Here is a 71842-nt window from a genome sequence, read left to right on the forward strand (position 1 = left end):
TTTGCACAGGATGCAAATCAAATCAATTTGTCCCTGCGACCACCACCACCACCCCCCACACCCCAGTGCGTCATCAATAAGTCCAATTAGGCTTTTATGACTATGACTGAGCTGGGAAATGATCATCTTTGCTGCTGCTGGTGGTACTAGTGGTGGTGGTGGTGGTGGTTTCGTGTGACTCGATGGCGTGGTGGAAGGAAGTGTGTGTGTGTGTGTGTGTGTGTGTGTGGGGGGGGGGGGGGTCAGGCTTCCGCTGACCAAGTTCAAGGCCTCCGGGGAGTCCGGAGCTGTCCAGTGCTGAAACCAAACGTCTCAGATTGCGGTTTTTCTGTATTTACAGTGACTGGGGGTGAATGGTCGTGCAGGGACAGCTCCTCGGCCTCTCCCTTCAGACTGGTGAAATAAACGAGGCACGTACAGGAGCTGGTGACGCAGGATCCCGGTTCAGAGAGCTCTGAGCCTCCGTGGCTTTATGCACGCTTCTCCTATTTCCCCAACACTGCTCTGAAATTGTCTTCATCATCACAATCATTACAATGATGAAGACTGATATGTTAAAACGAAAAAACCCGAGAAAAGCCTTGTAGCTATAGAGTTATATATGTGGCACTTAAACAAGAAGCAGTCGGGCCTAATTCTTTCTAACTGGACACATGAAGCCCGATTTGGCACATTTCTGATTATAAGTCGAACTGTAAGTCGATCTTTATGCTTTGGGAACTCTCTGTAATATGCTTCTTATTATGTGCCAATAATACAGTGCGGTAAAAAAAAAGCAGTTAGGCATAAACCTTGGCATTAATATTCATGGCATATAAAATTGATGGCGTCGTAGGATGAAAGTTATGAGACTTTTAATTTGGAGGGTGGACGCCTTTTGTGTTTCCTCGTTCTAATCACCAGCTGGAGGTCACCGTACCTTTTGATGTGGAGCCGCGGAGCAGTGAATCAGACCTATAGCTTGAGGAGTTTGCCAAACAGGAGAGAGATCCACGTCAGCGTTTTGTTTACTCTGACGCGATGTGACGAACAGAGCCAGTCACTGCTGAGGGGGCCTATCCACAACTTCTGCATGGCGGGGCGTGATGCATGCCGAGAGCACAACTTAAACCCCATATGCGCGTTAACCGGAGCAGACTGCTAATGTCAGGCCACTCAGGGCAGGTATGGATGCAGCTGAGTAGCCTGAGCGAAGGGCGCCATCATGAGGAGAGAAGAGGAACACGCGGCTCATTCACACAGAGGAAGAGATGAGTAAACACACTCTCACATTTGGTGTGTCATGGTTGTGTTTTCACAGCTGAACATTAATACTGTCTCCTTATCCTCGTCAGTCAGATAAGATATTCTGATTCAATCTCTTTACAAACATTACTTCTTCTTTTTTTTTTTTTTTTTTATCCCACAGAGACCAAGATGAGTTTTGCAAGAGAAATCTCCTCTGTTTCTATATAGTATGTGATTATATCATTCAAATTATTCCAGCATAAGTTTGGTGTGTGCAAAAAATTTGACTTGCAAAGGGAAATTCGTTGGGTTTTATTGTTGGACAGGTTTATTTGGTTGCATCATGTGGATTTAGCATTAAGGCCAGTTGTGAACCATTACAGTGAAGCAACAGCAGAAGTTTTCCAACAGTGATTTCCTCCCTCTAAACATCTCAGATTGTTTAAGTGACACACTCGTTTAAGAGAGCAGATGAAGTAACACTAGCAGTGTATCACAGAAAAAAAGAAATTATCAGAGGAAAGTCTGAAAAAATATATAAAATTGTCTTTCCTGCTAATTTATCATCCAGTATGGAAGATTAAAAATGCCCAAATTTGATCAAATAAAGAAATAAAGAGAAATTCAGCACACTTTATAATGTGTATTTCCTTTTTAAGGTATGCCTAAATGTTTTAGACGTAGGTTTTTTTTAATTAATTTATAATGCAGTCAAACATACATAGAACGAAAATACATACAACCCTGTGTATTGTACTTAACTTAATTTCTATTTCCATCAGGTATTTTAACCACCATCTTGTGACCCTACAACTCTCCTCGCTCACACCACACTAAGATCAAAGGATCTTGAATAATCTAATTATACCATCAAAACTTTCCACCAGCAGTCACCTGTGCACGTTTTATTAGCCAGTGAACTACGGGCGCTCGTTGCATTTTATTTTAGCATAATTGTTTAATGGTCATCCTATAAAAAAAAAACATGTCTGAGCTAGTTATCACTGAATAGGTCAGTGAAGTACAGTCAGAAGCTCTGGAGACAATAATAAATGAAGCTTGAGTTTGGAGCGTTTAAAGGCAGGGTCTGTAACGTATTTTAGAAACACTTTTGTTACATTTTTTGAAAGAGCACAGACAAAAAAAGAACAGAAAAGAAAGAATGAAAAAATCTGGTGTCTGTTGCAGCCTGGATTAAACTCGTCCTAGCTGTCTGCCTACGTACCTGCATGAGCACCCATTGCGCACGACCAGACTCTTCCACAAGCCTAAAGCTAGTGAGCTGGTCGCACTAGAAGGGCAGAGGAGGTGCTGCCAAAATCAGTCACGGCTGAGCAGCAGACTGTTGTGAGTTACCAGCATGAAGCCACACGTCCACTGAGCCGAAGAACATGAGAGACTGTCGTTTAGTGAGTTAACAGCACAGAGAGCAGCCTCTGAGCCGAGTGAGCTGTAGGTAACCTCACATTTGTATGTATGATTGTGTTTATGTGATTGTGGTGTTTAACAGACTTGTTTATTTGTTCGACTGAAGAGCTAAGAGAGGCTGCCAGTCAGTTGTGTACAGAACGAATGAGAGACCCGGTGGCGACAGGACGGGCTTCTCACCACTGCTGTGGACTCGTCCTTCAGCAGTAACGCTGGTCAGACAGCCTGTTCATGTGTTAGAGGGGAGTGGCTTTGGAGGGAGGCCCGAAGGGAGGGATGTGGAAGATTTAGAAAATCTAGCTACTGTCTTCAACGTTACAGAGCCTGCTTTTAATCACAGATGTATAACGTCTCGGGCTTATGTTTTAAAAAGATATGGGAGGATATAGAATTTAAATGGAAAATGGAAGCGATAGTGATTCCGTTACAGAAAATATTAACAACATTAGTGAAAAAGACTCACTGTGGGATGGTTTCCCTTCCTCTGTGTGTTCAGCACATCTTGCTTCCCCCAAGGGCCTCTTTTCAGGAGTCTCCCCCCCCAGCGGAAACTTGCAGAGCTGCCTGCGCACAGTGCAGTCAAAGTCAGTAGGGGTCAGCAAATCACTTCAGAATCACTTCAAAAGCCACCCAGCATCAAAAAGTTGGGTTTATACTGGACCCTCAAGTATTGCTGTCATGGTTTTTAGTGATACAAGATGTTAACAATGCAATCTCTATATGACCACCCCCTCCTATCTCAAAAAATAGCCTTATTCTAGGTTTTATTATCATATAAATGTCCATAGAAACAGACATATAGACTCACTCTATTTCCATTTGCAAAGGTCATGGAGCTAATACCACAGGAACAGACTATTATACACTATTTGTGAAAAGCAGACCTATAATCTATGTTAATGGAAGTACTGTGTAAATAAATAAAGACCCAACCTAGGGGGCGCCAGATGGCTGCACATTGTGGATAAGGTTCAAAGGTTAAACTGTTGGATAAAACGTGTCTATTTGTGTCTAAATTATATAATTTCTCGGTGTTTCAACATTATTTGATTGAGTGATAAAAATGAGAACAGCTTTGTCCATTGGGTATTGAGCCAGATGGTGTTTTTCCTCCTCAATCTGAGCCAGAGATGTCGGCCATATTGGACTCCAGGGACAACCATTCAATAGGAGAGGGGGCGGCTTTCAAGTGTTATCGGAAATAATATACATGCCGGTGTGAACTTAGATAAGCGAAACAAAAGCCAAAAAAAAAAGATTGAATTTCCCGAGACACCCAAGTTTCCATGTAGTTATTTGTGAAGCTACTGCTCTTGGAACTATTTATACACCTGCTTTTATTTTCTTTTGATGCATCTTCTCTTAAGCCTAAACTATATATTTTGTTGTGCTTTTATTATCTTTTAAAATGCAATTTAATGTTTATGTGTCCTGTTTTTATCATGTTGTATGTCCCTGTAAAGCACTTTGAACTGCCTTGTGTCTGAACGGTGCTGTATAAATAAATTTGCCTTGCCTTTTTTTCATTTTAGGGAAATAACTGATGACAGACCTACATGTTGTTTAGTGATTCTGGACACCCACATGGGGATGGAAGATAACTTGAGCTGTGATGAGATTATCAACAAGATGAGAAAGCCTCAGTAAGCAACATTTTCTGCCACACAAAGTTGTGTTAATTATTTTTTTTTTTTTTCAAAATCAGTCTGGTTGGAATACTCTACTAGTAAACATACTCAACTGATGACTGGGTTCAAAAGTAGAGTAGTGCTTTTGTTTTAAGGGGTCACAAAGCAAAAAAAAAAAACGTGGAGCCACTTTGTTAATTAGTGTTTTAAGATCAATTGAAGCTGGGGAAACGGGGATGTACGAGTCTAAAGTGAGTACGTGAACGCAGCAGTATTCCTTCTTTGGCCTCGTCGGCTGCTCGGTGCTCGTCTGGCTATTGTTGTGTGTCTTTCAGGGCAACTCTGACCCATCAGCAGGCGGTGATTTCTGGATATTTTCACTGTTTTGCTCAGCTCCTACCGCGCCACACTAAGCAGCCTTTGTCAGCTGGCGGTGTCTCCTGGTTTTGAGGGAATATAAAGGATCCCAGCGGAGGACTTTGGGCTGGAGAAGTAGTTAATCGGTATGGGACAGACGGAGGACTGAGACTCCACGTTAGAGGCTGCCTGTGTCGTTGTGTCCACTTCTTTGGATTCTCGACGTGAATTAAAAACGTGGGGAAATAATAATTATAATTTTTTTTTAAAAAAAAGACCACAGGGCGCATGTAGCCGAAGTACAACACTGCAAAGGTCGCTTTTAAGGTGAGATTTTCCCTCCTTAAAAAGTCACATTTTGTCTTGGAAGGGAGTGAGCAGGGCCTGGTGGTGCTGTGACACTTGGAGAAAGTTGGGGGGATAAAAAGACCAAGAGAGTTTCCTCGGTGTTTTACATTGTAGTAAAAGTCTGTTTTTATTGATAACGCTGAACAAAAATCCGAGATTTAGGCTTTATTTGCTTGTATCAGTCGATGGGACAAGAAAACAATGAGGAAAGATTCTCAAAACAAGACCAGATGGCTGCATTTGCTCTGATCTTTAAAAAAAAATATGGAATCACTTTTCTATAATCTTCATAACAAGTTAAATTTGTGTGTGAGTTCCTTTCACATTAGTTTCACCACCTATCTACCTACACCTTTCTCTCTCTCTGCCTCACCCAGTCTCTATCCCTCTACACACACACACACACACACACACACACACACACACACACACACACACACACACACACACGCAATCAGCTGCTGTAGGCCTCAGCTGTTATATAGGCCTTTATTGCAAGACCTATTGTCCTGCAACAAATCTTCCAGAATGACAAAATCTCTGTAATTTAAGCCTTATGTGATAGTTTCCATGTCTGTGTTGTCCTTGCATGCTTTTATTGTGGTGGTGCAACTGCACTTCCCAGATTTGCACACCCCACAAAACTCATGTGTGTAAGACTATATGAAATACACGGGTGCTGCTGTAGTGTTTTGTTGGGTGCGTCTGTGTCTGTCCCTGATTGTGCATGTGTCTGGTGTGCTTATATACTCCGGTGCCACAGTAATCCTCCTCCACGGTAATCCCTCTGTTAGTACAGCCCCAGTTGGCTGGACAGTCGTGTCTCCCTCCCTCACACACATACACACATAGACACACACACACACACACACAGCTGGAATGGCGAAGGCTGTCGGTAGAGGGGTGAGGAGCTCTAACAGGTGGTGCTGGCCGGGGTTCAGGGACTTGAGTTTAACTGGAGATCCTCGCATACTCACTGAATGTCCTCATGGCACGACTGAGACTCTGCGGCAGCAGCAAGGTTAAAGTCATAATGCAGCACACTCACATGTGGGCAGACTGAAAAAATATTAGGATATCTGACCACAAAAAGAGAATCGCCAGATATCATCAGTCAGCGATGTGGGCACAGAGGACAAGAAGAGCTCTTCAGTTTTATGGATTGAAGACGGCTCGTTCTCTCTCCCAGCCTCACTCCAGCCTTTGACAGCCACAGCAGGTGGCCTCAGTGGCATGAATGGATTCGGAAGGAAGTTCCCCTCTCTCTCTCTCTCTATCTCCCCCCGGCCAGCTCCATCCACTCACTGTGATTGGCAGAGATGGCAGGTTGCCCTGAAGATAAGACCGAGCTGCGCCTCAGAGAGTGTGCCAGGGAAATTACTGAGTTATGCTTCAGTAATGGTTCTCAGCCCCGGGTACCTTCTCATCTCGCTGTGATTGTGGCCAGCGTTTACGGAGCGAGTCTGTCAACGAAGCTTTCAGACTTATGCACTGGTTTATCTTCCATGGCGTGAGCAAGTTTAGCTTGTAGCCCCCATGTGCTGCTCTTTGCCTAAACTATGTAAAGACTCTTGGCACATTATAATGCTGATCCTCCATAGTAACCTGATGGCCTTTTGTTGTAGCGCTGAAGTGATCAGTGGAAAACAAACTGACAACATTATAGTAGATCAATAAATCTTTTTAGTAATTCATCAAGCAAAAACACCTCAGTCACAAGTTTTGGTTTCTTAATGAGAGGATTTTGTGCCTTTCCCTGGTTCATAATATTGTTGATGAAGGACTTTGGATTTTGGTTTGACAAAACAAGAAATTTGAAGATGCTACCTTCGGCTCTGAGTAATCATGATGTTCATTTTTACTATTTTCTTCCATTTTGAATGGTTAACAATATGTTTTGTACCATCCACGGTACATCACAGCTGGATGAGCCCCCTTGCATGGTCACTCCAGCTGTGGAGGGTCATCCATCAGAAAGTTGAACCTGGCAATTCAACGTAGCATCATCTTGCAAGGATGGATACATGCAAATATAACAAATACATGTGGATTTTTTTGCATTATGAACTGGCTTTATCTACTTTTACCTCATGATCACCATGACGAAAGATAAAATGGCTGCTGCTGTGGTAACCTTCCACAGTTGTAGAAATCCTGTGTGAGGGTATTACTAAGTCTGACAAGCCTTTGAATGCATTGATCGATTACTCTAGGTAGACTGTGGATCACATTTCATTTCACATCCTTATACCGTTCAGGCCTAAAAGTCCTGTGCAGCCATAGAAGAACTTGGCTCAAATATGATTGGCTGTCAAAAACTGCCCAAAGTTTGATTTAAAACAGGAATTATCTAATCAAAGCTAAAGCTAAAGAAGACATTTGTGTACAGAAATTTAGACCAGTTTGATACCATCTCTATGGGCTGCATCTAACTTGACCAAAACCTCAATTCCTGTACTGCAGTTACTGAGTTGCAGCCAGAGTTACACCCTGGACGAGTGCGTCAGCGCTGCTCCAAGTGACTATAAAGGTTACACAAGGCAGTAGCTCAAAGGTCGAAGGGCCTGTCTCAGTACACTCCAGAGCTGCATCTTATCTGATTAGTCAGAACGGTAATGAGGTCAGAGCTGTGTCATGCTTGATCTCAAATGCATTACACAGACTGCATGGTATGCAAAGATATCCCACTTGTACACACATTTGTCATCAGAGCTATGCAACCATTTTTGACAGCAGATACTCTGGAATTTGTGCAATAAGAATGATCTCAAATAACAAAGTTCGACCAGCATTAAAGTGCATTAGATACTGAGGGACTCTGGAGTACATGATGACTGGCTCATCAGATACTGTAAAGCTTCTCTTGGATGGTGTCTGCATTGGGATCCCTCTGTGAAAATCTAACGTGAAGTGGGTGGTTGAAACTTAGCTTCAGGCTCGAGTGGGTGGTCAAAAAATAAACTGCGTTTCATGGGATGAAAATTGTGGATATAAGTTTATGTGAGTCACTAACCACAATAACCTCTGGTTTATTGAGAATAAACATCACATGGACAGATTGCACATTAAGCAAGTTCTCTTACATGTTAATGACACTCAGCCCAAGCATGTTCATCGCCGTTACAATGGATACAAGTACAAGATACGGTGGCTCATAAAGATCAAACACAATCATTTTGCCAAATGGCCGATGTGTCATGTGGCAACGGTCAGAAATCCAGCGGGATTAAGAAAACAGCCCCATACAGAGCTCTAGATTAAGTCATTTCTTTCTGATTTGCACCGATTGTTCCTCTAGGAATGCCAGGACTTTATCAATTTTTCATGCCGTTTTTCCCCAAGAGGGGCGTCAATTCTTCATACAATTCATGCCTGTAAAGGGCAAGGCCAGTTTGTTAGTATGGCACATTTCACCAACAAGGTCATTTAAAGTTCTTTACATAAAAACATTAAAAGCATTGTGATAAAGTGCAATTTGGTTACAATAATGTAATCGGATAACACAAATAAACTTGCCTCTAGTACAGATGTGAGTTGGTCCCAACGTACTTTGGTATATAGGTGCCTTGTTATAAGGGCCATGTTATACTAGAAAAGAAGTGGTTTGTATTTCACGCTGACCAAAAAAAACCCATAATGTGTTATAATTGTTCCGAACATCCACACCGGGAGATGATGAGAGATGTGCTGTCGTTTTAAATATGATGCTTTCATAGCACAATTTCCTACAGCCTCTCCATTCATAGTGCTGCACTTAGTCGATCACATTAAGGCTGTCAGTAGTTGCCAGCTGACCATGAACCCATGAAGTGGGTGTGAATGTCGAATTGTTGGTTTTAGAAAGTCATACAAATGGTCCCCCCAACCCCCACCCTGAATCCAATCTTGGAAAGGTATTGTGGGATGAGTTTTCCAAAGATATACGACCAGCCGACATGCAGTTCTGACAGAGTATACTGGCCCCTTTAAGGCTAACAGTTTGGCCTGGGTATGTGTAGGGCTGGGGTTTGTCTTTTTTTTTTCTCCCAAATGTTGCCTGCATGCCAGCTACAGCGAATTCCCCCCTCCTGCAGCTCCCCAGTATTGTTGTATTCAGCCCTGTGGGAAGCAGCAGCCTGTGTCTCTTTAATCTGACACGGCATGACTGGCAGTCTGGAAAACAGCCTCACATGTCACATGTCCTTGTTAGAGGTCCGGCTCCAGCATTAGTTTGAACACATCCCGCTGCCTTTTGTGTGCTCTTGTACAGTATGCATGTGAGCAAAGTTATGCACAAATGTGTGTGGGAGCATGTGCATGAATTTACTTTTTTGTTTCGCATTCAATGCAGCTTGTCTAAAATTTCCAAATACAGTCTCAGTCTCTTGTGTGGTGAGCTAAATGTCAGCACTTGAACATCTGAAGGGAGTTCAAATGGAATTTTGATTTGCAAAACTTGTGAAGAACCCTAAATTGTTTTGTTTTTTTATATCCTCAAGATCTTTAAGATCTACGCTAGTAAGCAATTTACATTTGTTCATTTAAGTGGGATCCATGACCCACATCTCGGTATGAGCTGGAGGCGGTATTTACTCTGTTCCCTTGGAGCCACCAAAAGAATGGCACATTTCTTCCGGCTAATCTCATTGTGTATGTAACAGCCTCATTTAGGAAACCATCTGAGAGAGGATACAATAATCTGCCTGTTATTTAATTAGCTGTGAAGATGATTTAAGCCATCTTTAGTTTTGGTGTATTTGTCACACAAGGAAAAAAAAGAACACTGATCATTCTTTTCGCCACAAATAGTCTCACTCTTATTTGTCATTTTGATGTTTTTTGTTCTTTCTGGGGCATCTGGTTTTAGGACAGTTAAATCTGAATGCAATATGGTGGTGGAGGATACCCACTGAGGAATCCCATGATAAAAATGTGTGTTGTCTGTCATTCTGTACAATGGTTTGGATAAAAGTATCCTCAAAACAGCAAATAGTGTGTACTATAATGGTTTCATTTAGTTTATTGCAACAATACAACTTAGAGCTGTGGTTGTAAATCTTTTCCTGTCCATACAGGCAGCGGGTTGTTACTTGGTTTGATTGATTGTTGTGCTTTTGGGCTCCACCACTGTAAAGACGGTGTGTCTGTGCCCTGATTAGCATTTGTGTTGCTCAGTGTTAGCATGTGTATGGGATTGTATAGTTCAGGGGTTTGTGAGTGCGATGTGCACCGTGGGAGAGCACCACAAGGTACTTTCTCTTTGTCCATAACAAAAGGTAGATGGGACTGACAAAAGAATAAATCGAAAGCCTTTCTCTGTGGTACTAAACGGGGAGAGGTGGGATTCTTGTTCTTCACAGAGCACAGTTCTCCATGGGTGGTTCAGAAGCTGGTAATACATTAGATGTATGAAAACTTTGATTTGCACATTTTAAAGACTACTTCTGAAAGAACTTTATCTAAAACCCAGAAGATTGAGATCATTTGTTTTGGGATCAGGTCACTATTCCTAATCAATCTCCTTCTTTATGCTCCATAGTGCTCCCCAGTTGTAAGTTATTTGGTTTCTGTGGCAACAAAAGTGAATTATATCATTGAAAACATTAAGAGCTTACTGATTTTTATTAATGGCTTCCTTTTGAGCTATTAATAAATAATATTTATAATGTAATATCCCAAGATTCATTCCGGGCTTTGCTGTGGGCCATGTCTTGTATTATGACCTGAGGAGGAAGAGATCCAAAATGAAACTTGTGGGCGTTGAACCAGTTTGACACGCCAGATCATGCACCAAGCCGCAAACACCGTGCGCTCACTCGTGCTTGTGATCTATTCATGGCCATTTTAGTAGCGAATCCTCTGGGTGCATAATGGTGCAAACAGCACAGGTCGCCAATCATTAAGGCATGGGGAGGTTTTAAAATGTTATTCAGCCTATAATTACATGGCTTTGACGTGAGACTTGGGGAACATTAATCAAAAGAAACAGAAAGTGAAACTCCTGATAACCTACAAAAGGTTTTTGAATGCTCTTGTTCATGGACATAGGAGGTTGTCCAGATGCTGATCCATATAAAGAACTTTGATCCACATTATTCTTGTTGTTGATCCTAACAGCTGGCTTCATTTTAAGACACACATTCAATGTAGTATAAATGTTATGCTCTCACAGTTGCTAGCTGAGTACCTACAGCCATCATGATCATCAGTAGTCTGGTTTCATCAGGATTATCTGCAGCTTGGAGTATTTTCTTCCAGGACACAGCAGAGAATTTGAACCACTGACACCCTCTCTAAACTACACTGACTCTCTTCCACTATGTTTTCTTTCAGGACAGCCATTTGTTTGCTGTAGCATTAGCTTTAGGGTCAGGCACTAAGTGTTTGGGACATTTGGAAACATGTAGCGGTTGACATGTGCGACAGGATAGGGTCAAAGGTGGCGGCCATGTTTATGTTGGCTTCTGCTCTGATGTCAATGGCTTCTATTATGACGTTGTGAGCCCCAGAGGTTGCAGAAAACAATCTGTATGGTTTGGTTTATCCTTGTTGGAATTATTGCATAATACAGCAAGCAGAAAAATCATTTTCAAAATTGCTACAGATTAATTTTCTAGCGATTTACTAATCAATTAGTCAACTTATTTCAGCACTACTTGGTACAGTATTAGAAGATTTTTGTTTAAAGCTGCATCTGGATTGGCCCACAATCCCCTGACAAAAACTAGCATGTCCAAATTGTAGAAAACATTTGCAAACTAACTTGACATTTCTTTGTAGATTTAAACCGTCATCTGCGTCTTTCCTGGCGTGTTTTCTTGCCTTGAAGAATATTCTTTGTCTCTGGTGGTCAGGTGAACAATCCAAAGGCAAAAGCACACAGATTGCCTATTTTATTTTATTTCTAATTGTTGTTCTTGTTTTTAATATTAATTTAAGGGTTTTTTTTTTAATTAGTTTTATTCGATTCCTTTACATTCATTCATAGTATTTGCTCACTTTGTTACATGCATGTGTTCCCTGACACCAGTGAGGAAATCTGTACATTTTAAACATGCAAACATGTATTTTGGGCATCACTGACACATGAACACCAAGTGCTTCAGTAGACCTATTAACAATAATGTGTGCTCAAGATAAGGAGAGAACTTCGAAGACTAACTTATTGTCATTTTAGCCCAACTTCACTGCTGTTTCCAGCATTCAAAATGTTTCTCTATTTTACAGAAATACAGATGCGTGTCATGTTGCATTGCATTTTAATCAACATTAACAAACCACCAGGACAAGCAGTGCTGCCACGCATACACAGATCGCATGCTGTCGCCACCAGCTGTTCATGGTTATCCTGTGTGTAGTGACGACTCTGTGAGTGAAGCCTAGTTCCCAGAAAGAACACAATTGGTCTAAGTGAGAACCAGTAGTAGTTAACTGGCCAGTGTATTTTAGTTGGACTGACAATTTTGATATAACAGTTTGATTCTACTTACATTTGTTTGAATTATAATCTCATCTTCATTCACTTTTCTTCTTCGGCATTTAGACACAGCTTAGCTGAGACTAAAGCTCATCTGCCTTTTAAACTGACTGTTTTGTGTGCCTCTCAAATTGTCCTTCCCTGCTCTTTAAATTTCCCTTTCATAATAATTCATCTCCATCCATCCTTATTCGTCCAACTGACTCTTTCCACTTGCCAATGCCAACCCTACCCAACAGAACAATGGAAGTTGTGTTGTTGTTTTAAAGAAATCAGTAGTAACTTGGTAGGAAATTGAAAATCACTAAATTTGCATTTTTAATTATTACACTATCAATGGCTTAACGAGCTGTAAGAAATGTACAGTTGGTGAACTGGTGTCATTTTGCTGTTTAAAAAGATGAGCATGTGAGCATGTGTATCTGCATGAACAATCAAATTGATCGGCTCACAAAACTAAACTAAAATCACTGGAAGATAATGAACATTATCGAAAGTTAACATTAAAACCACATAGTGCTGTTGGTTTGAAGCAATCACCTTGAAAGCAGTTAAAATGAAAATTAAATGAAAATGCAGATGCCATCCAAGGTTTCCCAAATCATGCCCCTCCATGTGACAAAATCAAGCACCAAAGGACGAAATATGCAACTACAAACATTATCCAAAATCTTTACATGATGCAGGTGAAACTTAAAAGTAAGGCCAATAACCAGAACATCAGATTTATGAGACTGTGTCGAAAGTTTACAACTCACAGAAGTGTGGACACATTCATTCATTCAGTCACTTAAACGTACGAGTTGCCCCAGTAAGAACATGCATTCACCTGCATTAGGAGGTAAGCTAAAGCTTTTCCAGGCATAGCCACTGGAGAATGAAAGCTGTCCTGTCCTCTGACTGTATCACCTTTGATTTTTGTCTGGGCTTTGTTGGGCTGCCGTCTATGAAGGACAGCAGCATACACCTCCATTACGCCGTAGCACATGCCAATGTGTGGCCTGCCACTTACAAGCATTTGAAACTATCCTCTAAGATTTTACAAATGCCAGGATATGAATCATTGACCGTGGATCAGTCTTGGAGTTGAGTCATCGGGTTTGCTGTGGCAGCTTGTTTTATTGTGTACGGCTGGAGAGACACAAATGCGCAAACCTACTTGACAAAGAGGCCAAAGGTGGCCCAAAAATGAATAAACAGAGCAGGCTCTCTTGATGATTTTGTCAACTCATGATAAAACGAACATTTACACTCCCAAGCTGACGTGCATTTCCCTGTTACCGGATACTCTTCTTGTGAGGACATCCCAACGACTCTCTCCAATCCTCTCCAAACATGAAACATAATATCGGCATTAGATATTACTTACAGGCAGCCACCAACTGAGCCAAAAATTACTTCAGAGGATAATTTTTCTTGTCTTTCTGTTTATGTGAAGTAATTTGGTCTTAGTCCTTGAAGTTCAGCAAACACACGTATGCACACAAGGTTTCAAATATCAGTAAGCTTAGGGTGGGAGAGCCCCGCCTCTTAACACCGAAGGGCTTTTTACCCCTCTCAAATCTGTGTCAGTGATAGTGTGATCACTGGGGAGAGTTGAAATGGCCATAGGCTGTAAAAGGATCTAGTTTCTAACTCGGCTGGCTTGACAGGCTTTTGTTGGGACTTGAGAAGTCCTATGAGGTAAATCATTGGCTTGCAGTTTTCGTTTTCTGGGTGGCAGAGTTATGCCTAAAGAGCTCCAGGCTAGTATAGACAATATCATACTTATTTAACTCCATTAGCGACACAAGGTCAGTCCCATGACAAAGCTTTAGATCAAACTTTTTTGTTACATATAACACTGCTTTGATTTTTGGATACCTGTTCATTTCCAATGGTTGAACTCACAATTCAGAGTCATAGACAACCTTTTTAAGCCGGGGCCTGCAATATGATCTTTGGGAGAATTAGTGAAGTGCGACTGAATCTGTTGGTGGTCAACATCACACAGCAGGCAAAATAATATTTTAAACACAACTGGCCCTAAATGGTGAACAGTTAAATAGTGTGGTGGTCACTCTTGTGACGTTCATTCACCTCCGGCTCTCTATGTGGAAATTAAGGGCCCTTGTTGTCCATGGATATCGATCCACCACCTCATGTAAGTTTAGTTTACCTCCCATTTCTTTGCCCTTTAGGTGCAAATTGTGGTATGAATTAGCAAAGCAAACAGTTTTTATTGGATATTTGTGTTCTTGTGCAAGTACAGAAACAAAGAGACAAGACCTACTTTGTGACTTTAAAGGATGCAAAATTATTTTTCCTAGGATGGCGGAGGAAGGTCCTGCCCATCAAACTAGGGTTATGTGCATGGGAACTCTTCATTGTTTAGGGCTAAGCATTGGGGAGCCATGATTGGTTAGGTTTAGGCAAAAGGACTCACATGGGTTAGGGTAAGAATTCCAGCGTCAGGCCAATCGGAGGCAGACGAAGGGCGGGATTTGCCTTGTCATCCAAAGAAAAAAAAAGAAACTCAGTTACAGGATATTGTAGGTTACTTAGCAACACAACTCTAATCGCAGTCCTGTTGTAACCTGTTGTTCAGTTTAAGTCATTTTTCAAGACCTCTTAAAGAAATATGTGCATATTGTTAGACATAATGTGGGATCTCTAGTCTTTACAGGTCTCAGTACTCTCTGATCCTAACTCAAGCCACCGTTATACAAGAAGCACCTTTTGCATTTTATGTTCAGATCGTACCAACATCTGAAGTTGCTGATTTAATAACTACACATTGTTTTGAAATCTATCTCCAGTAGAAAATTGAACCCAGTTCTTTAGTACATTGACCAAGAGAGTGTCGAGTGTCTGTTGCTTTCACAATATTCATAGTGTGTAATTGATTAATTGAATACGTTTTTTCAAATTCATGGACACCTGAATATGGCAGATTTTACAGTGTGAATTGTTGTTGTCTGACATGGTTTGTATGCATTTCTTTGTTGGATTGATTCAGAAAAGCTTTTTCTGTTCTGTTTTTGTGTGCATTCACAGTTTGGTTTTATGCAGTTTTTTGGTGATCTAGCTGATCACAATCCACGACCCAGAACGTGTGTTCAAGTCACATTTAAGTCATCAACAGCAGACGCAATGCAGCAAGATTCCAACTTTTCCAATTTAAACTACAGTTAATCAGATCTTCCTTTTCCTTCTTCCCCCTGCAGGCTTGACGATGGGTTGTGTCAGGAGTAAAGAGGACAAGGGTCCTGCGCTCAAGTACCGACCTGACAACTCTAATGCAACGCCAATCAACGCCCACCTGGGCCACTACGGGCCTGACCCCACCCTGATGGGTCATTCACCAGCTATGAAGACACACAACAACAGCTACAACAGTCACGCCGCTAGCCTCACGCCCTTTGGTGGGGCATCGTCTGTCATGACGCCCTTTGGCGGGGCCTCCACCTCCTTCACCTCAGTGGCTGTGAGCAGTCCCTTCCCCAGTGTCATCACAGGTCAGTTTGAGGATTTAAGGCTACAGAGGGACACACATGGGACCAGGAACAAAGTAAACTACACTTTTAGCATACATGAGTACATTTATTCTTTAGTATTCAAATAAATTCATATAAGTTTGGTCCCAAAGCCCCATCAGAGAAAAAACTGATGTTAAAGCTACGCTGCCTTTAAATAGGACCCAGAACGAAGGGCTACTCAACTAATTTGCAAACCTAAATACAACCTAATACCCCTGAAACATTTTCCTCTGCCATTTTCAAACTTTTCATTTTGTTTTCATTACGTATAAATCAGTGTACAACTTTAGAATAAACTCTTCTGAACATTCGAAATGCACAGGGCATTATGAGCAGCAGATGTTATGCAAATTAGACATTTGAAATGAGACGGCCAAAAACATCAAGGGCAAAGAGAAACCCAAAAGAGGTCTGTAATATGGGAAGCAATGCAGCAGGCATGGCGCCTCCAGAGCCAAAGAAAACAATTCTATCCACCGAGTTCAATGGATAGTTTTTATTTTCAGCTAGAGTTTCACTGAGAATGACTTCTTGTTTAAGGATTTGTTGATAATGAAATGACTCCGGCAGTTAATACATTATGAATTGGATGAGTAAATTATGCAATAAATGCACACAACAAAGAATGATGTTTCTTCCCATAGCACACACACACTCGCACACATCTCTCAGTCCCTGACTTGCTCTCTCAAGGAGGATAATCTGGCCTGAGGGGCTGCTGTAGATCTAATCCTGCCCATTCAATTTCCTCCTCAAGATAAACACATCAGAGGCCTGTTGTCTTTCTGCACTCTGTCACTTCAACCCATGGACAAATCAAGTCTTTTCATTTTATAGAAGAGATTAAGGGACATCATTTTGATTCCCTAATTTGAAGTGATTTTGAGAATTGTGAAAGGAATACTCTGTTTCCCTCGTGTTTTCTCTAAATAAATCAAAATTGAAAGAGCTGGTTGTGGTTGCTGAGCTGCAGGAATTGGGATATTTCAAAAGGAAATGTATTTTAAACAAAAAAATAGTTGTATTCTGTGATACAGTCTTGATTTTTACCACCACTTTGATTGAAATCCATTGAAATAAAACTGAATGAGACCTTGACTCAAGTACAAAATATTGGAAATAAATCTGACAGCTACTGTGGCTGTGTGGGATTGACTATCCATTGTATATGCAGACCTGTGACGTTTCTCTGTCTCTGTTGCTCTCAGGTGGTGTAACATTTTTCGTAGCGCTGTATGACTATGAAGCAAGGACGTCAGATGATCTGTCATTCAAAAAAGGGGATCGCTTCCAGATCATCAACAACACGTGGGTGCATTTTCTCTTATACACTGACTCCTGCTGTGTGGATATGTGTGTACATGGGGGCGTGTGTGTGTGTATGTGTTTAATCCCTCATTGTATTCAGGTCTGATATTAAGGCTGAAATCTGTCTGGGTTAATGGCTTCCTCTAATGGGCCATCTGTTTAGTCGGCATCACTCCTCTAGTTCAGGGTTTTCACTTTGGGTTACAGTGTTAAACATACCACTCCTCCCTCATTTATTAAAATACAAAAATACAAGTGCATGTAATGAAACGTGATTGCAGTTCTGAAATATACAGAACGTGTATCTAAATAAGGATTTTTATTGCAGAATCATTTAGCTTTTTTACACCACTGCTTATTTTCTCCTTTAAGAGAATGAAATGAATAATCAGTAAGTTTTCAGTTACTGAAAAAATCAAATCCATAACTTTGCTTTGATAGTATGTGTTTTAATTTCAGAGATGTTCATCATATAGATATTAAAGGAAATAAAAGATTATAATGATAAGGGAAATTCCTCTCTGCTCATTCATCACTACCTCCTGCCGCAGCATCATCTTTTTCCCAGGTGTGATATTGTGATATCAGGCAGAGCTCCAAATGCTCCACAAGTTCTGCTCTCGGCGTTCATCATGCACGTCTGCAGCCACTCTACATGAACACATTGCATTTGCAGTGATGAAAATGCCATTGGCATATCAGAGAAGATGTGGAAGGAGGAGAGATTCAGAGAGTTTTTCAAAAATGCCAGTAGAAAGATTTTCCCTCCAGCTCTGTTCCTCCTTCTTTGAATTGAGGCTTGCACATCTGCTGTTAAACATACCAGGAACTGTACATGAACCACATGTATGATTCGGGTGTAGATTTCTTTCTATAGGCCCAGTGAGGAAATAAAGCACATATTTTATTTTTTGAGTATATTTTTAAGGTAATAATTTTCCTTTATTTTAAAATTGATTTACAATTACTCATTATCATTGGTTAGGGTTAGTAGTATACATTTGAAGCACTCATCCTTTTCTTGAGTATTGCCATTTCTACTACACTTCAAAAGCAAATATTCTATTTTTGATTTGCTACATTTAGTTGACAGTTTCTAGATACTTTCAGATTAAAATGTTGTCTTAAAACACATGTGATTCACTCATAAAACTGATAAAGAATATCCAATACTTCTCAAAAATAGATTGCAGAAGCACTTATTCATCAGTATTAACAGTCTATAAATGTGATATTTAACAACATGTCAATCAAGGACCATTTTTCTACAGAACCACTATTTATACTTTTGATACTTTTGTGCTTTTACTTTTTGAATACAGGACCTTTTACTTGTAATAGTGTTTCTACTCTGTGATAATGGTACTTATACTTGATTAAAGGATCGTAGTACTTTGTCCACCGCTGCTTCACATGGCTTATAAACCACTCCTCCACATGACGACTTAGGTAACTGTCGTGGTTGAATGACGCACAACATGACCTTGTCCTTTTTCTATCTTTATGTGCTCTTCTACCTGCAGTCTTCTTTTCAGAGTAGGTGTTTTTTTCCCATCAGTGCTTTTGTGTCTGTGTTATGTGTTTCTGATTTCTAATTTACTTCTCTCCTCAGGGAGGGCGACTGGTGGGAGGCTCGTTCCATCAACACCGGACAGAAAGGTTACATCCCCAGTAACTACGTGGCTCCAGCTGACTCCATACAGGCTGAAGAGTAAGCGCTCAATACCTTTTCTAACACTCTGTTCATCCAGATCTCTGTCATCCACCATCGTTTTTGTTCTGTCTTTCACTTTTATTTTCTCCCTCTCATTCCTTTCGTGTTTCTCACCCTGCTCACTTAGTCCTCTGATTAAGGCAACATGATGCGGCTGGGCGGTTGCACATTGTGACCAACCCATCATGTACCAACATAGCAGAAAGTCTAAACAATGGAGCGCTGTATTGTCACAGAGAGCCGGTGGCATTCCCATTGCTGTTCATCCGGTGTGACAAACGTTAAGGGACTATGCTGCTTTGAGATCGTTTTGGCCTGGTTTCTCATTGGCTGGCAGCCACATTTCCTAATACTGGATGTTTAAGCTACTCGTGAAAAAAAAAAAACACACCTTGGGTAAACCGGCCAGTTAACTTTGCCTTTAGTCTAAAAGACTGAGTACAAGTGAGCAACAGTGTTCAATATGTTTGGTTCCTTCTCAGTTTACTCTGAAAAAAATATTCCTGTGACTTTAGACAATTCAACATGACTCAACTTGTAAAGATGAAACAGAGTGTGCACTCTTTAAAAAAAGGGAATGCTAGATTTTAAGATTGTTAATAGCAGTGGGTCAATGTTTAATGCAGTGGGACTTATGTAATTAAACAAGCTAAAGATGTATTACCAGCAGCAAAGTTGATAATAAGTTAGAATTATCGTTGTACAATGCAATACTTAAGCTATTTTGTTGCCTCTGTCTGACTTTTAGGGTAAACATATAAAACCACATAAAAATGTTAATTGTTCAACATCGGTTCTATTTTATTTTCCTGTTCATTTGTTTATTTTGATGATATCCTGGAGAGGATTTATAAAATTCACATGAAGCCACAGAATTTCCAATTTAAATATCACATCACCAGCACCATATTCTCATGACATGAATAAGAAACTCCTGCTTGTCGTGCAGTATATCACATTGAGAGCTCCTTTTGTGACTAACTGTCTCTCGTTTGGCAGATGGTACTTTGGGAAAATGGGCCGCAAGGATGCTGAGCGTCTTTTATTGCTACCAGGGAACCAGCGGGGCACTTTCTTGGCACGAGAGAGTGAGACAACCAAAGGTAAGAGGATGTAAAAGCAAGACTAATGATAATTCTGCAATTTTGATATACAAGGCAAATGATCTTCCCTTATTTGTGTTCATGCAAGCTGCAGACTTGATGTTATTGCAGCCATATTTTCATTTCTGTGGGAAAAAAACATGTTATTAAGAGTGTTGGTGAAAAGTTTAATGTATTTTTGTATGTATCTCTTGGCAGACTTGAGAGAGTTTTTGTCTCTATGAATCTCAATCTAACTTGATTTCTGTGGCTTTTAAAGGAGCCTACTCTCTGTCTATCCGCGACTGGGATGATGTGAAGGGAGACAACGTCAAACACTACAAGATCCGTAAGCTGGACAACGGTGGTTATTACATCACCACTCGTGCTCAGTTTGAGACACTACAGAAGCTTGTGAAACATTACACAGGTATGCAACCCGTCCACATGACGCACTCACTCTCAACCAAATTGCTGTTTGCAGCTGGACAGCTGCTCTTCTTTGGTTATTTCTTTTTTGTCAGACTCACGCTTGGAGTGTTTTCATTTTTGCATTTCAAGTAGTCCCTGCTGTTGTTTCATTTTAGCCAACAAATTCTGTGTTTGCAGTAGGAAATGCATTATTCAGCTGCAGATCTGCTGGTGGGATATGTATTCAACATGTTTTACAGAGGGCCTTTTTTCTGTGTTGATTCTAAAGCTGTGCCGTCTCTGACATGGCTGCGGATCAGTAATCATGAAAAAGTCCCCAAAAAAAAGTGAAACCATGTAAGGCTTAAGCCTTAAAGAGCCATGAATATAAAAATGTCCCACAAAAAAGAGTCTTAAGCCTGCTGAAATCTGTACAATATTGAAAAGCAGGCAGCTGTTCCTATAAATCCCCAGCGGACGGTCATAAAGTGCCTGGATGATGTAAACGCACACAGGAAACTGTTTATTGAAAACCTCTCAAGAATGCAGGTACAGGATCCGTAAACAAACGGATGTTTGTAATGTGGCGCTTTAACATTGGATTTCTGCTCTTGTGTCGCTGACTCTGTCCTGCTCACTTCCATGTAATTCATGTTGATGACTGGTTCATTCAAAGCTCTGCACTCGTTTTCTATCCCTCTAAATGTAGCTTTTAAACTCCAGACAAACGTCAATGATAACAGATTCATGCAGAGAAAGGTTGTAACACCCTGCCATCCTTACCTAACAACCTCATCTTTTTGCTCTCCCGCTAAAATTGAAGTTCAACAAGTCATGTTAAAATTACTGGAAAAGGTGCATGAAAATATTCTGTGATGAATGACGATGGGTCAGCAGTTCTGTGCGTTTTCTTCGTTTAGGATATATTTCAGTTTGCTGCTGTTGTGGCAATGTGAATCTAATCACATGTTTACCGTCCACTCACTGTGTTATTGCTCTGCTTATTTCTACAATTGTGTGTGTATTTAACATTATTTGGTTATTGTGGTCTTGTTTAACAGGCTGGTGGTGTGACTTAACAAACAGAGCACCAACAAGCTTCAACAGCTCATTCCATTTCCTTTTTTTCACCCTCTTGTTTGTTCCTGACCAGAACATTCGGATGGTCTGTGCTACAGACTGACAACTGTGTGCCCCACGGTGAAGCCTCAGACTCAGGGACTAGCTAAGGATGCCTGGGAAATCCCGCGGGAGTCCCTCCGACTGGAGGTCAAACTGGGCCAGGGCTGCTTTGGGGAAGTCTGGATGGGTAAGTCACCATTAGTGCTGCACATGTTTCAGAAAAACACGTACCGGTACATGCATTTCTGCCATGTAAACTGCACTATAAAGTGCTTTATGAATTAACCTTGGAAGCAAAGAACCCTTTCCTGACAAATAATTCCACCATCAGTCTGTTGTGTTTTTTTTTTTTGCCTGGTTACACCAGAAAATTTTGTATTGATGTAATTATTTGTACAGCCTCTGGAAACAAGTGGTGCTTAAAGCTTGATGGCATAGTGACTACTGGTGCTCTCTGTAGCTAACTGGACAAGAATTCAATACAGTTAACTCAAGGGATAACGCAGTATATGCACTATTAACTCCTGACGATTAATGGCTGACTGCAAACCATGCTGCATCTTTGTTGGACTTCCATTAATACTCCAGCAGAGCAGGATTAAATCTAACTGGATGGTCACATACACAAATGTATTTTATGAATAAAATAGTAAATAAACAATATATTATTTTTTGTAATTTCAACCTATTTATCTGGCATGTTTTAATCCAAAACCCAAACTCACTTCATAGAAGACAAAAGAAAGCAGCAAATACTCAAAGTTAAGAAGTGCTGCCAATTGATTTTCATTCAATTGAACTGATCAACCAATTGACTCATCATTTCAACTGTAGAAATCAGCGATTGGGGCAGTTTCTGTAGCCTCTTAAAGGAGTTAGGGTTTCCGCCTGAGTTCTTCTGTTTACTCCACAGAAAATGTGAAAGCCTGCATGCAGAGGATACAGGCTGGATCATAGTTGCGTGAACTCTGTCTGCAAAACGTAGTATGTGAGAGCTGGATGTTGCTGATGTGGTCAGAAATGGGTGCTTTAGTCAGTAGTATTGGATGGCAGCTGTTGAAGGTTGACTAGTTTGAGGATCCGTGGATTAGTCCATGGCCTTCCTTTATCAGCGACTCACTAATACATGAATACACCCTGCAGCATTAATGTTTGACACTAACACTGATCATGAATTAGTTAAGAATGTAAACAACTTCATGGACATACACTCACACAGCCATTAGGGCTTACAAACCAAAACAAAGCATCCACTATGCATTGTTTATAACTAATGTAAATTTAATGTAAAACAACTGATAAACAGTAAATGCACATAAACTGAGCTGGTTTATAGAATGATTCATTTTCCCTTCAAGTTAAGTGGGAGTGACCTCAGTAAAGAGCTTGTCTTGCTGCCGCAGTGGCCCACATACTGATGTAGATGCTGATCACTGATTGCTGTTGGTTTACACGCACGCACGCACACACACACACACACACACACACACACACATACTTGCAGCTCAGTAATCACTGGTCACCTCCTACGCTTCAGTTCTCGGGCCTGCATGTGAGACAGGGGCCTTTCAGCGAACACGGCTCTCTTCTTTCATCACTCAGTCTTTCATTAAGCCTGGCCTGTAGCAAGCCTCGACCTGCAAGCCTCCACTGTGAAATCCCAGGAATCCCTCTCCGTTTCTCCCTGCACTGTTTGTTCTTGATGGTTTTTCTGCTCAGCTGCAGCGTCTTACTGAAAGTCTCCTCCCTACTCATCTGATTATTTTTTCAATGTATCAGATCATGCTAGGTAACCTCCATTGCTCTCCTCTGTGCTCAGCTCATACCTTATAATATTATTTTTAGATATTATCATTGCCCTACTTTGTCCTTCAGCTTGTGTGTGTGAGTAGTTTGTTTAGTATGATTCATTCATGAAGGTCAGCCTTATGACGGAAGCAGTAGAGCTCATTGTATGTAAGCAGGGCGTGAGTAAGTGGCTCTCAACCAGGAAGTGGCTGATTATTCAAGCTGTCGTGTTCTTTCTCTCCTGAGCTGCTCTTTACACATGGGAACGCCGCCAGTGATCACTGGCAGATCAGTTGGCATGATGGTTCATTTTAAGCTTGAGTTTCAATCACTTAAAAGGGGTCAAAAAGTCTTTAATCTACCCACAGTGTTTCAGTATCACGGTATGTGGCACTTAATAGATTGGAAACGTCTTTGATGAATTATATCCTCTATTATACTTTTCAAGCTGCACAAATGCAGCATTGATTCGTGGTTTATTTCAAGAGTGAGTGATCATTTTGTTTTGATTATGTGTTTTTATTCAGGCACATGGAATGGCACTACTAAGGTGGCTATTAAGACCCTGAAGCCGGGCACCATGTCTCCAGAGGCCTTCCTGCAGGAGGCTCAGATCATGAAGAAACTCCGACATGACAAACTGGTGCCTCTCTATGCTGTGGTGTCTGAGGAGCCCATCTACATTGTAACAGAATTCATGGGCAAAGGTAAGTGAGGAGTCGAGCTCACAACCTCAAACGTCAAGTCAGGAATACAAGATTAAGCGCGAGTCGTGTGTGAAATGTTCTGCAGCCTTTGAGAATTCAGCAGATTTAATTTTTTTAGTGTATTGAAGTGTAACCACTCAAACTGTCCATTTAAACCCTCTGTGGTAAAAAAGTCTTTAGTTAGTGATGCATTAATGCAGCAAAAATATGCTAATTATGTAGATTAGTATGCCTGTTAAACTGGATTGGATCTCTTATTTTGATGAAGACTAAAGTGGCCTGAATGACCCATGAAGACCAACATAAAACAGACCTGAACTTTGGATCGAGCCTCTTATGATCTTTGCAGTTACATTGTGTCCAAGTGGTTTCGCTTGTTTTATTGTTTTCTGATTCCGATTCTGCTCGACTTTTTGACAGGTAGTTTACTGGACTTCCTGAAGGAGGGAGATGGTAAATACCTGAAGCTGCCCCAGCTGGTGGACATGGCTGCACAGGTAGGATGAAAACGCAGCATCCGAACACCAGCACAGACTCAGAAACTCCCATTGCCTCTTATCTGCACAGCTGCTGTTTTAACTGTGAGGGAAGGATTTTCATGTTTCAGCAATAAAACAAAGAGAGATCCATGTGGGCAGGTTCCCAGCCGCATGTAGGTGTGCATGAGTCAACAGTTTAGTCCTTGTGAATAAGGGTTTCACTTTGTTCTCCATCTGGCTGTCATAATTATTTAATATCCTACCTGACATCTCTACCCTCCCCTCCTCTACTCCCCCTCCCCACTCTCTCTCCTCCCTGCCGTATGTGCCTCCCCTCACTCTCCACCACTTAACTGCCTGTAGCACTTAAACGCTTCTCATCAGAGGCCACTTGAGCTCGCTGGTTCAGTCACCTACTGTGATCTGCTCTTAATTCGCCTCTCCACAGTCCCAGGCTCCCTCTTCTCCTCACTCAGCAGAGTGGAAAAGTGTTTGAGACGTCTCCAAGGGGATGTTCGATAGATTTGTCTAATCGCTGTTTTTGTCACAGCTACAGATGATTTTTTTTTTATCTCCCCAGTTGTTGATTTCAGTCTGCATTAATATCTGGGTCACATATAAGATCAATGAAGTGAATGTACCCTAAAATGATAACTCACTATCACTTCTCTTTATTAGTTTTATTTGCAATGATTTCTTTGAGTGCTTGCTGTATCCTGATGCCTTTTTCCCTCCCCCATGTCTGTCTGTCTGTCTGTCTGTCTCTGTCTCCCATCCAATCCCATCCCAGATCGCAGACGGCATGGCCTTCATTGAGAGGATGAACTACATCCACAGGGACCTGAGAGCTGCCAACATCCTGGTGGCCGATAACTTGGTGTGCAAGATCGCCGACTTTGGCCTGGCTCGGCTCATCGAGGACAACGAGTACACCGCCAGACAAGGTGTGTGTGAAGAGCTGGACGCAGTTGGTGCACAGAGACCCAAGCGGGTGTCAGTGTCTGGTTGTAATACACAGCAAATTTAATGCCTGCCCTGAACCTTCAGTTTGTCATTTACCTTGACTAAAAACCCAGGGTTAGTAAATTACTGAACTGAAGTACAAGAGTACAAGCTGACAAATATTTGTTTTCATCAGACATTCTGTCTATTTAGGTCAGAAGGTTTTACGCATTTACTGGTTAATCACAACAGAAAATTTAATCAGCAATAATTTAGATTTTTTTTTTTCAGGCAAAAATGCCATATATTCTCTTTTTTCAGAAATCTGATTAAAGATAAAGATTTGCTGTCTTGTCACTTTTTTTTAAAAAACACTTAAGCAATGGTAGTGATAGTAATAGTAATCATTTCAAGGCCTGTTCCTCCAATTTGATTCTTCTTTTCTTTTATCCAGGTGCTAAGTTCCCCATCAAGTGGACGGCCCCTGAAGCTGCTCTGTACGGCCGCTTCACCATCAAATCAGACGTCTGGTCGTTTGGCATACTACTGACTGAGCTGGTGACCAAGGGCAGAGTACCATACCCAGGTAAGCATCAGGGTGACTGCCTTCTCTGAATGTATTGTTTTAAAGTTCTCCATCATCTTGAATATGTTGCTCCCAATGAACATGAATTTTAAAATTTCCTTTGTGTAAATGGGAATCGGGGTAATTCCAACATGCTATTCTGATTCTCGATCATTTGACTCAGATGGAATCGAGCCGCTTATAGCACATGAGTCAACGCAGACGTCTGTTAACTTATCAGTGCATGGGAAAGAGCCTCTCATTTTCTCACGCATGGTCTCCCTGTCATCTGCCACCTCATTTCTGACTCCTGCTGTTTGTGAGCAGTACTGCAGTGTGTCTGGTGTTGACAGTGTTCGACTGGCACTGATTACAGAGCGTGCCATATGGCAGACTTAACCACCATCCCTTGTAAAGAGCCATCTGGGTCCTGTGGCCTTCTTGGTCTCAGTGCAAACGTTCAGTCTAATTAATTCACCTCAGAGCTGCATATTCAAGGAGCTGAAACCCCTCTTTTCCCCTCTCTAAATTGTAGTATGACTCACCAGACATTTGTGGCTCTTGTCCTGCTGTGTTGCACACTTTTTAGGGAAGTCTATTTCTGTTTCCTTGCTTGGTAGCGTAGAAGCAGTATGAGGCAGGTATACCAAGGCCACGTACCAAGCATCTTTATAGGAACACATCATCTTTTTTTCTATTTTTGTCTGCGTGTATATATAGAAACATACACTCAGATATATGACGTGCGATATATGGCATGTTATTAGAGCTGAGGTTTTTAGATCCAAGACATAAATCATGCTAACACCCCAGCTTCCCCGTCACCATATCCTTGTCTCAGCAGTTGTTCCGGGCCTTTCCTCTCTCCCAGTGTGAGATAACCTGATCCCTACTCTCCCACAGAGACATGGAGGGGGAGGATGCGGTTGTGACCATGCCACTGACTCTGTGTCATAACCTCTTATAGCTGCAGTTGAGCTCCCCATGGGGTTGTTTCTGCGCCGTGTCACAGGGTTCAGGATCACTGTCTTCCTGTCTTGGGAAGGAATCTGAGTCCCCGGTGCTTTAGTAGAGAAGGACGAGGCCAGAAGAATGAAGCAGTGCTGTTTGGTTTTTGTTTGAAATCACTGCAGTTGATGATTGAGGAACTGGTAGTAAAATGTTGTGCAAGGTTATCTTTAGAAATGTGAAAAAAGAAGGAAAAAGATCTGGCTACTATTACGTTTTATATTTTTATAATAAAATACTAACATTGAATGTATCTTAATGTTGAAATTGACACTGGGTCTGTAGACAGGAAATAATGATCCATATTCCACCTAGGTTGTTGAGTTTTTGAGATTTTTTTTAGATTCACGTTTTTTTGTCTTTAACACAGTGGTTTGCGTGGGCATTTTTCTCCCACAGTGCTGTCAGCTGCATGGTGCCAACATTTTTTTACTGCTCCAGGCTGCAAACTGGGATGATTCCTAATCAAAACTTTGGAAAAATCCACATGTCAGAGGTTCTCTCAAATAACTTTTCCTGTCCCACAGAGAACATAGTCCCATTGACATTATTATTTAAAAAGTTAAAAGAAATCCACCATTCACATATTGGCTGTCCCCTAAATGTCCGTCCCTGCTCCTCATGTTGTCTCATTATTTTTTACATGCCCTATAGCATCCCAGTGAAATTAGCCTTGACTGTTGATGTAATGTGGTTTATTTGTTAAAGCAAAGGCCAAAAGATTTCCATAAGGTCGTACCTCTGTTATGTTACTTAGCTAAAAGCAGTACAAAGTTAGATAACTTCATTTACAAATAGTGAGTGTGTCTGGGTGAATGGATGAATGAGGCAAATTGTAAATCATTCTGGATAAAAAAGGCCACACAGTTTAGTCCATTTATGTCGTATTTCTTCCTGTTTTTTCCAGGTATGGTGAATCGAGAGGTACTTGAGCAGGTGGAACGAGGTTACCGCATGCCCTGTCCCCAGGGGTGCCCCGAGTCCCTCCATGAGATGATGAGGCACTGCTGGAAGAAGGAGCCAGATGAAAGGCCGACCTTCGAATACATCCAGTCCTTTTTGGAAGACTACTTCACAGCCACAGAGCCACAGTACCAGCCTGGGGACAACCTTTAGTCTGGGGTATGTAAGGGCGAACTCTGGCGCCATACAGAGGTACATCAGTGGAGATCAAAGCTTGGGGCAACAGAGAACTTAGAGTAATAGGAAAAGCCTTGATGAGGCTGCACAGAAACAGGTTTTTAATTCTACAAACTAGTCCACAACCACACCGGTATATCTGCAAGTGCAAGAAGAAAGCGTTTTTCTGCAGTAGAGGTTTGTCCCTCGTGCACCTGGGGACCAAATGTTTGGGGAAGATTCCAACTGTGCAGATTGGTGCTGGTACATTAAGCTCTGGGAACCCTGCTAATCAGAATAATCCATATGGACTGGCCACAACACTGTGATCCAACAGAGAGATTTTCTCCTAATTTCAAATCAATGGCTACTTGCAGATGCACAGTTTTTTTTGTTTTTTTTAAAAACTTTTTTTAAATAATACATTTCCTCTCCCGCCTCCAGTTTTCCCTAATTTTTGAATTTTATTTCAGAGCACGATTCTTTGATATTGGAGTTAGAATCTTTTACGTGTACATGAGTTTGGTTTGAATATGTAGGTTGATGAGTGTGTTTTCTAAGTGACCAACAACTGTGGTTGAATTGTCAAGTATGTGCTCTGACTGTAAAGATTTGATGGGGAGGGCTGACATGAAGTAAATGAAAAGTGTGTACTTTATGGATGAAAGAATGTACTGAGAGATCAAAGCAGACGTACACACAGTATGTGCAAAAAGATGTATTTTTAGCAGGTGTGATCAGGTGGATGAATGAGAACGTGAGAAGTGATTTGTATGATTTTTTTTAACACGGTCACTTGAATGGCAAATCGTGGATTTATTATGCTTTTTCATTTTTTTGTGTATTTAAACGGGGACTTGAAATTATACAGAGGTATTTTGATAATATACACGTGCAGAAACATTTTTCCTATTTTAACATTTTATAAATGTTTTGAAATGGATATTTCAGCTGTGAAATTTAAGTTAGATTGAATTCATTTCTGTCTGAAATTAGCATCTTGTCTTTTGTTCAGTGCACAACTGTGATTGCTGTAAGAGACATAACATTTTTCTCCTTACGTTGCACTCATCTGCTCACTTCAACATCATCATTTATGTATCATCAGACATGCAGCTGTAGTGTATCTTTGTCCTCTCTGTAAAATCCCACCAACCTGTGACTAAACACGCCTTTGCTGTTCTTAGGTCTGTCTGCTGCAGGGACAACAACAACAAAAAAAGAATCCCATGATTTGTAAATACAACTATGCAAAGTCGACCAGCGACGTGTTATGGAGCGAAAAGTCTCAGATGGTGTGTGTCAAGCTCCCCTCATGGTTTTCTTATTTTCCCAGTTGTAGAGATGATGGATCTATTTCTGGAGTGAGGTAACTAGAACAAACACCTTGCACACACAGTGGTCAGGAGGGGCTTTAGTGCTTTTATAGATACTGAGATTATAAAAGTTCATTAACAAGTTCTTACAGGTACTTCCACAGTCTGTCCAGCGGGTTGTGATGGGAAATTTGAGAGGATGTGAAAGCATCTTTTTATTGTCATTCAATAAGTAAGCTTAAGGATTGGACAAAGATGTGAACTTTTTTTTTGTATTTCTTTCTGTACGTCTCTCATGAGAACCTAACGTGATTGGTCCTAAAGATGGGACTTGAACTAGTGGGGAGATGATAATGAAATTACTGAGAATGGTAACTAATATGATTTTGTACAGAAAAAATAAAATTTTGACTCAAAGGTTTCCTTTTTAGCTCTCTTGTTCTTGACAAAAACGTCAACACTTCCTGATGCACCTTTGGACTCATGTCGTATCCCAGTGAAACATTTACACGTCATTCAAGACTCTTCTAGTGGAACACATCTGCATTAATTAAATCACGCTCGCTTGTATTTTACTTGTTTTTTGGGGGGTTTTTTACACCATTTTACAACGGGTACGACGCACATTTTCTTGGTTTTACATTCAATAAATATCAATGATTGACATGATTCAGTTAGTGTATTTACATTTAAAGGAGACTATGCTACTATATAGGAACAAAATCTATTTCTGTTCACAAAGAAAGTGCTGGTAGAGGTTTAGAAAGGGAGACTTAAGTTTTACTCGTCCTCATATCTGCGAAGAAAGAGAGATTGAATGAATGTCAGAATTTCAAGTTGTGTAACGTAAAAATTAAAATGAAGAATTGTGACTAAAATTCACAAAAAAATAAGCACACTTTTGCCTGAGGCTCAGTCCCTAATGGCAGCATTTGTTTTCTTATTTTTGAAAAATGAAAATTTATAGTAGGAGAAAAAAAGATTGGAAAGGGATGATGGATGCCACCTGTCCTTCCACCCTGTGATACCACAAGAGGACCGTACAATGAAGTTGTCACTGAAGTTCTCACCTGACCATCTCCTTGTACTTGTTAAGAGCCTCCTGGGCCACGTACTGGATGAAGGCTGGGTCCTGCACCTCCAGCTCCCCAGGAACAGACAGGATGAGTGGAGGAGAGTTCAGGATGTTCACCTCCACCGTAGTCTCAGGCACTGATATGTTCTCTTCGTCATGGCTCTTTGGCGCCACCTGGAGAGTGAAAAATCACCTTTCAATCAGTCCATTTTCATTTTGCATGTGGACTACAATTTTTCTCAGCCGGTCTAAATTATATTTTAAGGATTCACATCAGTTACTTAATTTCTGTGTTTTTAAGAAACATTTCCTTTTTTAACAGGATTAACATAAAAGAACATGTTTGCAGTTTTTCACTAGTCAGGTGCCCGTTTGTACCCTGAAACAGGTCTTGCTTGCTTTTGTCATTTGTGTTTTTTTTAATTTTTTACTCACCATGGTGATATGGAAGATGTTTTCAGGAATGCTGCTGTTGCTGACAGTCTGAGCCACCCAGCTGAATTCAGCCGCCATGTTGCTAAGCCAGCTGACTGTTTCTTCAGTGTGGCGCTGGACAATGGACAAGATCTCGTCATACTGCTCTTTGGACGCATCCAGCTGCTGGGAAACCTCTTCCAGCTCCACATGCAGCTCCCGAACACTGGGGCACTCTGGAGAAACGAGGAACAGCGGTCAGATGAGCTACTGAATGTGAAGTAAGCTGAAGTAAACACAGGCGTGAGGGTGGCGGTGCTTCACCTGTGAGCAGGGCTCCTTGGCAGGCCTCACACTGGTTCTGTAGCTGCCAGCACTCTGAGGTCTGTTTGCGAAGGTCTCGGCACAACTTCCTGTTCCTTATGAAATGAGGGAAAATTTCCCTGACTACACCAACAGAAAAACATCTAGATTAGTATTTTTTGCTGTTTGGAACTGCATTACTATGTCTATAGATGCACATTGTTACATCTAGAACTTCATGAAACCAACCGCTACCTTTCTTCTTTTCTTCCTCCACTGCCTGATGGAGATCATCAAACACCTGAGTCACCACAGCTCCAAACTCCTCCACCACACTCCTGCCAAAGTCATAGAAGGAGTCTAGCACCTCCTCCAAACCCACACCCTGCAGGAAGGCTGAGTCCCGGCTGGGGTCAAAGGGATCAGAGGTGGTGTCCTCTGTCAGGGTGTCGTTCAGGAAGGCCCTCTGGAGGACTTTGTCAAGCCTGCTGCTCATCCTGGAGACCAGGGTGACGCTGCGGCTCACTAGGGCGCCCACTTTGCTGATCAGGCGGTTGAAGGCATCCTGGATGCGGAGAACCTCGGCATCGGTGTTGTCAGGGCCCTGATTCACAAGGATGTCTCCTGCATCCATGCGAGGCTCTCGGGTGCCGAAGCGCTTGGACACTCTGCGGAAGAGGTTCTCCACCTACAGCATGAAGAGTAAGTGAGTTTATTGGTCAATACGAGACATATCTTCATATTAAAGCTTGAACACCCCAACAGTTTGTTGTGACACATTTTTGGGGTATACATGCAATCACATGTTCTAATTTTTGTACAACTGCCATTCATTACAAATTCATAGAGGAGATTTTAATTATTAATACGTGTTCCTTCATCTGATGCTTATTTGACTGAAATAAACATCTTGGTCCACAGGGAGAAGATGGCACCACCAACTAAGACGAAGGATTTGATTCCCAAAAAAAAGGTACGCTTTCAACTGAATACCATGAAAGTTATTTTCAGCAATGTTGCTACACAAAGTTGGAGGCCAGAGTAAGAATGTTTAGTAGTTTTCATACCTTGGCATGGAAAGTGGCGAATCCCCTGCGGCAGGTGGTGGTGTAGAAGGTTTTGCATGCATCCTCCAGACAGGGTCTGCACTCATCCCACTCAGACTGCAGGGAGTCTTTGCATTGCTCCTCTGCCTCCCCCAGCTTCTCAGTCACCTCCTTAGCCAGCTGGGCTGCCCTCTAGTGGCAGGAAGGGGAGACATTTTTTTCCTTTGCATGCTTTCTGTCCATCTTTCTTTTCATGGGAAAGGTTCATGTTGGTCTTACCTTCTTCTCGTCACTGCTGTGTTGGAGAGACTTCATGAGGTGTTCGTGCTTCTGCTCGTTCCTCCACATCACCTCCTTCATCTGCTTCACCCCATACAGAGCTCTCCTCACCTCCTCATCCACCAGTTTCTCGCCATTCATGGACAACTCTGAGACAGAGGAGGAGAAACCTGGGTGAGATGTTTTTATAAACACTTACACTAACACTTTTTTCACAGTCTGAAGAGGAAGCATTGCTTCTTCAACAATTTAGTAATTGCTGATTGTTGATAATGTGTATTATGTGGGACTGAACAAAATGGACAAAATGAAAAACATCTAAAACTAAATGAACAATTAAAACAGCTGAATAAAGTCTACAAATACAGTGAAATGTTTAATGTATCTATCAGACATTTGCTAAGGGGCTGCTGATAAAAATGAACTTTTAACTAACACTGTTACAAAACATCACATGCATAAAATAAAGACAAGTTGTCTGTGGTGACTCACGTTTTAAGGTGTCCTCTGAGATGCCGGTTTGTTGGTCCTCTGGGGCAGAATAAAGGACCCCCAGCCCCACCGTCAGAACAGCCAAACCGAGCAGCAGCTTCATTTTCAAGCCCAAGTCTGTGTCTTAGATGGCAAACCTCAGTCTGAAAGGACATGACAATGTGGTTATGAGCGTGGGCTGAACACATTTACTTCATGGTCACACACCAAGCACCAGAACAATACAATATAATACAATACATGTAGTCCACACATACATAAAATGTGTTTATGCATGGAAACTAAAATAGAAATAGTGTTATCTAGTCTGATCAGTACACTTTGAGCTTGAGCATGATTAAACATCAACAATACTGTACGTGGTCTTAAGTAGGACAGCCACTTGGTGGTGCTACACATCTGTCTGGATCTGAAAAACTACAGTCACGTGTTCCTAATCTTTGGGACAGATCAACAACCAAACCGTAGACAGTTAATTTTAGTTGGTTAGACTACAGTGAACTTTTAATGATGTGCAGTACTATGACTATGACTAAGCTAGATATAATGACATCATATTCTGAGGTCCATATTTAAACAGCTGATTACTTTTCTTGTGTGACAAAGTTTCAGTCCTATATTTTGTGTTATATTATTTTTTTATATTGCTTTAACTGTCTGTTTAAACTGCAGCATTTGAACCCCTCAAATACTATAAAAGATTTTTCTTTTTTCCTTCCTCAGTGGATATTTGGGAACTTTGCTATTCATTAGTTGGACTGATAACAGCCTTGCTCTTAGTTCCTTACTCTAAGCAATACCATTAAGAGGTCCGCAGTTGGGGGTGAGCCACCTAATAACATACATCATAGGGTTCACCTCCGCTTGAAAACCTGGCTAGCTGTGTTTACGTCTGCACCATCTGCTGGGTCAGCAGCTCAGACATAAACTCCACCAAGTCACACATGAGAAACCTTAAGAGGCCTCTGATATCATATTGTGTTCATGTACATGTTCATTTGGTAACCAGTAAACAAGATAAACTCACCTGTCCCAGTTCACCAATACAAAGTGTTACACAAGTTGGCATCCAGCAGGGATTTACAGTAAATGGGGATGTACTTACTTGACTTATTTCATTATAGGTTTAAGTTGCTGATAAAATCAGCGCTATTTTATCCAACTCACAACATGTCTAACTGCTGTTTCTCACAGGCACTTAGATGTATAATTATGAATACATTTAAAGAGGCACGGATTTATGAAACTGATGCTGCAGTAACCATCACAATCTTAATCCAACCTATCACTTTAAAGTAGTAAAGTGGGACGTAATGAGCAGTGCAAAATCACGAGAGCATTCTCATAGTATGAGTTTATCCAACTAATTCTCACTATTCTAACATCTTATCCTGAAACATATATCACGATACTAATGAAACGCTAAATTCATCTAAAGTGAAACACAAACTGTGAGGTTATAACTAATCAAAAAGACATGAAAGACCCATCACAACAAAGGAACATACCAGTAGATGACTGAAGGAGCTTCTCTGCTCGCAGGAATAAACAAAGTGCTCTGTGTGGACAGTAGCTGTGAAGTTATCTTGAGTCTGTGCCCTTTCCACTCAGGCTTCATCCTATTACAGTCTTTACTTGATGTTGATGCCTGGTAATCCAGCATTCAACACGCTGCCAGGGAGGTTTGTTTTGCATAAGAGGTTGCTTAGTCATGTCAGACGCAGGCTACTGTTTACACATAAGAAAAATGAATTTAAAAAAACAAACTGTGTGGTAACACAGTGTCACACAAGACTAGTTCAGAGGCCAAACATCATTCTGTTAAGATCAGAGAAATGATCACTGGATTACAATACAGACACATATTATCTTTAATATGAGGTGGACATTTTCTTTTTTCTTTTTTTGCAGTTAAACAGTTAATATTTCTGCCAAAAACATTTCAGTGAAAGATTAATGAAAGACTGCATTTTTTAAACAAATAACATCTTGTGCAAATATTACTACCCCTGGTAAAACAGCTGTTTCCTTTATGCAAAATGTTTTGGAAATGTTCCTAATTATCGAAACATGTCAAATGAATGAGCCTATAAACCGTGGTGGGTTGGGCCCTTTGGGTGCACTGACATCTTTTCTCCTCCAGTGGGACATTTTTAGTGCAACACACACACAAACACACACACACCCCAAAGCTTAATCCTAACATGCACAGAAGTGGTGTCACTGAGTGAGCTGTACTTTATATCACATTGTTTCTGGTATTTGATTGATGAGTGACTTTGTCAGTGTGTGGTTATTGTGATGTATTTAAGAAGAGATAGAGGAGGAGATCACGTGATCAAAGGAGATTGTTTTGCTGGTCCTGAGCCACGTGCTGATCTCATAAGAGCGCTAACTGCTGCAGAGCTGTAAATACACAAGCACAGAAACACATGAGCCCTCATTTTCACAAGTGATAAGTCTGTCATGTATAAATTACCACCAGCTATTTCCTAGATCTATACCCAGATGTGAATCTGGGGTATTTTTAGTAAAAAGGGAAACATTCCTCTCAGTAGGAAGCTGTTTAGCATCTCCTCTTCCTGGTGGAATGTGAGGAACTCGGGGTGAAAGGGTTTCTCTGTCCACATCTTTTCACTGGTGCCCCATCTACCTCAAAAATGTGCCCTCTTTGCATGCTGTGACCCAGAAAATAGGGTCCTCACTGGATAATAATCAAAAACAGCCAGTGCTTCAGCTCAGTCTGCAGCCTTGCTGACACCTTCGACACCTGGTTCACATAACACTGCAGGGAGAAACGTTCTTCCCATGTTCTCCCGTGATTGACTTAAACATAAAACAGTTGACTTTTTTTTACATGCAATCACTCATCAAGGAATAAGTGTAAATCACAATAACCACTCTACACAAGTCGAACTTTAGGAATGGATCCAGGAAAAAAATGTTTCTTCTTGAGCTTTTAGAGGGTTTTATAAACATCAAGCTGTAGCAGCAGGCCCATATAACCGGCTCATGATGTGGGCTTGTGTTAAGTTTTGTGGCACTGATCAAAACACGGAGTCCTGAAGTGAAGAGATAAACAGGTGCAGGGGATAAACTGCTTTACAGAGACTTGAAGTAAAGGATGAAACAGTTAAGGAACCAACAGGTCTGAGAGTTGTGTTGGGTTTTGTTTGAGGGAACAGGATTGGTGTAAATTATGTCTTATTGTGGCTTGTTCAACAAAAAAGCTCACAGGGGAATTTGTAGCAGATATTCCCTCCCCGAGTCTAAAGTGGAATAATTATTATAATGATAATAATAAGAACCTGCGACAAGTGTGTGAGACATGGAAACTAACAGTTGGTGAGAATAAACTTCATCTAATTATTTGAGCAAAATTTCTTCAAATTCAAAATAACTGCTGACACTGACTAATCACTGTGGCAGTCAAAGCTGCTGTAATGAATGTTCTTATGTTAACAATAGAGCAAATGACTACATGTAGTGTGAAAGGTGTCGCTCGTAGTCAGTGACAAAGCTAAGGAGAATTATCTGCCTCGGCTCTGCAGAGCATCACAGCATCTTTCATGTCGTTGTTTTGGCTGCACAGCTCACGGTTTTGGTTCAGTCCCACTGCTCTTATCAGCTGTGGCAGGCAGCTGTTTTTAGTGAAAAAGCTCTGATGAACCACTGTTCACTGCCCAGCACCAAACAGCTAACAGATGCAGTTAGCGACTAGCTGGTGACCGTGGCGGAGCTTTTAACTGCTGAAGAGCCTGACAGCTCCCTCAGGAGTTGGTAGAGACCAAAAATGGAGCTAATAGAGAGCAAATATCAGTAATTATTGTTACATTCATGGGTGTCCAGAGACAGACTCAAAAGGAATGCTTATGTCACTCTGTGTCTGCTGGATGTGTAAATAGGAAACTGTTGGCTAACTGTTGCCGACCTTTTGTGGCTCAAATAGTTTTTTCACTTTTGGAATCAAATATTGCAAAATTTTGTGGTGGGAATTGCATATTTATGTATAGATTTTTACAACTTAATTTAGACACATTTTGGTAAAAGTTCATAATGTAGGTAATCATATATTGTTTACATAAATGTATGTATATGTATAATGTTTAACTAATGCATGACTCATGAAGATTTAGTGCATGAATTAACGCAGGATCTATCATGAATTCCAAACCATCAGGTCACTATGATGTGGTTTATGCGATTAGTTCACACTTAATAGCTCACCAATAAAGGAATGTTTATTCACAGTTGCTTAATACATTAATTGATATATTTCAGCCTCTCTCATAAAAGACAAAACAAAACCCAATCATTTTTATGAGAAAAGGTACACATTTAACATTTATTTGCAATTGCATGACCCAATGGTGTGCAACAGGGTGTGGAACATGAGTTGTTGTTGTTTATTTTAATATTTTGATCCTGTTTTTGAAAGAAGTGGAGTGTAGCACCATTGAGAAAGATGCACTAAATCCAAAATCATCTGAAAGATACCTACTGACAAATTATTATTTTAGTTTTAGTGCATCTCTGTCTCCATCATGCTAATTCCAAGTACCATTGGGTCATAGTGACATTTGTTAATGGTGAGCAACAGAAATTCACAATACAGTCTGCATTAATTCATGTATACAACTAGCATGAGTCATGTGTAAGTGAAGTATTACTTAAATAGTGTATGTGATTTGTACCTTAATTATAGAGCAATATCCAGTACTCCACTTTGTAAGAACAAGTTACCAAGACAGTAACATTAGAACAAGAACTAACACTTACTTTCTTTGTTTACCCCAAAGCTTTCTAACCCACCAAATCCAGCCAGTCTTTTCAAAGTAAAAACTAATCTACAAATAATGGAATAAAATGTAGTTTCACACGTGTCTGTAGACTGCCTCCACACCTTTTCCCTCTATTCAGCATTCAAATTGAGGTAATCACAATCAATTCCACATTGTAAGACAGTCTCTTTGATTCTAGCAACGTTTTCTCACAACATACATCATGAAAAAAACACAACACATATGTGCTTTTATTTTGACATCCACAAACCCACATGTAGCACAAGCAGCTGGAACCTGTTCTTGGCCGTCGGTTTGCCATACAATGCCACAGCCTACACAGGTCCAAACGGTGTTATCCGACACTGGGACTGGTGCTTATTCAGCGCAATATTAAAAGTTGGAAACACACGCACAGCAGCCGGGGGTGCAGGCGGTGCGCACAGATGTGGGAACACGTGGTTTCTCCAAGCAGCCCTACGGGCGCACCACTTCCTCTCACGTTTGGATTCCTTCACTTGTTGAGTTTCTCCGGTTACTGCTGCGGGTACCACCAGAGTGCTGAGCTGGACTAAGATACACCCTCATCTCGGCATCCTTCCAAAGCGCCAGATAAATAAGAAGATAGTCTGTCCTCCTGCTCATCCAGCTCCTACTTGCAACAAAGTTCTTCCCTCTTTTTGCTGCAGCATCTGAGGCGCGACGCTGACGTTTACCTGCGCTGTAGGAGATCCATCCGCAGTGTGAAGACTCACGGATGGAGCTGTGACTTCTTACTTCGTTCCTAAAAAAAAAAACAGTGGATAATTGGAATACTCGCGCATCCAGGGTGCCGTGCGCTCAGGGGAGCTTTTGGGCAAATGCCATTGCGATGCTGTGGATGTGACTTCAAACAACAGCTTCACAACAGTTCAGTTCTGTGAGCCACAATGAAAGGTGGGTTCATTTAGGAAGAAAAACAAAAACTAGCTGGAGCACACGCTGCAGTATCACTGATGATTTTGATCTATTTTCTGCTCCTCCAGCATTCACCTCGCTCTTTCTTTGTCACTTTTCTGCCTCTTTCTCTCAGTCTGAGGAATGCGTGGGCTACAGCCCGAGTCTCACATCTGGTTTCAATTAAAAGACTCTGTTTGGGGTTTTTTTTTTTTTTTTTTTGCATCTGGCCGCTGCTGCACATCAAACAGTAACCTAAACTAACAGAACTATTCGCACCACAGCCAAAATTATTATAGCTGATGATAACTCCTCCAAAGAGAGCAAGTTTTATTCGTTTACTGTTCATTAATGCACTTAAACTGCGCACTTTTCATGTTTATTAAGACCTGCTGGCTGTGTGTTGGATCAAAAGTTTGTTTTGGCTTTAAGAAATCAAACGCACTGAAGGAAACACTGAGTCAAGTCTGAACTTCTGCTCATGAACAGCTTTATTGTGGCGCAACTCTGCGCGCGCACACACACGCGGACCCTTAGACCAATGACTTTCATGCACTTTAGATGGAATAAAAGAGACCAAAAGGAACATGAGTCATGGTGGTCACTGGGTCACAACTCATGATTTTAAATAAAGGTTTACGCAAAGTTTGCGCAGATGTGATTCTCATGTGGCGCCCTGATGTTTCTGCTCGTAGGGAAATGAACATAAAGTGCCCGTCAGTCTCACCCACTCTGGTACTTGATGGGAAGCTGGTCCCTTATTACATAAACCCGACATGACTCCTGCCACCTTGTGGTCCATCTAAGAATACTAACACAAAGCTCTGCATTGTGGGCACGAACATAAACGACTCAGTGAAACTTTAATGTAAAGATTAGTGTTCTTAAAGGACTGCAGTTTAAGCTATTATTTGTTTTGTGTAGGGTTGTTGGTTTTTTTTTTTTTACCAGGACGAGAAAGGCAGCAGGAGTCATGACTTATTTGATTGCTAAGGATGGATGAACCACAATAAAAACACAAAAAATTCTTGAGCTTGAAGGTTAATTCCTCATCCTGGAAATCACAGTTTATCAAAATGATAATATTTGTAACAATAAAATCTTACCTGAAAGTGCACTAACTTGCGTTTCTGGAACTTTAGGTCCTCATTAGTGAGAAAAGTCAAAGAAGAGGGCCTTGTTCTTAGATTTAATTTGTCAAACTGCAAAAATACAGTGGACTTACTTTGCCTACATACAGTTTATTCCCATAGTGCATCAATGGCCTCCTGCTGGTAAGCTTCAACATATGACATACAGCCGTTAACGACAAACACTAACATGTTACAGGGTGCAGGAAAGCATAAAGGAAATAAAAGCACTTATTTAGTAATTTTCCAGCCAAAGATGTTAAAACAGAGCTAAATTTGGTCAGAAAGAAAGAGTTTTTAGATGTTTAGTTTCTAAAAATAACAATTATTTATTGTTTAAATGTCAAGCAGGTGCTAACTATATATTGAAAAATAGTCATTAAAATGCTGTCTGACAAAATGTTATCTAAAAACTGTTTACTCTTCAACCAAATGTATCCCTCACTGGGTTTTATTCCTGTGATGTTGAGCAATCTCTCTTAAGCATTATGGCCCCATGCAGCAATATTCATCCCAGACTCCAAATTACACTGAGTCCGACTCATCTGTCAATCTGCAAATCCACTCAGTTTTCAACCCTTTGGGTAAAATGTGATGACTCCACTTCCCTGAATAGCTCGTGAAAAGCCAAACATACTTATGCTAACATTACCAATTGTAATGGGGCCACAATCATGTTCCTTGGAAACGTAAACAGGAAACAGGAATATTGGAGGTATTGGGAAATGCAAATTCCTCAAGTAAGATGTGGTTTCTGAGTTTTTACAACTGCTGTGATTGCTCTTGTCACATCTTCACTCACTCTGCTCTCCAGCCTGCTCAGAAGTCACAGTGATCTCATACAGCTTCAAGCCCCCAGGAGCAGTCACTTCTGAACATTACCAGACTACATGTTAAACTCAGGATGGGACATTGAATGCACCACTGAAAAGACAACATCCCATCAGCCTTATTCACCTGTTTTCCCTATAAGGAGAAACTTCTTTGATGGACAGCCATTGCTCTCATATTGCAGCACCTCCCACCTTTTGGCATTATAGATCAAGAGATCTTTTTTCTCAAGATGTTTGGGACATGTGGTGTTTCTTTATTTTTACTGGCCATGAATGATGACACAGAAAAAAAAGCTTTGAAGCTGGCAAACTATTTTCCCACAGGCATAAGAGCTACTTGAAAGGAGGCGACACTCTCAGTCTGTCAGGCCATGGGAGATGGGCGTAATCCCACCAAGTGCAAGAAAAAGAGAGTTTATTTAAACGAGTTCAGCTAATCTGAGCAGGACAGGCTGGTTTTTTTTTTGTGTTTAATATGAAGCACTGCACAAAGAATGGCTTCAGTGGAATGTGGCATAAGGATGAAATGAGTTCTGTATCATGGTGGCCATATAGGCTTTAAAACATAGGTATTTAAAAAGAATAGATCCTCTGTATAAAACTAATTGGAATAAAATTGATCATGAAAGTTCATTCAGTCAATAAGTTACACCTATCAGCTTTTTACTGGAGCTTTGAGCAGTATTTCACTGTCTTCACCAGCAGTAAAAAGTTGGCAGAGAACTGAGTAAACTCTGCTGATGAAGACGTAGAAAGCTCCAGAGAAAAGGTTTGTGAGTGGTCTCTGGCTTCTGATTTTTTGTTGTTGTTGCTGCTGTTGTTGTTGTTTTACACTCTTCTCTTAATAAGAAGCATAGTCCCAGTCCCTCTGTCCTGACTGTTAAACTGCATTATGGCCAGTTTCATAGCTTGTTATATCTTTAATTCACTAGTCATCAATTGGTTTCTGTGATCTCTCTGCAGACGACTTTGCTGATGAAGAGGAGGTGCAGTCCTTTGGTTACAAGAGGTTTGGTAAGTATCAAGTGACTTCTCTTCTTCCAGCCGTAAAGGACCACCTTCACCGGTTCATATCCCTTATGACACATCAGTGATGTCAATTATTGCATTAATAATATTCACTTTAAATACAGTCTTTTGCTTGGCTGTAATCCACCTACAATAACCCACAAGGTTAAAAGGAGGCCACACCTCGCTTCTCAGAAACAAACTTATTTTTGGCTGCTACTTTGACTTTTATTTCTCTGTTATAACAGCAGTGGGGTACAGTGGAAGGGGAAACCACAGCATCATGGGTGTTCCTGACCAGTCAATGGACTTTGCAACTTTATCAGCATCTCAGTGTGCTTTTTTTTTCTTTTTCTCCCTCGGCTCAAAACTGCACATAATAACCTGGCCTGAAATAGGTCTGCTAATTTCCCTCAATGTATCTGGTTCTCAGACCCACATTTTCCAGACAGGTTCATAATCTCAACCACTGATCAGGCAGTAAAAAATTATACCCATTGGCCAGATGTCGGTAACTCCCCAGATGTGTGTAGCACATTAAAAATGTTATATTAACACATTCCTTGAGTTCAGGAGGATCTCCTGACACAAGCCACAGTCATTTCCACCAAGACTGATTTTAGCAAAATATGCAAAACGAAAAGTAATCCAAGTTTTTTGCCTGGTATTTTACATTTGGTCTCAAAAGATTGTCAGTTTACAATAAGCACTCTGGCCTGTGCTGTGTTTTAACATAGATAATTACATAGTGATGCTAAAGTTGTTACTAGAATTTCTTAAATATTTGTTCTGCTTGAGATGCTTTGGTAGGAAGATACTTTTAACTAATGAATAGCATGGCAAATATAGTCATATTCATATATGAATATATATCGATTAGATATATATTCATATTCATATATGAATATATATTGATTAAATATATATTCATATTCACACACACACACACATATATATATATATATATATATATATATACCTATTTAAAAAGTCAGTTTGGTTTGTTTAAAAACATGTTTGCCATTAGTTAATAATTATATGTTAGCAATGCCTAAACACAAACAACACAGACTTTGGTTCATTATGTTTGGTCCATCAAACGTAGAATAAGAAGTCCTGTGACTTCTGAGATTCTGTGGCAGTAGAAAGAAGCTTTTTTGTAGTTTTGGCCTTCAACTTTTGTCTGTATCAATCTCAGATGTCACAATTTATCGACACAAATACCTTTTCTTTGTCCTCTAGATTATGCACCACGTACAAATGTAGACATGTAGCCAAAAAGCCAAGAGAAGAGTGGCAGTTCTGTGAGGCTGCGACTGTAATCGACACAGACCATTCAGTATATCTCACAGTTCCATGACATTATCATTTGCTGCTTGTAGCTATATATATTTTTTCTTTCTATTTTCTCTCTTTCCTCTCTTTGATAGCATAGCTGTGAAGAACCATAACTTCAGTGTGATGTATTGGTGTCTCCCAGTAACTTTCTCCTGCTTCTGTCCCACGCAGAGATCAAGTTTCAACACTTTGGGTTGAAGTGGCCACAGTGGTCCCTCTGGTTTAAGAGGCGTTTTTGAGTATGTGTGTCATCCAAGCACTCAGCAGTCGTATGTCAGGAAGTGTGGGTGCAGGAGGAGTTCACATTGAGTGTCATCACAGTCAATTTACACGTGTGCTCATGTCTTGCTGCCTGTGTGTTTATTAGACTTTCTTCATAGGAAGAGTTTTTTTTTCTGGATTCCAAATGTTTTTTGAAGACCATGGGCTGTTCAGACAAGATTTATTGAGCACACTATTCAGTCATAACATCTGTACTTTTTACTGAGCTGCTTGACCTCTGGCTACTAAGCAGCTGTACGCAAGCAAGGGTTAAAGGAACACTCCCGAAAAAAATTTAGCTTTTGAGTATGAAATACTGTCTGCCTTTAGGTTTGATGCTTGTCAAATCATATCAAAATGTCCATAGAAACCTCTCAAAACACACAACAGCAATATAATGTCCCTGGCACTATAGATGGGTGACAAAAGAAATTTCATCATCTTAGTAAAGTGTTATGCCTTCACGAGGTACAACAGCAGCTTTAAAGCTCCCTGGTGTGGATTCTACATGTTTCACATCTACTCCATGAAAAAACATTCGTCCCAAAAATATGTTCTCATTTTATCCTTGGATCATGGTGGCTCGGCTGAGATGTGGTAACTGTGAAGATCATAACACATGAGTCACACAGTTTTCATGCTCATCAAGCATCTGAATTTGTTGTTTTCTGCTCATTTATTCCAGGTTTCCTCTGAAGGAATAGTTTCACATTTTGGGAAATATGATGAGAAGATGAATACTACTCTTATGTCTCTTATGTTCAGTACGGGGCTGAAGCCGGGAAGTGATTAGAGCTGCTGGTAGATGCACTCTTGAACTCTGAACAGAGCCTGGGTCAGGCTAGCTGTTTAATGCTAAGCTAAGCCATTCACCTCCTGGCTCCAGCTCCAAATGTATTGCATGTACATGAGAGTGGTGTCTTATCATCTCAGTCTCAGCAAGAAATAGAGCCAGAGTATTGTCCAAAAAGTTGATCCGTATCCTTATTATCTTCTGTCCGTAGCTTCCACACATACTTGTGTACTGGCAGAGAAATATGTTGTCCTGCTTGTTAGATGTCCTCAGTGCAGAGAGGAATGAGGTCCTTGACTCATTTTGACATCTGCTTTCCAAAAGGGGTCTATTATCCCACCGAGAGTGGGTCCAAACCTGAGAAGTTGCTGAGCCACTTCCTGTGTCGATACTGGAAGTTTATTTAGTGCAAACTTATATACTCAGAGAGAGAGGTGGCGAGGGAGCCGGCTTTGTGGACCTTCAGGGTCTGTGCTTGTGCTGTGCTGTGCTGTGTCAGCAATGTGCCAAAGAGAGAGAGAGAGAGAGAGAGGAGAGTGGAAAAGGAGAAAAATACTACCTCAAGTGATAAAAAATACTTATTTATTCACGTATTTTATGACTGCTTTCTTTATCTTAGTGTTCTTTGGTGCTCAGTGTTTGTTTCTGTTTTTGTATGATTCTTTTTTTTTCCCAATTCAGTGGGGAAACATTTGTCAACAGTTTTATTTTCAGCTGAGGAGTCACATTCCTTGCAAGACTTATTTTGGGAGCAAAACAGCAAGTGGTTTTAATTTACGGGGACTTTATTACCAGAAAAGAATGTTTTCAGAATGCCTGTCTGTTACTTACAACCGCCTCCAGGGCATGCATGCATGCAGTTTGTGTTCTGTCATCCTAATGAAAGATTACGCGCTCATGTTTTCAATAAAGAGCGGAGTGAGTCGGGGGATGAGAGAGGGAGAAACGTTTAAAGATTTACAAAGGGGGAGAATAAAGTTAACAACAGGGTAAAAAAAAGCAGAGACGAAGACAGATAAAACAGCACAGACCACTGCTCGGTTGACTTGTTGTTGATCTTATCCCAGACCTGCACAGTCTGCAGGAACCGTCTGTTACTGGACAAAACGATGGTGGGTCAATCCTGGATTGACCAATGACAGGCGGGCGGGAATGCATCCCAGACACGGCACAAATCACTGCATGTCAGCAGGGGCCAGCGTAAAGCATGCTATGAGGATTTCTGCTGAGAGAGTTTGAGGGGGGAGCAGAAGGTCAGCTGCAGGTCGGTTGAATAAACCCCTACACTCAAAAGCAGTCCTTTGTTTAACACTCTTATAATAGCAAAGTCTGCTGCAGCAATCTCACCGGTCAGTAGAGGCATGTGTTCACACAGTGGAGGCTTAGTGTGAATCAGCATGTCCTCAGCTGGGATACAACTGTAAATATAGCAAAACACAAGACTGACAGGTCATGAAATATCAGAGGAGTTTGAACAAATTCCAAAAGCAGACCGATTTGACTGCAAAGTATTCCAGAGAGAAAATGGTGCTGTGGCAGTTTATGGATTTCAAGGCTTTGTTTTTTAGTCTGTTTTTTACATCCTTGGTTGTGAAATAGCAGAATAACTGTCTTTTTAGTCTACATTATCATTACGAATGACGCATTGTTTTTCTTTAACAAGTGCCAGTAGGTTGTTAAAGTTACATCGTAGAGAATTGGGATGCTATTGCCTTCAACAACCAGCTTTTCTCAATTTTGTTCTAAGTACCTTGAGTGAAGTAGATAATGAGTATTTGCTTCAGGTTCACAAACGAACCGTTTTGTCTTTCTCATGTCTCACTACTGAGTGTCCTTTGAGTCTTTTGAGTAGCTGTACTAAAGCACCGATTCACAATAGACTGCATTTTGTTGCGTCTCCAGTGTTTGAGTATGCTTGTGTGAACAGGGTATACAGGTGTGAACATCAGGATGGTGGATGAGCCTGTGGTGCGTCTGACTCACACAACCAGACCAACAATTGCGGTTGGATTTTTTTCAACCCTAACCATAACTTTAGTTACCCAACCTTGACCACACTAACTTTAACCATATCTGCTGAGAAAAACACTCAAACACTCAACATTTTCATATATGTGACTATAAAGCAACGTCACTCCCTGCCTGAACTACTGCACGACTCCATGTGTTCCCAAGCTTGGACATCAGTTGCGTTCAGCTGCCTTATGGTCCACTTATTACATGGGTACAATACAGACATTGCTGTGCAGACATTAGAGAAAAAAATCCCCTTTAACTCAGTATGTCAATGAGAGAGGATTTTATATATTGAGAACTACTGTCAGTAAGTGGTTTTATATATATATATATATATATATATATATATATATATATATATATAGCCGTACTTGTGACCGAAATCATCCTGACCACCTCATCAAACTCACACCAGTCCACACTTCGTGTCCCCAAAGGATACATTGGGCAATGCTAACGACATGCCTGCGACCAACTGTCATCTGATATTGTGTCTTCTTTCACATAATGGATGTTTGCTAAGCTCTACTTTCACAGCAGGTTTTGGCCCAGTCACAAGAATAACACACAAAAGTATTGACTTTTTCTGTCAACAGTCTCAGATAGTCGGAGTGAAGACGCTCTGCATATGGCTCAGCATCAGGGTTGCATTTAAGTCTTTTGGCTCCACTGAGGGCCAACATCAACCTCGCTGCTTCCTCTCTTTGAATAACAGCAGAAAGCTTGAATGAAAAATGTGTATTTGTCTTTGTTCTGCAGTGAGTCACAGCGCTGCTCGGCATCCGACTCTCAGACCTGGCTGTGCTGCGTTTGTTGCTCCGGCTATGATTACGTTGGCCCCAAACCAGCACAGCACTCAGTGTTTTTCTTGTTTATGCTTTAGTACTTGTATTTTTAGAGATGCTGAAAAATGTCTGAGCGTTGTGCGAAGAAGACAGCGATGTAGAGCTTTTCCATCGACTCAGCTCTCAAGTGTGTCAGATGACCGTTTCCACTCAGGCATGTGTTTGTGTATTCACATCTGTACAACTGCTGCAGAGGAGAATATAAGAAGCATTCAGTCTGCCTGAGTGTACTTAGAGCAACCTCCATATTAGCGGGATTGACTCCATTTAGTGTTGGTCCACCTTCATAATAACTTCAACAGATTTTCTCACTTAACCTCTTGAAGTATCTGTTGTGCAAATAGTTTTGAGATTTCTGACACTAGTTCCTATTTACCTCCACAAAATGCAACATGTCTTTCCATAAACTGGCCTGGATACTACATTTTACATCGGAGCTGCTTAAGAGCACAGTTGTTACTTAGCAAGCCAGATAAGATAAGATAACCTTTATTGTCTGTCACAAGTAACAGAAATTCATCTTTGACAAACTCTGAAAATAGATAAAAACACACAAAACACAATACAAACAAACATTGTACAATATATATGACAGTGCAGTGTATCTGGGTGGGACTTTAATTTGTTATTTTAAACTGTTCAGGGTGGTGATGGCAGTGAGAATAAAAGATTTTTTTTATCCCGGAAGAACATCTTCAAAGTGGGACTTTATAGCGGCGACAAACTATTTAACTGAAAAATCTCAACCAGGCATATTACTCAATGTTTTGAGAAGCTTTTTCTCATAGGCGTTGTACTGGGTGGCAACAAAAATCTCAGAGGTGATATCTCAAAACCTCAGCAGATGCAGTCAAAACTGTCTGCATGATTCGGTGGCACCAACAATAAGTGAGCAAATGTGTTTTTTTTGTATTTTGGAAAATTCAAATATGACACGTATTCATGAAGTTAGTTTAATAATACATTATGTAACTCTCCTACCAATCTGAAAATGGGCCACAGTGCAGCTACACTGGCCCGATCCAGCAGTTAGATACCAACTTCTCTGCGGTCAGCGTCTCTCCCCAAAAGCTAAGACATGACTTGGCAGGACGGCAGACTGTGTCCACACTGGTTGGTTTTATTGGCTCTACTGGGCGACGAATCCTGAAAATGGTGTGAGGTGATGGGATGGAGTACAGCACAGACTCAGGCAGATGATAATCAAGTTTGGTGATGACTGTTGCTGATTCAGTATCTTAAGTGCTTCCACGGCGGGCCACCCAGCAGGCGTGACCACACAAAAACCCAAGTGCACAGATGGTCTGTGGAGTTAACTGCAGTGTTCAGTTTGGCTCTCGAGCAGTGGTTTTGGGCTCACATGAGGGTGTAATGAAATATTCTTAACCCACATGACAAAATATGTCTCAGTTTATTTGTGCTCATGTTGTTGCGGTGAGGTAGAGATTAGGAAGAGGCGAGCTTTTGGACTGATCTCACTGGATGATTTTTAGACGTCTTCCAAGGCACAGATAGTTCTCTGTGGGTAAACAAATATAATGGCCATTATCCAGACTAATGTGTTTACAATTATAGATTTGTTGGACATAAAATAATGATATCAGAGGCACAGCACATTTCTCCGTGGAGGATTCAGTCCAAAAATACAACATCCCATAAGTTCTCGCTTTACAAGACTCTCTTGTGCACTTTGCCTCACCCTGTAAATGACTTAAACCAGTGACGGAAACTGTTTTATATCTAATGTGGGTTTTGTCATTCAAGTGGCCAGTGCTTGTTCCATGTGGGTTTCTTTTAAAATAACCATGTCTCATGTGTTGGCACACTGTATCACTCACTGTGGCTTTGGAACACAATTTTAGCCATAAAGCACTTCTCACACTGGAGAGGCACTTTGATTGAGATTGTGTTCTTGAGCCAAGCCTGATTATCCATACCAGACTCAATCCAGGATAATTAGTCATTTGGGGACCTTTTGACATTTATATGCATAATTTCTGAACCCAAAAACAAAATACGAATACACATATATTCCACCACCGGCACTTTCTTTCAGTTGAGTTTAGCTCACTGCATAGCTATGTATCTGCACGCACAGTGAGAGCAGAAGAACATGTATTACACATTCTAACAAGTCATAAATCAAAGACCAGAGAATTGATGCTTATGTGGTGTGTCTGACATGGTGAAAGGGAGGAGCAACCCTCTCTTGTCTGAGGTTCACATGGTCCTGTTTTACTTGAAATGACCTAATTCCAACATGCCAACACTGGAACATGAGCAGGAGGAGCCAGGGGGTCTCCAGTTCTCTGGTCAGGCTAATAAAATTAGTTTATGGCTTCCATGTTTTTTTCAAAATCAGTGGAAGTAAATGATGGTATATTGCACAAGAGTAAGAAGTGCTTGAAATTTGATGTTGAGTCACCATTCTCAGTCATATCCACTTAAGACAAAGAGACGTCTGATTTCACAACAATGTTGGATCTTGGTTTGCATTCGCTTTTTAACCGAATACCTCAGACCATGTTGGGAGACACAGCACATCTGTGTTGAGTGGTCTCTTCTCAGCACAAGACTGATTAAATGGTTCTCAAAGTCATGGGTGGTTTTACACCAAAGGCCTATGAAATGATAATTAATCAGTCTTTGTAACCATGGAGATGCATAATCCTTATCTTAAGTGATAAGTGATGAGAAACTATGATTGCGGAGGTGAAATTAGTTAGTAAAGTCAATAGATGTGTCTTAGGGTGTGTGCTTAAGTTTACATCTCACAGTGTACCTGCACATTCTGTTCCTCTTAAATAGTGTAGATGCAGGTGCTTTTCCAGTTGTACTTGTACAGCTTTCCTAGGGAATATTACTTCTCAATTACATTAAAAAACCCTGTCTGCCAGCACCACCTCTGCTTGCCAGCTCACGGTGGACCTACATCACATGTTGTGTTCCATAACACAGCCAATAATCGTATTTCTTCCCCTGAAACTTGTGGCAGCAGATGTGATTCCAACTATTTATCTCCAAATCTCATCATCCACACTGAGACCAGGAGACACACGCGGTGAGTCTGGATTTCAGTCTGCAATGGAAACTGCTGACTGCAACACGAAGACATTTTGATACCCAGTCCTGCTCGCCAAAGTATCCCCAATACAGTGACCCAGCTTTGTTTATGAGGCACACTTGCGTGCTTAAAAGTCTGTCTCCAGAGATTACGATATATGATCCATATGTCATAGTCTGTCTTCTTCTAACTAAGCACAGATGGGACAACGAAACCAGATCTAATCAACTCCATGTTCACTGCTTCATTGGGTCTGAATCTGTGTTTTATATGCCATCTAACTGTTTTCTCTACCAATTAGGCCCTCTGTGTGCCTTTTAGCTCTGTAAAAACAGCAGCCTGCTCAGCTAACAAGAAATGCACCATTAAGTTTTCCCTCAACGCTGAGCTCTGTTCCACGGAAGGATGCCATTCCTCCTTTGCACGGTTCTGTCAAGGGATGTACTACTGTTCATTATTTCAAGTGTTTCTCTCTTGTTGCACAATTTCCATGGAACTTGCGAGTGTCTATAAACATGACGGAGTACTTGAGAGATTTGCAATAATATAAAAAGTTTGCAGAGAAAACATAATCTGTAAAGTGATTACACTTAGATGATATAAAGAGCAGGTGGTGATAGGCAAGCTCACAGTGGCTTCTGAGTTGTATATGAACAGATATTACATGTTTTGAAATATCAAGTGAAAATATTTCAATTTCCAGCAAGATAACATATACATTAAGGGACTGTATGAAAATGACTGGGGTAGGGAGAGGTGTGGTGTATGATTTAAAAAAAAAATCTTTCATAATAAATTTCCTAGGGGAAGAATGAATCTGTAGTGAGAAAAAGTTCCTCTCCAGCTCTCTCAAAAAAATCTGATACTTTTAGCAAAAAAAAAAAAATGCATTACCCTCTCCCCCCAATATTTTTGTACAGTCCCTGTGTACATTTTTGATGTTATGGTCTGTGGCCAAGGTCAAAGTACACTGTTCAGCTTTGTCAGCTTTAGGCAATATGTGTGTGTGTGTGTGTGTGTGTGTGTGTGTGTGTGTGTGTGTGTGTGTGTGTGTGTGTGTGTGTGTGTGTGTGTGTGTGTGTGTGTGTGTGTGTGAGGGCATCTCACCCTGCTCAGACATGCAGCCGTCTGTGCGTTACTTTTCTTTAAACAACCCAATGTACAGATTTCTGGCTGTAAACCACTGATCTCCTTACTCATCATGAAAAGGAAGTGAGTACTATTGAGAAGGTTTCTTATAAAAACACCCAAAATAGCCTACTGAGGGCAGAGTTAAAAACATGGCCCCTTATTCTTATGATGCTTGGCATGACGGCATGATGTATCAAATGTTTGCATGTGTCCTTTGATTTGGCTCTACTGTAACAAGGTCCAGATGTTGGAGAGGACTGGGGCCCAATTTAAAGTGTCATAAACCTGTTAGTAGAGTGAAAAAAACATGGCTCAGGCATGCTAGGCAAGCTCAGCAATTCAAGGACCCTAATGTCTTAGTAATTTGTCTCAGTGGTAACTTCCCCTGTTGGAGAGTGTTTACTTGTTAACATTCCAGTTGGCGACTGTTAATGCTGGGGTAGCTACGAGGGCCAGAGGGGGACACCACGACCCCAGCGCACCTTGTTAGCTCAGTTGAAGGTTCAACATTGTCTCAAGAATGAAGTCAGTCTGCACTGGACAAGATGTATAACTACAATTACAGCAGTCTTATCTGTCTACATTGCAGTGTATTACAAAAGTATTGCAATCAATGACGTCACTTTATTTACGGAAATCCAAGAGTAGAACATGGACATGTCTGCTGAGAGAATAACAAAGCTCTTCTAATTTAAATTGTCTCCGTCTAGAGCCATAGTTGCCAACGGGTGGGCCAGGATGATTACAGGAAAAGAAAAAAGACTTTTTATATTTTTAAAGAAACCTTTTTTGGCATGCTAGCATGGCTTTAAAGATGGCAATGTTTTAATTTTTTGTAACAAAACGTAATACTGTAGCCTCTTCAGGCCTGTAAACACCTTCAAAATAATTCAAATTCAAGAAGGAAAGGTCTCTTCATCTATCTTGAAATACTCACATAACGTGTGATGAGGGTTCATGAGTGGACACGATATCATTTTATGGGGTCGCACGCTAATAAAGAAAGAGAATTGTGAAATTCGACTGAAATTAAAGGTATATCGAGTGTAGTTTGAACTATCACGATTTCATTGTATACACTTGTGTGTGTTTTGGTTTATTTTTTTTTTAAGCCAAGTTGTTTCAGTAGTTGGCTGATTATAGAAATTATAAACAGTAACTTGAGCCACAATTAGATGTAATTGTAGTTTTGACAGTTGTAGAGAAATACCACACATTCAACCACTTAGAAGAAAAAAACACGCGTGTTCCCTCTGGAAATGTGAGACGAAAATTATAATGTGTCAGACTTCATCCAGGTGGAGAAGTGAGGCACGGCCTGTCTGTGTGACTACTGGTTTCTGGCTTGTGACCATGTTCAGCTTTCATATAACACAGAAGTGGAAGTCTGTGAAGAAGTGAAAGAATTCCTGTGGTAGCCACCCAGTTACTGTATATAACACAGTATTAACACTCTGCACAAAGGGTCTTCACACAAAAAGGCTCTGTACAGGCTTTCTTTGTGTTGCTGTGGAAGTTTCCACTGCCAGCCAGGAAAGAGAGACGGGGCATGCAGGCAGGTCTAATGGCAGGTACATGGAATAAGGGAATAAGTGTTGAGAATTTTTTTTTTCTTTGACTGACTCAGAGTCAAAATGGAACACAGCTGTTTTACAGACACCACACTGACCTGTCTTTGTCTCTGTCTCTGACCATCTTTCTCTCTCTGCCTCAACGGAGCTAATTAACAATAATGCGCTGAACCAAAATTGTCTGTAACGTCTTTTTAGTATCAGAACCAACATAGATATCTGGAAGCTGTGGTGCTCTAATGTATCTGAGCAGTCAGAGCAACACACATTACATAATGCTGCTGGCAAATGTTTCTTCAAACATTGTCTTTGTCAAAAAATATTTTACCAAGAAAACTCAAGAGTCTGCTGCCTCGCTAGCAACTCTGTGAGGCCGTAAATCCGTACTCTGAGCTAAACGCTCATTTCAGCATGCTATCATGCTCACAATAGCAATGCTAACTTATCATGTTTACCAGCCGAATTAATTTGTTGACTGGATAATAGTGGTAGATGTTAAGGGGTCATCAGAGTTACTACGTTTCACTCTGAGGGGTACATGAGTGTGAGTACCAAATCTCAAGACAATCCATCAGATGTTGTCATTTCACATTTCACTTAAATCATGAAAGTCACCAAAGTCTTTAGTATGATAATGTCATCCCTCATGCTACACTGCTAGCATTGCTAAATAACAGTTTTGAAACCAACGCTTGTGGGGTTTTTGTTTTTATTAGTTTTCTTGGTCTATAAAAATACATCATAAATGATTATGTGAATACAAAATATAACAAGCAGGCCAAAACTGGAGACATGTGGTTCTCACTTGACAGTAATAATATGTAAGATCCAACGCTCTCTTCATTACCTCTGCTCTTTCTAGGCTTTTCTGGGATTTATTTACCTCTTGGGGATAATGTGGCTGGATTCCAGTTTGTTGATTGGGACGTTCTGGCTGCCATCCAGCCTCCCACCTCTCAACTCAGGCTCAGTCCTCCCATGTTCTGCACCGCACCATTTGGTTTAGCAGTGTGTTTTCAGCCAGCGTATGACGTGTATGTGTCAGCATGTTTATGGACTGTAGTAGTTTATGCATGGACAGCAAGAAGGAACAGTGGCCCCTTAGATGTAAAACATTACACACTTACTGACTGAGAAGGTACATCATGAAACAAAACTGAATAAGCAGTTCACGCAAAGAAAAACTGATGGTAACTTTTGGTTTTGTAAGCTCTATTTGATTTGTTCTATCAAAACTGAGCATTGCATTTTTATGACCCTTGGAATTTGATTTGAAAAGATTGTAAATGATGTTTCTGATTGTCAAAGGCTTTGCCGTCGCATGTTTGGTTTATCATCATCAGGATTATAGAGCGTATGAGTTCAGTCTCAGAGATGTTTACTGTGCTTTACCATGATTACCCTAAAATACATTAATATCCTCTGTCGATCTAATTATGACAAAACAAGCCATAAAAGTGTTTGCAAGAACTACTAGGCCCACATCGCCTTTGGGTACAGAAACCCTGGAGTGTTATTTTCTTTCTGGATTCTATGTAACAGAATACTGCAGCTACCTTGGAAGCATTTGCTTTTCATCATTACTGTATGCTGCGCCGCTGACAGAATTGTTGTTTAAGCAAAATCCCTTAGAGGGGAACAGAAGACACTCCAGCGACAAGCAGTAGGAAAATGTTGCAACTCTGAAAGGAGCTAGTGGCTGCTCTGCCCTGAATGAATTTCCATGTTAGTTCAGTGAAAGCATCGCTGCTGAGAGGACATGACAGCCTGGGTGTGTAACCTGTCCCTGTCAGGTTCTACGGCACACTGTGGTGCTAATTCTAGTGACTCTAGAGTTGGTGCAGAGACCACATGTGCATTTAGATTAAAGTCCTGACAGCTAAAACACTTTCATCTGTGGTTGTGATTTTACCATCAAAGACAAACTGTTCCCATCGCAGGCAAATAGCTTGAACATCCATGCTTTAAGTCACAGTTCAAAGGAGATTGAGCATTTTCCATTTCCGCCTCCTCACTTTGGAACGGTTTGTAAAAATTTCTTAGGCCCATGGACAACAGGGGAGACATGTGGCGGGGTAGAGGTCATATTCACTGAAACAGACATATTCATTGTAACAGAGAAAGGCTACAGAAAATTTTTTAAGTCAGACACCACACACCCCCACATCTACATGCCTGATGAACACGCAAGTGACACTAAGATTCACACATAACCAGCCAGGCCTGGTTACATCCAAGCATCCAGTCAAGCATCCAACAAAAACACATCCTCTACCTCTTTGGTTATCTTCAGCACAGCAGGGTTCATTTACACGGCTTTGTAAGATCCCTGTGGCGCTTACCTGAACAGTGGTTCTCAAATTCGATAGTGTAGCTTGTAGGATGAGGAGGACCGCTAGCCACAGCCTGGCAGACCACCTGCGGTGGACTAGCAACAGTTAGAGACTGAAGCTCATCAGGGTTCGTGGCAGAGGATAAGGGCACAGCTGAAGAATACACAAAATCTGTTTAGGTTACTTGGTTTTGAAAAACATAAATATGCGTTTCTAATTCTGTCTCTTTGGTTTTTGTGATGCATAATCATGCATAATGTTAGTTTTGGCAGCAGCTCACAACACAAAAAATGATAATGAGTTAAATATTAAATCGCACCTCAGCAGTCAATGGAGTGAGAAAATGATGGTGACCAATATTGTTTGGCTTGTTTAAAGTACAAGTTAAATTCAGGCTTTTATTCATAAACAAATTATATAAGACTACAAACTTACCCAGGCAGGAAGCCACCCAACCCCCCTCCCCCTTTGCGGTGTCTGGTTAGGCTTTCCCCACTGATTGCAACTTTTAAATCCCATCTTTAAAGAGTACTCCACTGACTTAGTGCCATCACTTGAGGCAATCCATCAGATTTCACGCAGCTCCCTCTGGAGCCACAAAAAGCTTTGTAAACTTTTTTCACAGATGCAGTAGTTCTCCCCAAGACCTGTAAACCAACTCTGATGTGTAAAACCAGTCGAGTTCCCCTTTAAAACTCATCATTTTATAACTGCTTTTGAGAATTCACAATTACTCACATAACATGATGTCATACTTTTATTTTGTCTATTATGATGGCCAAGTTTGGCAGGGTATGACACAGCTGATGAAGGAGTTGTTTTGGTAGTGTATTTAATTACCCTCATACTCTAGAGTGCCCTAGTTGTGTATAGTTTGATTCGGGCCAGAATGTGGTTAACTCTGTTAAAACTCAGCAACCAGTAAAAGCACAGCAGGTGTAACAACATGCTGGCACACCAATATGGATTTAATCACATAATCTGGCATACAGTCTAGTAAGGTAAAAGGTATGTGGGGGCAGTCCTTGTATGTTAGTAGTGGGGGGTTTGTAGAGAAGCTAATTCTTGAAGCATGAGGAATGGCAAAGGGTTTTGACTGTGAGAAAGTATTTGAAATTCAGTGACCCTGCAAGCATGAGGAACACACATATGATACACTCACTATGGTCCAGTTCAGACTCTAATGAACACAGAAATACCAGCCCTGCTTTGCTCTTGACCCAGAGATGGTCGGCTGCTTGTTTACATGGCGTGATGTTGTCCTTTAAGCAGCATGTGGTCAGCATCAGTAGGGGGGGGGCATACTGGCTCCCAACATGAGGCTCTCAGCATACATAAGGACAACAGTGGCCCGCATATCCATGTCTGGGTCCACGGCTGGGCCCCTTTGAGGTGGTCAGACGTGATGTTTGCACAGATGTGTGGGTCCAAAGCAGAGAGGCCAGATCCCCAGTACCCCTCTGGTGGTCCTGGCCCACCCCTGACTGGGAGGGATGGAGCCTCTTGTGGCTACACATTCAGTCCCATCATGGGTGACAGGACTTAAAGGGACAGAGCCAGGCCCCCAAGACTCTTAAGGGTTGGAAGTCATACAAAAATGTGAGTCCAGCTGGGAACTTGTAGCTTCCCTTAGTGGAAACACTAGACCTACCCAAAATGCCAAGGGGCATGTTTTGACCAGAGCCTGGTGCTTTAGAGGATGACGTGACCTAAAGGCTTTATCTACTATTCTTGTCTACTAGACTTGGGTCAGCATAACCTTTATATGACATGTATACCACATATATTATATTATATTACTTATAGACAGATATTTTGAAAGCAACACAAAACGGTAAAATTACGTAAATCCACCTGAGGAAAACTTGAATGCCAACTTTCTAAAAGCAGCATCTTTGTGCACAGTCTCATGTTGAGGCAAACTTGGCTTGTGTTAATATACGTTTTGCGTTTCTCGGGGGGGAAAATATTCCACCATTTCACTGACCTTCAATCCACGTGATCTCTCAGACATTTAAATGAAAAATCTCAGCAATTACTTTAGTGAGTACAAGGTTATTATACCTGATAGAACCAGTGGCTACAGTGAAAATAATGCCCAAGTTGTAATAAAGCAAAATATTATATAAGTCACATTTTGAGTCATTCTAAGGCAAATTTGATATTATCTTTAGTTGTTTTTTTAATAACTTTACAGTCTGATAAAGTGTTACAGGTTTCCACACACTCTCTCTTCCTTTTGTAATCTGATTAAAAGTTTGCTCCACATACAGAAAGCTCTTTATTGCTTGTTGTGAATATGCACCAGCTGCCCTCTCATTCTGCTTGCCAGAGGCTACTTGGTCAGCTCTAATGAAGTCAAGTAAACATCCTGCCTATAGTATAATGTTTAGCATTGTATCACATGGTGCTGGTGGTTTTCAGGACGCATTGATAGACGAGAGAAAAGCAGTGACATGAATGATCAAATATGTCTCTGCACCGTGGTTTTAGGTTGAATGGTAATGACGAGTGATGCATTAGTGGAACGGTACTATCTTGTTTTGGTTTCTCTGTCATATGGCTAGCACATGTTAAGTTTCATAGTGACTCCTCTTGCCTATTCATGAGGGCAAATGTTTTCAATTCATACTTGGCTGAAGAAATGCGCAGCGTGTCCCACTTTAGTCATGCAGTACTAAACATAGTTATGAAATGAAAAAACAACATCCCATGTAATTTCATTTGAATGAAAACTTTTGGTTTATTTTTACCAGGATGAAGCAGACTTACTGCATACCATACACTGATTTATGACACAAATATTGTTGTATGTTGCAGGAATTCAGGAGGGTACAGAGTGCACCAAGTGTAAAAATGACTGGGCACTGAGGGCAGCTATTGCACTGCTCTATGTGCTCTGTGCCCTGCTCACCATAGCTGTGGCAATCCTCGGATACAAAGGTAAGTCAAAACTGAAGTCCAGCGTTCAATACTGTAGTTTTTTCTTGTGTCTGCTGCAAACCTTGACCTCCTCAGTACGGACTTTAAAGCTGTCACCACATTACGCAAAACCCAGTTACATTTAGTCTCACTTTCAAAGCAGCATTACTCATTGGCTTCCACTTTCAAGACATACAAATCAGGCAGATTACCATGAAATACACACACACAGATTTGAGGTCCTCAGAGAATGTTCAAATTCAAATGTGGATGCTTTTATATTTTCAGCTTAGAGTGATATGTGTTTGTAGATATTTTCCTTTAAAATCATCAAAAAGGAAATGTCACAATGGAAATATGTAAATTCTAGTTTTAACAGATTTTCCCTTTATTTCCTAATTTCCTATCTCCCTGTCTTTGTCTTTTTCTCTGAGGTTCAATTAAAGTCAATGAGTTGGATCACTGGCAACAGAATGTAAAATGAAATCCAACACAGTTAGAGAGTTCAGGGCAGGATTTACCACTTGAAGACACCGTCTTAACAGATTCCATTGTTTACTCTTCACAATACTGACATCTTTCTTTAGCCATAGCTTGAGGTTGGAAACAGAGAGCTGAGAGTGTGATCTGCTTTTGTTGTTTCTCCCTGTTTGAACCAGCACAATGATGTTAAACAGAAACAGAAAGGAATTCCAGTTATCGCAGGCGCCATCAATATGGAATGCACTTATTGTCCAAATCTTACACATTCGTGGCTCCACTCAATCCTAGAAAACGTGTCAAAATATCCTTGAGCAAAATTCTGAAGTGTCACCTAACCCGGTGAACCATGTGACTCAATCAACAAGCAAAAACTTCATTCACCCAGTGGGGAATGACTTTATTCAAAACAAGGTCTACAAGATCGAAATCTGAATCATGCCTTGTAAGTGCTGTCAGGATTGTTTTGGGTTTGCAGCTTTGGGTCTGTGTTAGCGTGGAGCCCGTGTGATTTTCATGGTTTGGCTCTAATGTCTCCCAGATGACCATGCAGCGACGACCCTAGCTTAACAACCCAAAGGAGATTTTATGGCTTGGTAGCAATTTGTTGTCTCTTGAACCACAGGTTGACTCACAAATGGCTGCAAGTGTCCAAAATAGTTTGAGTTTGCAAGAAACCAGCCTAGGCTGGTTTGGCTTGTGCTTTTCACTTCTACACCTTTCAACAGCATATACGCTAGTTTACTAGCACAGATAAAGTTTATGGTTTTCTGCTGATGTGTCTTAGTCTTGGCATGCCAAAGTGCCAGTTTTGTTAAAAGTTAGAAGCAGTGTTTGTGTTGCCTGTTGTGTCACTAAGTGTCGGCTCCTGTAGCATTGATCAGTATTAATCTGCTGGGCCTGGTGTTGGGTAACTGTCTAAGTATGGCTCATAACATGGGTCACAATAGGCAGCCAATAAGCCTTACTCAAATTAGCAAGCTTATGTAACTCATAATGCTTTTCCAGTTCAGGACTGTTGGGGGAAGGAAAGATTAACAGAGGGGAAAAAGACGGTATGTTAGACATCAGGAAGCAAAGATAGTGTGGCAGGTATTTTATCAGAATAGAGTCATTTTATATATATAGGAATACAGTAATTTTGAATGAATGTTATGGGCAAGAAATGAGACATAGAAAATTAAAATAGCATCCTAGAGTGGAAGAGAAAGAGAGGTCACTCGAGCTGCTTACTCCCAGCAGTTGACCAACAGCTCTTTGAAGCTCTTAGAAAATGTGTTTTTGTTTGTCCCAAAAGCGTGTTATTGTTTCGTGTTTTTGTCACCTCTGGAATGATAACAGCGAAAGCTTAGGGATGGTTTCCAGTGCAGTTTTCGGACGCCCACATACAGACAGAAAAACAAACCGTGACGGAGGGAAGACGGAGTCTTGTTGCAGATGTGAGGAGAAGACAGAAACTTGAAAGTGGAGTGAACTAGTGTGGTATCATCTTATGTGCTTGATAATTTTTAAAAGCCATGAAGTGGAATTCGTGACTTGAATTTGCCAATTGAGATTTGTATTGATCAACAGATACTCAGTTGCCTTGGTTACAAAAAAACTTGGGAAACTCTTCAGCTTTGCTCAACATCCTTTGTTCTGAGTTGCTGTCTGAGTTTCCACTTATTCACTGGAGAGGAATGAATACAGCAGCACCCTCTGCTGTTCACAGTGAATCTTACATGTTACGGTTTCACGAGATCTCTCTGTAAGTAGTGAAGTATTCAGATTCTTTAATGAAGTAAATTTATATAGTAACTATATATGTAATGTATGCATCTATTCACATTAAATTTCCTCTTTTGTCAGTGGTCCAGAGAATGGACAATGTCACAGAGGGCATGCAGAATTATGGAGGCAAGATCAATGCTGTGGAGGCAGACTTGAAGAAACTAGGTGAGTCTTATTAACACAAAACTGGATATCACATTTTAAACTACAATAGTGAGCAAGACTGTTTACAATGAGATTTATGCATTTATTTGCTTTATTACTTTATTGTATTGACATAGATATTTTTGTGTTGCACATTTTCAGATGATCAGGCAGGAAAAAAGTCAGTTAATGCCACAAGTGAAATCAAGACTTTCAAGTCAGATTTAGAGGCATTACAGAACCAGCTGAATGATATTGCCATCAGGGCAACCAGAAACAGGGACATGCTGGATGATCTTCAGATCACAGGAGATGAGATGCAAAACGGCCATGGCTCCCTGCAGAGTTTTCTGGAAGGTAACGCTGCCTCACTGCGTGGTGTCAACCAGACCTTAGCTTCCTACGGTGGCATGATTGACGACCTCCAGACAGACACTGCACGGCTCCAGTCAGAGATACAGGGTCAGGTCAAAGTGCAGAGCCAGACCCAGGTTAGTGTCAGCGCACTAAACATCACCCAGTCCCAGCAGCGCAGTCTGCTCAGCACTCTGCAGAAGACGGTCGAAGACGCAAGCCAGGCGGTGCAGAAACTGAAGAATGACTATCAGGGTCTGCAGCAGACATCCAGGCAGACCCAGGCTGACACGGTGTGGCTAAAAGAAAAAGTCCTGAACCTCCAGGTTTTGGCAGCCAACAACTCAGCCCTGGCCCGGTCCAATGGAGATGCTCTGGATGATTTGGGGTCTCAGCTCAGCACACTCGCCAACCAGATCCAGAACGCCTCAGCTCTCACTGAGGTGCATGACCAGAGCCTGCGCGAGCTGATGGACCACCAGAGAGACCACGATAACGCCACCTCATCTAAGTTTGATGAGATGGAGGCACGATTGGACAGACAGGAGAATGACATGGACCGTGTGACTGGAAACGTCAGCTTCGCCACGCAGCTCCTGGGTGCCATCAGCTCTGACCTGAATGGCCTGAGGTCCTGCGCCGAGACAGTGATGCGACATTCAGACATATTAGTGGGGCTGAATGGTAGTGTGACGGAGGCCCAGGCAGATAGCAGAGAGCTGCGCGCCCAGCAAGATGATCTGACAGCCAGGCTGGACAGAGAGGTCAGCAGCCTCTCTATGGTGATGGACGAGATGAAGGTGGTGGACAGCAAGCACTCACAGCTCATTACCAACTTCACCATCCTGCAGGGTAAATGAATTATGCCTATCAGAAGGATTATACCACTAGTTGTGGTAAAATGATAATTAGCTAAAAATACAAGAAATAGGTATATGTGAAACGTGTTACACAGTCCACTCATCTGCTGTTATTATGTTTAAGGTCCACCAGGTCCAAGGGGCCCCAGGGGTGACAAGGGTCCTCAGGGACCAGTGGGACAGTCAGGACAAAAGGGTGATAAAGGAGACAGAGGTTTGCTGGGGTTGATTGGACCTAAAGGAGATAAAGGTGCTACTGGACCACCAGGTATGGTAGGTCCAAAGGGTGCAGCCGGGGCTCGAGGTCTTCCAGGGGGTAAAGGATCGAGAGGGTCTGGAGGTCGACCTGGAAACCCTGGTGAAAAAGGTGACCCTGGCGCTCAAGGGCTTCCTGGTAGGGATGGACAGCCAGGGATGCCAGGACCACAAGGACCACAGGGGCCCAGAGGAGCAGCAGGACCTGCAGGGATTGAGGGGCCTCGTGGGCCTGTCGGCCCCATTGGTCCTCCCGGCCCTCCAGGACTACCAGGGATACCTGCACTCGTGCCTCCTCCACTCCCAAAGCCTCCCCAGCCCACTCAGCCCGCTAAGGTCCCTGAACCTCCCAAACCACCTCAACCTCCCAAACCAGAGGAGGGATTAGAAGGCACCATCTTCCGGCAGGTCCAGCCCGCTGTCCCCATCCCTCCAGCATCTGGTGAGTTCACTGATTACATTTAAGCAGAAAATACATTCATGGCCCATAAGTAAGCCTTTAATTGTAATATTGTGTGAATGATTCATTCCAGGTTGCCCACCTGAGTTCAAAAAGTTTGGGGACAGCTGCTATTACTTGTCCTCCGGTTCTCAGAGACTAAACTTTGACGAGTCCAACCAGTTCTGTGCTAACATGTCATCTCATATGCTCATTATTAACGACAATGAGGAGCAGGTAAATGAATTGAACCCTGATAGTTACATTCAGTGACCTTAAACAATGAAACAATCTTAAAAATAATAATTTGAAATCACAGACTTATTTTTTCTGAACTAATTATCCTGTAAAATATCTTTTGCTCTTCTATCTGTAGCAATTTGTGAGAAATGAAATTGCAGGAAAAGGCTATTTCTGGCTAGGCCTTACTGACAGGGAGGAGGAAAATGTCTGGAAATGGGTGGATGGAACCATACCTGTTTTCAAGTGAGTAAACCTGCCAAAGATATATATAAGTCTGTCATGAAGTAAATGGGATTCATGTGTTTCAGTGACGTCTGACTTGGTTTATCCCATTCAAAACAGCAAGCTTCTTTAAACATAACTAACAAACACCTTGTGTGATGCTTGGCCTTTGATACATATCAGGAAGTGGAAGCCTGGCCAGCCTGATAACTGGACCCATGGCCACGAAGATGGTGAAGACTGTGCTGGCCTTATCCATAACGCCAACTGGAATGATTTCTACTGCACTGACCGCATCGGTTTCATCTGTGAACGTGCCTCTGACTGTCAGTACCTTCTATATATATCACCTATTACCTACTATTATTTGTGTGTGTGTGTGCACATTTGGCAGCTGGCCAACAGCTGGCACTTTTCTATTTGTTACCGACAACAAATAACAAAGACCAAAACCAACAATGCGTTAGTCAGACTTTCCTACTCAAAGTCTATTCATTGATACTCAAGATGTAAATATGTAAAAACAAGTCACAAATATATAATATCATGAAACCAGCTGAGCACACATTTTGCATTAAGCAAATATTACTAAAATAGTAGAGTAGAGTAAATGTTGCATTGTTTGGGTACTATTTTATACTGCAGATGAATCCACTTTTAGTGCTCTAGTGAGTTCTGGTATTTATAGCAACAGGATGCTGTAAAATTGATTGACTCAAAAGAAACTACTGCACCCTTTGACAAAACGATCTCAGCTAAAGGTCGTCTTTTTCTGGAGCTTTTGACCATATCACATGGTCCTCATCGTGAGAGTGAGTTTACTCACTCACTATGGAAATGTAGACGTTAAAACCATGATTCTGAGCACCTCTTGGCCTAATGTGTGTCAGACTGCGTCTTTCTGTGGTGTAATATTTTTACCTGTGTTTGAAATCAGCATCACTATAATAAGGCTGGTTGGTGACCATATTTAATTATGTCTTCCTGTTTCTGTAACCACATCACAAAGGTGTTACAATTCACTTTATGTTTTTTTTGTATTGTTGTGTTCTTCTCTTCACAGTGAAAGTTCCAGTTTTATAGCATCCATCTAAGACAGTGTGAGCTGTCTCTGCGAGGAAGGAGAAGAGGCTGAAGCTGAGGGTGAAGATGTGTGGATAATGAAGGATATGAGGAGGAGCTCTACATGACTGGAGGACTCTGATAAAGCGAGCTCAGTTGAGTATCACTGAGACCTGGACTGATCTTTGTCTTAAAGGCACTTTACGAAACAGTAATGCTGCAAAAGACAGAGCATGCACAGACCCAGCCCACTATTGTATTGATTTAGTTTTGGTACTGAAGGAAATGAGAGAATGTAATCAAACATTCAGGCTATGCTAAGGCATTATTTGGTGCAACCACTGTTGTACAGGTGTATCTGTAAATAATGTTTCACAAAAGATACATTGTTGGTTGGGATTGAACTTCAGATCGTTTTATTTCTTAGCTGCCTTATAAATCTTAGCACTCACACAAAAAAAATCTATAACAGAGGATTATGTTGTTAATAAAGTGGAACTATTTTTATACTGTCTAATACTTCACAGATTCAGAACTGTTCAGAAATAAGCTCCCTGGAAAATGACTGCAAACCCAGATAATAAATAGAAATAAAGATTTTTCACCTTTCTGCAAATTGAAATTTCAATGTATTTTTTTGATTGTTTTGTTTTTGAGAATAGATGCTCAGAGTGAGCAGTGCTTGTTTCATGAAGGACAGTTTTTTTAGACTGTAGACTGCCAGTATGTGTTTTATATGGTACAAGGCACACAATAACAATATGTAAATGTTTTATAATGCAGACATCATACAATGATTTATTCCTTATGTCAAATACAATATGTGAAATATGTTACTTGTTTTATAATTTGCATAATCAGTTGTTATTGTTGTATGATTGACTTTTTCCAATTCATATAATGCTTAAGGACTGAGTAGCAGTTTGTAATCTGGCTCAAGGCTCATTGTGCCTTAATTAAATTACCAAGTTCCTACGGATCACAATAAAATAAGAAGGAAACTGTGTGTGGAGTCGCTGTTTTTATCCCATGAAATGATTTGGCATGAAAAGCCATTTATATGTCTATGAAAACTAAAGAAGAAAGGACATTTCTAACTGAGACATTACTTATATTATTTTCATGCACGTCTGCATTTTTTCATTAACTGCAAGTTCAAACAAATAAAAGCTTTAAAATTTGAGGAAGAAATGTTGACTGAGAGGCTTACATTCAAAACAGGCAACACTGTCTTAGCTACTTAACTGTACGTTGTGACAGTTTTGTTCCTACAAAAGTCAAAAATGTCATTATGTACATCCTCAATAATGCAGGTTGAGATCCTGTGGAAATGTACACCTATGTTCATAGCATTTTGCAAACATAATTGAAATTGCAAGGTCAAATTGTTTATCTTTAGATTTATGGAAATAATCCAAACACTACAGTAAAACAGAAACCTGTGTCAGCATTTCCAAAGGGGCAATCACTTGTTAACCCTGATAATTGTTAAAATGCTGATGGAGTAAGTACTCTTTTTCTTTATTTACTTTTGTGTTTTACTTAAGTAAAAGTACTTATACCACACTGTGAAAATATTGTATTACAAGTAAAATCCTGCATTTAAAATCCTCCTCAAGTAGAAGCATGTAGGTGTAGTCATTATAGTCACTGTTAAAGTGAAAGAACTATTTGCAGAAAAATGTCCTTGTGACTGTTATACTATTAGATAATATATCAATAGCTTATTATTACTGACACATTCATGTAAAAGCACGATTGTACTGTTGCGGTTGGTTGAGGTGGAGCTAATTTCCTACAGGACTGCAACTAATGGGTATTTTCATTTTGGGTTAATCTGCTGAATATTTTTTCCAATTATTTATCTGTCCCTTATATTAGCTGTACCTGCATATAGTGCTGGGTAGTTTAATTTATTACATAACATATTTGCTCTTCATATGCTTTGTATACAAAAGTCTTGTAAAGAACTAAAGCTGTCAGATAATCTTAGTAAAGTAAAAGGAGTAATATGTAGGAAAGGAAGTGACACGAGGGGAAAATACTGAATTAAATTACGAGTACTTGAAATAAGTAGAGTACTCGAGTAAATTAACTCATGCCACCACAGGGTATTAAGATTATTTACTGATTGGTAACAAAGGATCTTTAAATATCAGCATCATACCAGACAGAATGGATTTACTGACAGATACTTACTGACAGAATAATAAATAATGTTAAAGATTTCACTGACATGAAGAGTGACTAATAATTACTCGACTATCAATATACGTCACGTGATCCCATCACCTGACGATGACATATTTTTATTTATTTATCTTTTTATCTGTTTTTATAGCTGAGGTGATATTTATCCTGGAGCTGATATTATGTAGTGTGCAGTGAAGGCACACGCCGCACAGCCGTATGACTGAGGGTGTTAGATTATACTCATATAAATATAATTATATTATTTAACACGGGGCTGTCTGCTGCCATTACCCAGCATGCCTCGCTTGTTGCCGTCTGTGCGAAGGAGTGACTGTGTAGAATAGAAACAGCCAGCTACATTTGACATTCATGAAGTTGTCGTTACTATGCATTTTTACCGTATGAAATAAGACGCAGAGGGAAAGAAAAATCATTGGAGAAGGCGAAGAAATCTGTTGTTGTTAGTACACCAGCAATGCCTCTTTTCACGACCAACCCATTTGACCAAGATGTTGGTGAGTAATCAGAACTGGAGGCTGCTACTAGCATGCTAGCTAAGATAGCTTTGATCAGTCAGCTTTGTTTGTGTTCTCAAGCTGTGTGCAGATTAAATGCCACCCCTCGGAGCGGTATATATAAAGTTATTTGGTTGTCTTTCAGTGTATATATACCAAGCTATATGAACCGAAAAGCTGTAGTCCATGTTAAATAGTTTTTAGCCTCTGCTCTGCCTGTTTGTTGTGATTCGGTCTGTTAGCCACACAGCACAGTTGGCTAACCAGCTTGCAGCCTTCTCTTATGTGGAGATTTAGCTAGCAGCCTTTTGATGATGGCACCCAAAAGCCTTGAAAACATTCACAGTTCCCCAGTTGATTTTACGTATCTAGTAGTAATAATTTTGTCAGGTGTTTGTGCAGGACAACTGTTAATTGACGTTCATCTCAGATGTTGTCATCAGGTTGCGTTATTTGAAGCGAGCTAGCCATCTGCCTCATCATTGCCTCCCTGTATCCCATCGTCATTTGGCTAACCGATATGACGAGCCTGTTATCTCTCAGTAGCTGCAGTTGAAAGAGGATGCGGTGGTGTGTGAAGCCATAAAGCCACATTGTGTTTCCCTTTCTGTCTTTGTTCTGTGCCGAGTGGTTAACCACTTCATTAGTATGTACAGTGTGGAGGAAGTGGGCAAAATACACAAACATCTCTGTTTACAGTATCGTGTCAACCACTCAAAAGCCTTCAAAACCAGCAGTAAATGCTAATTAACGCTAACGCTTTGAATGGGCATGTTTGTGCTGTCCGGTGTTATTTCACCTTAGGTTGTTGTTTTGAGGCTGGTTTGTTTTTCTGTAAATATGCTGTTGGATAACTTTGACTATGTTGGCTAGGAGTTGAGGATATACAGAAATCCTCTATTTGGCATCTGTAAGCTGATATTGCAATGTCTATATGAATCTTGGGAACTCAGAAAAATCAATGTACTTCATCATATTGATGTAAAATATTACATAAAAATTCAATATACTTATATAGAAGTCATGCTTGTTAATTTGAAATATCCGCAGTGGTCTGATATACCAAGAGCCAGTTTTTCAGGCGTACTTCACAATTACAAAAGCAGTTTTGTACATATGGCCATATGGTTAGATAGCATTGTGTGTCCGCTTTCTAAGAGGTCTTCTTTCAGCCTTTTTTAATGAAAAAATTCGGTCAATTACTAGGGAAAACAAGTCAAGTACACAGAGGGTAGATACTATATTTACTGCACCAACTGCTGGTCCATCAAACACTAACATTATGTAATTTGGTAGGAGGAGAAATCTTAAAATATCACAGTGACATATGCCAAAGACAGGGAAGCTGCAGTGGCAAAGAGGAACTCACACGATTTCTGAATAAAAGACACTAAAGAGTATATTTTCTTAATAGCACATGCTACAGTCTCAAGTAAAACTTCAAGTTAAATCAATGACTCAGACAGTCAACTCAAACTAAATATCATGAGCTTTGTCAGGCTGGTATTTACTGCATCTGACCTCGCAAGTCACGAAAGAAGTGCTTTTGCAATCTTTAACTTATCTGCTTACGTTGGTTGTTGTGCTTCTTTCCTGCAGAGAAAGCGACCAGTGAGATGAACACAGCTGAGGACTGGGGCCTCATTCTGGACATATGTGATAAGATAGGGCAGTCACGCACTGGGTTAGTTAACTGTCTTCATCCAGAACCTGACACAAGAACACTCTTTTTTTCAAGCATTGCATGAAGTTCCCTTTTCTATTCGAAAACACATATCCTAGATAGATTTTGAGATAAAACCCAGGGACACCAAGTGTACAAGGTGAAATTTTAGATAAATACGGATAACTTTTTGTCCATAGGAACTGCCATGGTGACATATTTTACTTAAAATAGCTGGATTGTTCTTTGGTCCCTGGTCCAAGCAGTTAATCTCCACAAACATGATTTCTACCATTCTGTTGCAGGCCTAAAGAATGTCTCCGCTCTATAATGAGAAGAGTGAACCACAAGGATCCCCATGTGGCCATGCAGGCACTGACTGTAAGCAGACTGTAAAAAAACAAACCAACTATGTTTGGTATAAGCGTCATGCTGTCCTCTTGTCATCTACTCTTAATTAGCCTTTAACCAAGTTGTGAACTAGAGGAGTAACAAACTTAACTCTACGATGTTTCTCTAAATTTAAAATTGAGTCAGAGTCTGAATTGTTTGCACCAATGTCTTCACAGCTCCTTGGTGCTTGTGTCTCAAACTGTGGGAAGATATTCCACTTGGAGGTGTGCTCCAGAGAGTTTGCCAGTGAAGTCAGTAACGTCTTAAACAAGGTATATCATGCCGTTTTTACTCATACAACTCCACATAAAGCCCAGAAATTCTTACGGATTGTTTGAAATGATGCCATGCTACATCCAGTTCCTTGTTCTCATGATGTGCCTTTTTACTGTGATTGTTCCCAGGGTCACCCCAAAGTGTGTGAGAAGCTGAAAGCCCTGATGGTGGAGTGGGCAGAAGACTTCCGCAACGATCCCCAACTCAGTCTAATCTCAGCTATGATCAAGAATCTGCGTGAGCAGGGTGTCACTTTCCCAGCTGTAGGGTCCCAGGTAGACACAAAGGGTGGAATAAACTGGGTATTTTTAGCTTTAGCATGCTCAGTGTAAAAGGTAACTTTTTAAAATGCTGTATGTACAGGCGTCCCAGTGTGGGCCTGTCGTTAAGACCTGTATCATACAGATGCAACGTCCTCATTTTGATCCCATCTGAGGACCTTTGTTGTCATATCCCTGTCTTGCTTACCATGTTTCATGCCTGTGTCAACATTGTTATGGTCCAATGTAGGCAAAACGGCAAGCAATACTTTATTTAATCAGGAAATTTGAGGTTATTTTGCTTAAACATTGAGGCCCAGACCCGTCCTCTTATTTTCCCAGTTGCTGATTCATCTGAGCATGTGGTTAACATTTTTTCACAGGCTGCAGAGCAAGCAAAAGCAAGCCCTGCTTTAGTGGCAAAGGATCCCTCCACCTCAACAAACAAAAAAGAAGAAGAAGACTTGGCCAAAGGTAAGAAGGCTTGAGGCACCAATGGAGAAATGTATTTGAAGAGGCATTGTCTTTAAAAACATGCCAACACCTTTAATTCTTTATTTACACAACCCAAATCACTGTTTACACTGAATTAATGCATTGCTGATGTTCAGCGATATTTAAGGACTTTCAATGGCGAACACATAATTTCGCATTTGTGTTTCTTTTGTGTGCAGCTATTGAGCTGTCACTGAAGGAGCAACGTCAGCAGCCGCAGACCTCTCTGTCGAGCCTTTACCCCAGCACCTCCAGCCTGCTCTCCGCACACAAGTCCGACGGCCGGAAAGTCCGCGCCATCTACGACTTTGAGGCCGCAGAGGACAACGAGCTCACCTTCAAGTCAGGAGAAATCATCACAATCCTGGACGACAGGTGAATTTTTACACACACACAAATGATAAGCGAGTAAGTGCAGCATACAAAGGTTTATCAAATGAGGACTGAGGCCTGCTTGGTGGTATTCTGAGTCGGGAGACCATTCCATGTCAAGCATCCGTCCTGTTGAATGACCTTGAGGAGAGCACTGATTCTACCAGCTCAAAAGAAAATACCTCCCACATCTCAACCAATCTGAACAGGCTCTGGTGCATTTCTAAAATAACTTTCCAGGAATTAATAAAAATATCCTGATGTTTTTAAGAAGCTTGAATCAGTACAAATGATGTAGTAAAATAATCTGCATATCTAATCTGTTGAATCATCTAATATGAGATCTTTTTTTATTTTTATGTTTTTTATTTCAGTGACCCTAACTGGTGGAAAGGGGAAACTTACCAGGGAGTGGGGTTGTTCCCGTCTAACTTTGTCACAGCTGACCTCACTGCAGAGCCTGAGATGAGTGAGTACAAACACGACTTGCATACACACACACAAAACACACCCTTTATCCACTAATGTCATCTCTAGTTCTTTGATAGCCCATTAAGTCCATTAGCAATAATGCTTTATTGATCCTAGAATGGGAAATAGTTTATCACTTCCACACGGCCAGTGAAATAATACAAAGAACACAGAACAATTAGGACATTGGTGGCAGTGGGTTCACTGATGATCACATGCAGTAAAAACATCACTGCCTGTACTTCTAGGAAGCAGCACAAGAAATGCTCTGATAGGACTTTGGATAAATTTCCTTGAGTTTCATGCATCATTTCTGATACTGATGCACCAATATCCTCTGTAATAGTGTAACTATTAATAAGCCATTCATATTCTCCTTTTATGTTCTTTATTCTTCTTATGTTCTTTTATGCTCTTTTATGGCATTGTCTCATAGTTTGACCCGCACTCAATTCACCATGCATTTAACTTCAATGCTGCATGTATGGATACTACTGAGTGTGTCCACAAAGCTGTTTATCCTCTGGCATCACTTTTTGAAAAACAAAATTTCATCCATGCAGTCTCCTGTCAGATGTAGTTATGACACAAATTTCCTGTGTCAGAGGGAATTCATGTACTTTTCAACCCCCTCCAGAAAGGGAATGGTCATCTGACATAATAGATTAAGTGGTTTTCACTGTTACCTGCTGTTCTTTGTTGTCGTCTGGTGAGAGATTCTCAGGCTTCTTGATTACATCCACATGTTTTATTGCTTTACCACATCTTTCTTATAAAAGCTTGCTGCTTTAACAGTTTCATAACATTCTTTCGCATGATGCTCCTGCAAGTATGTCACACTCATAGTGCACCTATACGTTCTGCTCTCATGCTTTTTTTTGCCTCTAAGTAAACATTATGACAACTTATGACCATTATTGTGTTGCGTGTCGCTGCTTCTCATCACAGCAGTTGAGCATGACATTTCAAGTTGAAATGTCTCAGTTTGTATCTGAACTGAATTTTTGTTTTCATCTGATATCCCAACCAATCTTCTGCTCTGATACCAGACCATCAGTGAATGTCACGCTGTTGCATATTGACCTCGCGCATATGTGTAACTGATTGCTACTGTTACATTGTTTTGCTGCTTCCACATCCGATGTTACTTGGAAATCTACAGTGAAGACAGAGAAGAAGACGGTACAGTTCAGTGAGGACATCCAGGTGGAGACCATAGAGCCCGAACAAGAGCCTGTATATATAGACGAGGTGCGTTCCCTTGTGTGAACACTTGCTCAC

At 40.9% G+C, this 71842-nt stretch overlaps 3 protein-coding genes across 3 annotated transcripts in view; 2 read left to right on the forward strand and 1 right to left on the reverse strand.

Moving 5' to 3' along the window:
- Positions 1-4907: 4907 nt before the first annotated feature.
- yes1 (YES proto-oncogene 1, Src family tyrosine kinase) lies at positions 4908-29940 on the forward strand. Its single transcript, XM_070844393.1, has 12 exons — positions 4908-4967; positions 15651-15941; positions 17171-17270; positions 18883-18981; positions 19984-20087; positions 20347-20496; positions 21631-21786; positions 23915-24094; positions 24515-24591; positions 25364-25517; positions 25970-26101; positions 27996-29940. The coding sequence occupies exons 2-12, from the start codon at positions 15659-15661 to the stop codon at positions 28202-28204; spliced, it is 1644 nt and encodes a 547-aa protein (XP_070700494.1). The 5' UTR covers positions 4908-4967; positions 15651-15658; the 3' UTR covers positions 28205-29940.
- Positions 29941-30205: 265 nt separating this feature from the next.
- On the reverse strand, positions 30206-34777 carry clul1 (clusterin-like 1 (retinal)). The gene is made up of 9 exons (XM_070845586.1): positions 34641-34777; positions 33133-33275; positions 32641-32789; positions 32383-32553; positions 31565-32003; positions 31337-31459; positions 31034-31248; positions 30594-30772; positions 30206-30319 (listed from the first exon to the last, which is right to left on the reverse strand). The coding sequence occupies exons 2-9, from the start codon at positions 33233-33235 to the stop codon at positions 30304-30306; spliced, it is 1395 nt and encodes a 464-aa protein (XP_070701687.1). The 5' UTR covers positions 33236-33275; positions 34641-34777; the 3' UTR covers positions 30206-30303.
- Positions 34778-38279: 3502 nt separating this feature from the next.
- The window catches only part of LOC139214150 (collectin-12-like), a 38313-nt gene continuing 4750 nt past the window's right edge, over positions 38280-71842 (forward strand). The window contains exons 1-18 of the mRNA XM_070844908.1: positions 38280-38849; positions 41776-41826; positions 57993-58115; positions 60423-60509; positions 60651-61694; positions 61827-62399; positions 62491-62633; positions 62773-62882; positions 63045-63191; positions 66492-66631; positions 68231-68315; positions 68600-68675; positions 68864-68959; positions 69092-69238; positions 69607-69697; positions 69898-70093; positions 70465-70559; positions 71724-71812. Of these exons, the coding sequence (XP_070701009.1) occupies positions 38843-38849; positions 41776-41826; positions 57993-58115; positions 60423-60509; positions 60651-61694; positions 61827-62399; positions 62491-62633; positions 62773-62882; positions 63045-63191; positions 66492-66631; positions 68231-68315; positions 68600-68675; positions 68864-68959; positions 69092-69238; positions 69607-69697; positions 69898-70093; positions 70465-70559; positions 71724-71812 (3300 nt within the window). The 5' untranslated portion in view covers positions 38280-38842. The remainder of the gene's footprint in view (positions 38850-41775; positions 41827-57992; positions 58116-60422; positions 60510-60650; positions 61695-61826; positions 62400-62490; positions 62634-62772; positions 62883-63044; positions 63192-66491; positions 66632-68230; positions 68316-68599; positions 68676-68863; positions 68960-69091; positions 69239-69606; positions 69698-69897; positions 70094-70464; positions 70560-71723; positions 71813-71842) is intronic.

The sequence above is a fragment of the Pempheris klunzingeri genome, chromosome 15 (genome assembly GCF_042242105.1).
Source record: "Pempheris klunzingeri isolate RE-2024b chromosome 15, fPemKlu1.hap1, whole genome shotgun sequence".
Lineage (NCBI taxonomy): Eukaryota > Metazoa > Chordata > Actinopteri > Acropomatiformes > Pempheridae > Pempheris > Pempheris klunzingeri.

Coding starts and splice junctions, on each gene's coding strand:
- yes1 (XM_070844393.1), top strand. CDS start 15,659: ATGGGTTGTGTCAGGAGTAAAGAGGACAAGGGTCCTGCGCTCAAGTAC. Junction 18,982..19,983: donor GACTCCATACAGGCTGAAGA/GTAAGCGCTCAA, acceptor CTCGTTTGGCAG/ATGGTACTTTGGGAAAATGG. Junction 25,518..25,969: donor CGAGTACACCGCCAGACAAG/GTGTGTGTGAAG, acceptor TCTTTTATCCAG/GTGCTAAGTTCCCCATCAAG.
- clul1 (XM_070845586.1), bottom strand. CDS start 33,235: ATGAAGCTGCTGCTCGGTTTGGCTGTTCTGACGGTGGGGCTGGGGGTC. Junction 32,004..32,382: donor TCGCCACTTTCCATGCCAAG/GTATGAAAACTA, acceptor TTCATGCTGTAG/GTGGAGAACCTCTTCCGCAG. Junction 31,249..31,336: donor CCAAGGAGCCCTGCTCACAG/GTGAAGCACCGC, acceptor TCGTTTCTCCAG/AGTGCCCCAGTGTTCGGGAG.